This window comes from Molothrus aeneus, chromosome 14, assembly GCF_037042795.1.
Source record: "Molothrus aeneus isolate 106 chromosome 14, BPBGC_Maene_1.0, whole genome shotgun sequence".
Lineage (NCBI taxonomy): Eukaryota > Metazoa > Chordata > Aves > Passeriformes > Icteridae > Molothrus > Molothrus aeneus.
In genome coordinates this window covers 7,544,490-7,616,578 of record NC_089659.1, presented here as the reverse complement: position 1 = coordinate 7,616,578, position 72,089 = coordinate 7,544,490, and the positions used below count along the sequence as shown (strand labels likewise).

Here is a 72,089-nt window from a genome sequence, read left to right as displayed (position 1 = left end):
CATTTTCCAGAGCAGCTGCAAAGGGGTGGTGAGCAGTTAAGCTCAGACATTGCAGAGCTGGGGTGCCAGCTTGCTTTCCCTGCAGGAAAAGAAAATACTTTGCTATTGTTACTTCTCATACTGGCAGTAGGAATGAAGCCACCAAATGTATTATGAAACATCAGGATACAATTGTTGCAGGGAAAAGCTACCAGACATCTCACCGGGATATGAGCAGGCACAGCATGGAAATGGTGCAGATCTCCTGCCCAAGAAAACCAGCCTGGGACAGGCCTTCAGCATGGTGAGCTAAGAAACCTTAGACAGTTACTGTACTCACTAAGATGCTTTCCTACCTGCAGTGTTTTCCTTTGCAGAACAGAAATCAGCAGAGTAACACTCCCAAGCCCATGGCGTGGGTGGCAGCCCAGAGTCTCACATCCTGCCAGGGCTGAACTGTGAACTCCTAAGCCCAGAGTGCCAGGAAAATGTGCTCCCAGGGAAGATTGCTTTCTAGCAGCATTTTCCTCCTCATTTTTTAATATACAAATGCAAATAGCACTGCACTCACAGACTGCCAGCAGCAGCAGGGGAAGGGAGGCACAGCCTACCCCTCTCGTGTAACACCTTCCCAATTACTGCTGCCATCCTGCACAATCACAGCTAATTACAGCCACACTGTCACTTCTCCAGCAAGGAGTAAAATGCTGATGATAACGATGATGGGGTAGTAGAAACATTCATCCTGTGCACATCAGCAATCCAACCTCACTCGTGTGTTCGGAAGGCATTGGGGTGGATGTGCTCTGAATCCAGAGAGGTGCAGATCAGACTGGGAATAGCTGTGTGAACCATTCTGACCATAACCCTTCAAAGTTAGTTAAAACATCCAGTGCCTCCAAACCAGTGGTCTGTAAATAAAGATTTTTCATAGGTACTCTCATTCATGAAAACATAGACAGACTGCATCACTAGCAAGGAGATATCTGCCATTCTTTGAGGTGGAAAAAGCCCAAGCTTATCCTCCTCCAGTGTCAATTGCTGTAAAGTGGTTTGGGAGCACAAGATCCAGCAGCAGCTCTGTTGTGGCACTCACCACTAGAAGCTCCTTGTGTGTAGCCCACACTCAGCATCAGCTGTGATGAGCAGAGCAGGTTTTCCTAGCAGAGCATGACCTGAACGTGGGCAGGCCATGTCCAGGGGTCAATGATGTTCCAGGAGCACAGTTTATCCCTGGATCTCACAGGACCCTCATGGCCATAACATACAGGAGAACACTGAGCCCTGCACATCTCATACACACACAAAGCTGTTTCTAGACCATGCATGCCTAAACCCCAAAGACGAGCTCTCACAAGCACTGGAGTGCCAGGCTCCTCTCTGTGAAGCTCATTGAAGTCACACAGTTCAGACACACAGGGATCACCCTTTTCCCCCAGTGCTACACTGCACATACCAGGCTCAGGTGCTGACCCAGGAGCAATGAGCAGCTGAGTGCTCAGCAGTTTCCTCTGCTGACAGACAAAATGCCCCAGCACAAACGTGACCATGGGCACTGCAGCTTTTGGTGAAACACAGGAGCAAAGTCAGTCTGTGTGCCCTGCTAGGTCTGGCTCTCAGAACATTTAACCAAGAAAGGTAAATAGACAAAGACTGAAAACAGGCTAAAGGTCTATCAACAAAACTTGTGCGGCATGGTACAGTTGGGAACAGAGCCTGTGTCTCCCAAACCCACTGCATTCTGATGCATTCCTAAACTCAAGCTATTGCCTTCCCCTCCCACTGGGGAGAAGATTTATGCAAGATCCAAGCAGGCCTATGTCAAATTGAAAGGTATTAAACATACAGAATGCTGCTTTACTTATCACAATGCAAATTATATCAGCCATAAGCCATAAAAGAGCTCATTTCAAACAATAGTAATTTAACAGAGTTATTCCAAGAACTAGTGGCTATATTTGTTTTCTTTCTGATATTGCAATAACAAACCATGCATGAAGTTTATTAAGCCATGCTAATGTCTTTCTGTTCTAGCACATTTTAGCCATATGGAGAATTTGGCTGGTGCTCAAAACACAGAATTGTTATTTGGGGAAAAATATCCTGAAAAGCTTCAACCGCTCCAATTGTTAATTTCTTCGACAATGTGAATAATACATAATTAAAATGTCAGAATGGATGTGGTACAACATGTTGGAATCCATCAAAGGAAGGTAATTTGCAGACCCCAAGGAGACACAGGCAGGAAAACATCTGAGTTCACATGAAACATTTGCCATAACCTGAAGGGTTTGTGCTCCCCAGGAGAGCAGGTGACTGTGCTGGGTGCAGAGCCCAGCCAGACCCAAGTGCTGTGCCATGCAGAATCCCTCCCAGGGCAGCCACATCTCCAGACTGAAGGCTGGAGAAAATGAATCTGTGGGGAGAAGTCAAGGTCAGGTTCAAATCCCAAAGCCTGGCTGTCACTGTGAGCTTGGGAGGAGCCCAGAATGCAGCACAGCTCCTGCAGGGACACAACCCCTGCCCAGAATGCAGCACAGCTCACCCAGGGACACAACCCCTGCCCAGAATGCAGCACAGCTCACCCAGGGACACAACCCCTGCCCAGAATGCAGCACAGCTCACCCAGGGACACAACCCCTGCCCAGAAAGCAGCACAGCTCCTGCAGGGACACAACCCCTGCCCAGAATGCAGCACAGCTCACCCAGGGACACAACCCCTGCCCAGAATGCAGCACAGCTCACCCAGGGACACAACCCCTGCCCAGGGCCCTGGGCACTGAGGGGGTGACAGAGATTCAAAGGGAAGAAGGGGATGCTGTTGCTACTGATACCATTTCCATGGATCAAAAAGTTCAAAGAGTTTACATGCAGAAACAAAAGCCTGGAAGAAGCCTTCTCAGCATAGAGAACCCCCTAAAAGTTACATGTAAGTGGTTTTTCAGGTGAAAAAAAATCTCTTTAAGGTGGTAAATTCTGAATCACATACAATTCTCAAGGGAAATCTCAGCAAAGGCTGAGACTTTGAAGTTCATCACTATCAACTATCTTTGTTAAACTTTCCAGACCCTTTCAACCATATAACAAATCAGGATCAATACACAAGATTTGGATCTCATAATCATTTGCATGCCTTGCCTAATTATTTTTATATTAGACATATGATTTACTTTTTATTGAAACATGACACAATGTCAGCAAATTAATTCCCAGAAACATTTTACATGCCATCATTTTTTTGCTATCCTCAGGACATACTTTTTTTTTTTTTGCTGTTATAATTCATGCCACCATTTGAAACAGTGACTTTCAGTAAGGTTAGCCATAAAGCAAATCAGGGCTGATAGTCTTATGATACAATCCAGTTATTTTTGAAAAAAGATTTTATTTTATTACTCCCTTCTGACCTAAACAATAAAATGTGAAGACTTGCTGCTGAGAAGGAAGACATGAGCACCAAATCATGACATATGAGAGATAGTTAAAATGAATGATATGGTGGAGTTTTATTTTTAAATATTTTAAATAATACTGACTGTGAATTAGGAGAATTTATGGTTGCACAATTGTCAGCTTTTTCATTACCTGGCTCTGAACCCCCAAACCAGCAGAATAATTAATGTATTATGTTTTTCTTTATTACTGATGGATAATGAAGTGAATATTAAGAACAAGGTAAAATGTACAAAACACCTGAAAGTAGATTGTTCTCTAGGTGAGCTTGAGGAAAATTCATGTGCACACCCAGGGCCATTACCCAGTGTTTTAACTGATAGTTTGAGAAAGATAATAGAAAATGCCAGAAATGGAGGGTAGCCCATACCAAAGCCTTCATCCACACTGCCCAAGAGGATGCCTTGGATGGACACAACAGCCATGCCCGGCAGCATGGCCATCCTCCACAAGACCTCATCAGGGCCTGCAGGAAGAGTGCAGGGTTTCCTACAAATGCAGCCTGGAAAGGATGGGCAGGCAAGGCTGGTCCCCCCCACGCCTGCACACAGAGCTTGTGCCAGCTGCTCCTTGGGACATCCCACTCTGCAGCCTCTGTCTCACATCCCAGTGCCTGGAAACCCCCTGCCCCGAAACACCAGGCTCCAAAGAAGCTCATAAATCCATATTTCTCCTGCCTGATGGAACTTCCAAACACAAACTGCTGAAGCCCACTGTTTAGTGGCTCTCAAGTGATTCTTGAAAAAAACCCCCAGGATGACGTGAAGCATCTCCCAGGAAAAGACAGTATTTTCTGTATAGTGAGAAATGTTAGAGGGCAAACAAGCCCACCGCCCCCACCTCCATGCTTGACACATGCACTGAAACAAACCTTTCATTTGCTTGCTGAAAACCAGCAGGAGAAAAAAGTTTAAACCAAACAATAATCAGATGTCATCACGTAGGCTCTCCTGCTGGAGCTGCATGGGAGCTGTGACTCACTGCCTCAGCCAGGAGCACAGGAATGACTGAGCTGCACTGAGGAAGAGCAACTTCCATGACAACTTTTGTTTCCAATATAGAATTTCATTTTCAGCATTAAAAGGAGATTGTTCTTTCCACAGTACTTATACACATGCAGGCATCTGCTACCAGATGGAGCCAAGCCCCACGTTGCTTTAGCACCTTTATAGATGCATGGGAGTGGTTTACTCATCCCAGTCCTTGACAAGGGCTTGCTAAACAAAGGGAATGAGGAGCCTCTTATGGTTCTCATTCCCATCTGGCGGTTTTGGAAAGCCAGACACAAAGACCAAGTTCTGCAAGGCTTCAGAGGTGACCCTGCTGGCATCTCCAGGATTTAGTCCTCCTCACACTGAGCTAACTCAGAGCAACACAGAATGGTTTGGATTGAAAGGGATCTTTAAAGGTCATCTGGTTCAATGTCACTGCCATAAGCAGGGACATCTGAAACTAGATCAGGTTGCTCAGAGCCTCATCCAACCCAGCCTTGGATGTTTATAAGATGATCTAGGTTAATTCTAGGTTTATCTGAGAATATATGTAACAAAGAAAAAAAAGGAATAATAATAAACTAATTAAAAATATCAGCTACTAACACAACAAGATAATTTATCTGATGCAGAATCAAGTGCAAAAGAGAGAGCAAACTCCCCCTTACTAGAGGGACACCCTGTGCTGCACATGGGCAGTGGTGCCACACATCTCAGAATAAAAGGCTCCAGGGACACCTGAGAGCAACTTCAGTACCTGAAGGGGCTACAAGAGAGCTGGAGAAGGACCTTGGACAAGGGCAAGGAGCTCTCACTGGAGAAAATGACTTCAAACTGATAGAGGGCAGGCTCAGATTAGGTATTTGGAAGAAAATCCTCCCTGTGAGGGTGTTGGGGCACTGGCACTGTCCAGACAGGCTGTGGGTGCCCCATTCCTGAAAGTGCTCCAGGTCAAGCCTGTTCCAGGCTTTGAGCAACGTGGTCTAGGGCAAGGTGTCCCTGCCCAGGGCAGTGAGGGGTTGGAACAAGATGATCTTCGAGGTCTTTTCCAACCAAGCCCTTCTGTGACTCTGACTTCATGCAAGATGAGCTGTGGTAATGGTATGTGCTGCTCTTATTAAAAAAAAATTAAAAAATAAAAGGTCTTCAGTCACTGTGTTGGGGAGAATTCCTCACAGAGGCATGCCAGGATGATATAGAAAAGCTGCAGAAAAGCTACAAACTAATGCCAGATCTCCTTCCTCCCACTCTGATACTTTTAGCTGTAAGGCCATCTGGTAAGAGGGATATAAAGCAAATTTTAACTTGCACTCACAACACAAGCATAGTTGAAAACTAGATTAACTATAGTCCATTTGAGCTCACTGGAAATGTGCCAACCAGTAAATTAGATTGATCACCACTAATCTCCATCTCCATCACTGCTGGTCCCTGGTTGAGCCCAGGGATAGAACCAGTAGAGGCAAATGGGAGGAAATCAAATCAAGGGTTTGATTGTAGGTCTTCAATAATTCTTAAGGAACAGACTGGCACACCAGGCCACTCTAAGCTTCCAACCCCTTGTGGTGGAGAAGCTACAGCAAATTCATTTGCAGAAAGTTCATCCAGAATTTTGAACTGTGACTAAAAGATGATTTTAGCCTCATTAACCCAGTCAAGTGATTCCACCCAAGCCTGACCCTTCACTGCAAACATGCAGTGGATGTGTGCTACAAGGCATTCACATCATAAGCTCTGCTCCTTTTATTGTTTTAGAAGAGTTCAGTGTAAACAAACCCTCTCTGAGGCACAGGTCATGTGTACTCTGCAGAGAGATCCTGCAAATTCCAGGTAGTGAAGAAAGGTTCTGGATGTTTGGGGGTTTGGACATTCAAAGGCAGACCTGGCTGAAATGACAATTATGTCCCCTGCAAAAGAAATGTCTGTGCTGTGAATTTCCTTCAGAAAAACCAAGCCACTTCCTGATGCTTAAATTCCTCATAGAGGAGCCAAGGGGAAAACATAAAACCATAGAACAACAAAATTTGCTACTGTTGATTTACATTAACCTCATTTTTGAATCACTGGGGCATGGTCCTCCTCTGCTGAGCCCAGCCTGAGCATGAGGCAGCCTTTGAGCCCCCCTGGTCAGCCATGGATCCCTGACCTCGCTGTGCAGCACCTCAGCAAGCACAGTGTCCTGATTTACTGAGGGATTCAGGGTTAACTATCAGGGGTCAGTGTAGACACAGCTTTCTAGCATTGATAGTAATCTCAAAAATATTATCTTGATTAGCTCTACATCTCACTGACCCTGGGCCACATCCTTATTTTTCAGCTGCCTTTCCCCTTGCTACTGCTCCATTTCCTTCCGAAGTTTTCAACTAAATCCGAGTCATTGACGTAATTCAGGCATTTTGAGGGCAAAACAACACCCACCCTTGATCCTGAGCCAGAAGTCTTTAAAAACTAGACGGAGGTCGAGTCATTAGGATGTCTCAGCTGAGCAGGGAGCCTCCTGGAGGGAGCCCCCAGGTGCTGAGCAGCTCCACGTTGCTGTTTCTCAGACTGCCCCAGCTCCTGCTGTAGCTCACTGGGGCCTCAGCAGCTGCCAACACTGACTGCTAAAGAAGTTTCTCAGTTTAGCAGATGGAAGCTGGATTTCACCTGCGTAGCACTTGTACACATGAGCAAAAATAAGATGGTAAAATGCCTCTCACTTCAAAAAACAATGTATGAATCAGTACTAAATATTTAAGTACTCAATTTCCAGACAAACCTGTCCCTTACTTCAACTTGAGTAAAAGCAAAACTATCCTCAAGATTTCACCATCTGACAATGCTGAGAGATTATCAGCAATAAAGCCATCATCTAAACTGATGCCAGAGTTTAGACTCAAATATTGCTGGTTTCTCCTTGTGTCTTCTAGTTTTGAATTTTCAGTATCTCCCTTCAGAAAGATATATCCCTGGTGTCATTATTAACAACATTCTACTCTGAACATTACTTGAGCTGTTAAGCAAAGAAAGCTGGAGGTTTCTGCCAGGTAAAACATCAGAGAGCAAGAAAGGCAGCAAGCCGTGCTAAGAGAGAATCAGAAAACTTGTAATTGAACAGTAGAAAAAACAGTTAGAAAATAACAGCATCCAACCCACAGTGTAACTACACACCCCCCACCTCTAAGAAGACATCACTACACATAATTTTTAGTATCTTGGCTGTTAGTAGGGCTACATGTGCAAAGCTGGTTATGAAACTGATTTAAAAAGCAACATTTCAGTAGTCTCATATCTCCAGTATTACTTGCAAATTGTCAAAGATGATTAAAACAGAAAAATGTTGCAGGTTTAGATAATCTTTGCTTCACTACCTCCAGTAATCAAATACAACAACAGCAGAAATATTAACCTTGAAAAATTGCATGAAGTGCAAAGCTGGGCAATGTATATTTTGGCAATGTAACTGCACTTTACCCAGTGCAGTTAAATAAGCTATGTGATTTCCATCTGCTTTGTGTGACTGGCATGCTGGACAGATGTTGGAACAGATCCTTTCTGCTTCTGGTAAATGGATTCCTTGGTTCACCCAGTCACAAACCAAGACCTTCACCAAGGTGCTGGTACAACTTTGGCAAAAAGGGAGGGCTGACAATAGGTGGGCTGAGCTACTCAAAAATGACCGGCAATGACAACATCCCAGAATTTCATATTTTAGGAAATTGAGCCAAAGAATAATGCTCTTATCTGCAGTTCCATGGGAAAATGACAGTTTCTCCTATGTATGTTTTAGGAACATCTTCCAGTTGCTTTTGCTGAGGTTTAACCCAGCCAGCTGACACACACTGAGCCTGCTGTCAGCTAGCCAAGCTACAGCACATGGGCTGCTTGCCAGGACTCATTCAGAATAAAGCACTCACTAAGTGCAGCTTCAGACAAATCTATCTGCATCCCAGTGGGACTTGTCAGCTGGATGGCACCACCACAATGGGCTAGAGAGCCTGGAAAAAACGTCTTGGGATAAAACAGGCACTGGGTCCAGCACCTGGGGAGCTGAAAGCACCTGGGCCGTGGCAGCCATGCTCTGCCATGAAGCTCTCCTTGCACTAGACCTGCCCTCTCCCTGCCAAGTGATTCACCCAGTTATTATCATCATCCAGAAAATGCCCCAGCCCTGGGGAGAGCTGTGGGCTCACAGCCATTGCTGTGATAACATCCAGGCTCCCCATGACATGTTTGTGGTGCAAAAGCACTCAGCTGCCATAGGCCATGCTGGGCTGGAGGCAGTGGGAAGGGATTGATGGGGAGAGCAGCCAGAGCCCAGCCTGCCCTGCTCTGACACAGCAGCAGCTCCCTCCATCAGTCCTGTGACTGTCCCTGCCACCAGCTCCACTCATCACTCACCTGCTCAGGCCAGAGAGTGCAGCCCTGTGTCATGTGTGGGCATCCAGCCCCTACCCAGCCCCAGCCCAGCCAGTGATGAAAGAACAAAGTTTTTGTCACAATAACTTTCACCAGAGATTTCACTCTTACTTATTAAAACAGGTTTCTTACCTGTTGGTTTTAATGTGATACTAATTGTTAGAGTCATACAGGCTCACATCACACTGGTAACTGCTACCAAACAATGAAAAGCTTTTACTTCTCCTTGCTGAAACTGGGAAAATACGGATGGGAAGTTGGAAGTGCCCAGACAACTCCCACATCTCTGTGCTCACCTATTTCAAAAATGTAAAGAACCATGGCTGCACTGCCACCTTATTCCAGTAAAGAGGGATCAGGTCCTGACCAGTTCTTACAGCTGCTGTCACCAGTCCTGTGGTGATCAGCAGCATGAAGTCTGGCACACTTGTACTGCAGTGATTCCCTGGAGATGGATCCAAGTCCCATGGGGCTTCACTTAGGAACAAATCAGCTCCCTAAGGATCACAAAGAGTACATTTGCAGTAAATGGTTTTTTCTCCTTAGTTTTGTACTCAGTATTCCATTCTCCTGCTGCTGCTGGAGCAGTTTGTCTGTTCTAAACACAAACCATTGGGAAGGTCCTTACAGACCCATCAACCTGCTCATGTATATTCCAGTTCTCAGAGCCATTTGCTCTTCCTCCTGCTCCCCAGTGCCTCTTACCACCACATCTTACCCCATGAAACTCAGCTGCAGCATCATTGCCATGCTCTAAAGAAGGTGTCCATGAACACCTACCTACCTCTTCCTCAATTTCACTGCTGCATTTCAAGAGGTGGATTCACGCTGGCTGACATCAGGTACTTCACATCTGCCTTGTCACACCCCTGACAGTGCCTCACTCAGGTAGCTTGGGTGGTGGGAAGAGCTGAGAGCCAGATCTGAGCTGGGTGGTGCCTGCTGCACAGCCAGACAGGCCTCATGTCCCAGGCAGAGAGCTTCTCCTGCAACCCCAGAATGGGGGCTGTCACTGGCATATTTTATGAAAAATCCCTTTGCCAGGACTTTTCTCCTGAGAAGCTGAGAAGCCTCAGAAATGAAATTTAAACAATAATTATCTGATTGCTTGCAATGTGGTTTGGAGGTTGCTTACCAACAGGTGCATCTTTGATTGGTTCCATGTGAATTGTTTTTACTTAATGACCAATCCCAGTCCAGCTGTGTCAGGACTCTGGTCAGTCATGGGTTTTTTATTATCATTCTTTTCTAGCCTTCTGCTGTCTCTTCTCTTTCTTTAGTATAGTTTTAGTATATCATTATCTTTTAATATAATATAATGTCATCACATAATAAATCAGCCTTCTGAGAACTTGGAGTCAATTCTCAACTCTCACCTTGTCCAGGGTCCAACAACAACATTGCAACAATTAATAACCACAGGTGGTTGCCTTCCACAGAGAGAGGATTTCAGATCTCAGTGTCCCCAGTACCTCCCATGGTTTCTAATCAGGTTACTGATCACCACTCTGCCTTGGAGACATCTGATTTTCCACATGCCTCACTGCAGCTCATCTCATGCTCCAGACCAAAACTCTAGAAACTGCAACTGGCACCAGCCCAGCCCTGCATCTGGCCTCCATTTCTCATCTGAAAAACACAGATTCTCCATTCACCCCACAGAAGCCCAGACATCAAAAAAATGTGAGCCATTACTTGCCTTCAGCAGATTGCCTCCTTATTGCCCTCTGAGTGTCGTCCATGGAAATGGATTACACCAGTCTGCTTCCCTGGAGGGTCATGGAGCCTCTCTCAAGTGTTTTGTTGGCCAAAGCCCATCCACCAGCAGACAGCACCAAGCCAGCTCTCAGCAAGAGCAGCTCTGGAAAGCTTGTTTACAAGATTTTTAGTCTAAAACTCTTGTACTTCTTGTCAAAAGATTTTTACAAGTTCTAGTTAAAAAGATACTCAGATATTTGTCTGAAATTCATTCTCAAGCTACAGACAGCCAACCCATTTCAGCCAGCACAATAAGCAACAAGGGTTCAGGAGGAAAAAAGGGGTGGTGGATTTTTTTTAAGCCATAAAAAGCCAAAAATGAAAAATTAGTTTTTCTTGGGTAATACTCCATCATTCCAGTGAAAAAACAGGGATTGATTTGGAGGAAGTAAAAGGCTTTCTTTCCTAGCAGCCTTTACTTCCCCAAGCAAACAGGGGTGGGAGTAGAATAAGAAAAGACCCACTGAGCTAAGGACAGTTCCAGCACTCAGCAACTTGCTGAGCACTGAAGCTACACTGACAGACTGAGGGGTCCCAGGAGTGGTTAAAAGAGTAAGGCCATCAGAAAGAACCCAGGCTTTTGGAGAGCAGTAGAAGAATCTTCACAAGACATGGGGGGGAAGCATATAAATAGTAGCTATCATTAGCAGATGCATACAGACTGAAAGGGAATGCAATGCACCATATCACAAATGTTATTTTAAGATGTGATGAGAATATATCTGACATATCTCCATTTTTATAAAGGTTTATGCATACTATGGTTGCACTGTACCCTAGTGCTTGTCTATCCACACAGAAAATAGTTTTGTTGTTAGCATCTATGCATCTCACCGTCCAGAAAATGCACCTCACCAGATAAGTGTGGGTATTTATTTCTTATTGAGCTATTCAGCAGCAGAACACCATCAGCACATCACCAGGATGCACTGGAAATGATGCAGTGCTCTCTGTTGGAAGAAAACCAGATCTAAACCAAAAAACTTCTAAAGTTTTCATGATAATTAGGTGCCTGTAACATCTCCTGCCTCCCAGGGAGGGAGGGGAAGAAGTAATTATCAGCCATCCAAACTCCCTGCTACACAAAGAGGGCTCCCACGCTCCTGTCATCTGTGACAAGAGCCAGTTCTCTGTGGGCAGCACCTGTCCTATCCCCTGCCAAACAGCAGCTGAGCGAGGCTGCTTCCACCGCTCTGGCATGGGCCACCCTCCTCCTGCACCACACAAACTGCCAGGCTCACTCTGAGGAGCTCATGCCCAGCAATCTCCAGAGCACTTTGGAGAGACAGGGCTGATGACTGCCAGCCTCAGTGCTCCCAGCTGCAATCTGCAGAGATCACATCTGGGATCACATCTGGCCAAAGCAGAGAGCACCAGGCCAGCTGTCAGCAAGAGCAGCACAGCATCTTGGAGAGAAGCTGGGATTGCTGTCCTGCCCCACAGGCAACAGCTCTGCTCTCTCAGCCCATGGATGGCTGATCCTGCCTCAAGAAATGGCAAAAGCAGAACATTCATTCTGTGCTCCTAGATTCCAGTAATCATGTTTCAGCCAACTTCAACAAGGGCAGAATAGATTTTTCTTAGTCAGTTTTTTCTTCCGCTTAAAAATAGGTGACATCAATTTGACTTGTCAGTTTTAATTAGTATTTGCATTATGTTCTGCTCTAAAGAAGTTGTTCTGTTTTGACAAACGAGGGAGAAAAAAATCTGATCCATAAATCAAGCCTGGAATTTAGGATGTCAACATGAAAGGCAAAACTAATTAAGATGCTTCACAGGAGATCCCAGCGCTTCCCACATACACCAGTACATGATGTTTTAGACAGGCCAGGCATTCTTTACATTTGTATATATACAGACACAGCCAAATAGTCAGGGATCCACAGAATTAAAGCTGACATCAATTAGTGCTAGCAATGGAACACAGACCAAGACTTGTAGCTAAGTTCAAGCCTAATGACACTGGATATTGTTGCAAAAACACATCAAGAATCAAGCCCTATTCCAAATAATAGAGTACAGTGACTCAAGACAAGGACGTGAAGAAAGTGTTGTTAGCAGCAACAGCTAATGAATAGAAAATTGACAAAAAAGTGCAGATTCTCTGGACTGCCCAGCTGTAGTCAGTTAGTATTGCATACAGATATAACCCCAGGGACACCAGCAGAAATAAGGATAATTTTTAAAAAGTTATTTGACTTAGTAAACATTTCAGTTGACTCTGAAGCAGACTGACAGAAGAATTTTTTTTTCTTTTTTTGAAGCACCTAACCTAACCAAAATTACAGGTGAAGTGTGCAGTCACGGCAAACTTGTATGCACATTCCAGAGATTCTGTTTAAAGTTTAGTGCCATTTCTGACACTGCAAAGTGTTAGAAGCATAAATGATGTAGAGCATTGAGGAGTATCACTGAGAAGTCAGTTAAAGCACACTGGGAGGTTCTTCTCCAACCCTTTGAGGAGCCTTCAACTCTTAGAGCAGGAAGAAGCCCCCAAAAGATTGAAGCCATTATCAGTCCTAGAGCAATATTCAAGTTTGAATTGTTTTTTCCACTTGCCATAAATTGTTTAGATGCCACAGACACTTTTAAAGCCAAGTGAAATGTGCACAGGACAGCTCTACTGAACAGAAACAGTTCCAGTTGTGTGTGTTCCCCTTTGTTCCCTCACCTGCTCCCAAAGGCAGGAAAAGACTCTGCTCCCAGCAAGGCTTCCCACAGCACAGGCAGGCAGAGCACAAGAGCTTCATTTCTCCAGGTTTGTACTTCTGGCATTACCTCACCTGGAAGCAGAATGTGCCAGCATTAACCAAGGCTTGAGTAAGGATAGAAACAGTAACTTTATTGGAATTCAGCACAAAGACAACCTCACTGAAGGGGGACAAGCTAGGTAAGATGAACAGTGCAAAACCTCCCAAGCACTGACATGCAGGGGAATTTCACTGGGAACTAAGAGAGTCACTAGAACAGCCTCCTAGGAGCTAGGAAGGGCTAGAGTTGCCTTTCTGGTTTTAAGATAGAGTTTTGTTCTGCCTGTGATAGTTTGTGTGACATAGCTGGATGCAGTGGTGAGTGGCAGGGACACAGGCAGGACCCAGGACCAGGGTGACCTCTTGTACATTCCTTGTGCCAACAGCAACTCCTTGCTTGAAGTGTGCTTGAATTTGAGCAAGAGTATTGGGGAAGCTTTGGTGGTTGGAAGGGATGGGGTGAACAGAAAGGAGAAGTGAGAAGGCATGAATACTTTTAAGAAAATAACCTCAGTTCTGCAGGACAACAGCTATTTACTTGTGCAGGCAAGTTATGAGACTCTTGGGAATCAAGCTTTGTACTGAAGTAGCAATTGGCCTCTGATTACAGCAGTGTGAGCTCTGCTGCTCTAATAAAACATCAAGATTAAAGCTGAATCATGCCACAAAGGGAAGATTTCAAAAAGAGGATTTGTTTTGGTTTTTGTTGTTTTGTTTTTTGAATGGCTGTGACCTGATCATAATCAAATTAGCCAAAAATCAGTTGGTGGGGTTTTTCCTTAATATAACAGAGAAGAGTGCAGACAAGAAAGGTAACTCAAAAAAGGGAAATATTTGCATTAATAGAAATGCTGGAGTGTTTCAGTAGAAGAGACCAAGTGCTTTGGCTCATCTCCCTCTTGTGTCACAAGCTGTCCCCTCAACATGTCACTGTGGCAGGACCAAGGCTGGCCAGAGGGAAGACATGCTCATGGTAGGGATGATAAAACACCAAAACAAGTCCTGCAGTGAAAGCTCTCTACCTCCATGAATCTTGCCCCTGTAGAAATTACCAGGTTTTAATCCCCCTGGGTTGTCTGAAATGCTCTTTCCTTTTATCTAAACTTGATTATGGTGCTCACCTGCAGACAAATTGAGGCTAGCCCAGGTATTTAAATCTCCCCTCACAGGAGGCACTCAAATTCAAGTTCAGGGCTATAAATTTAAACACAGATGGGTCTGAGCATCTTTGTACATGGGCAGAGCAACAAACTCCATCTCATTTGTCAGATGGGGGCAAAGGGGACCTGTGACTCTCCAAGATTAGAGGCCAAAGATGAACAAGGCAAGTCTGAGTGAGACTGCTGGGCTCTGTGACCTGTCCTCCAGTGAAGGTTCTCTCTGGGCACCTTCATCATTTGTAGCTGTGTGCACAAAACCCTCAAAGCTGAGGTGCTGAGTTGACATCACCCAGGATGGGACCTGCTCCAGCATCCCAACAAGTGAACAGCAAGACTCCCCATCATCCCAAGAGCTCCATGTCCCATGCCATAGCCACAAGAGGGATCTGCAGCAGGGTGAGGATCGAGCACAGCATGGCCACATCATCTTTTTTTAAAGCTCCAGCTGAGCAGAACAACTTCACGTGAATTAAGCCCATGCATCAGCCTACTGGTCTGCTTCCAGAGTTAAAGTCTTTCCCTAAATACAACACAAAATAAAGGAGGCTTAAAAATCTCACTGGGCTCACATAAATGCCTCTTCTTAACCATGAAATATTGATGTTAATATAGGACATGAATAATTGAGCTCCTGATTTCTCTGAAAATCTAGCCTTACCAAATGTTACAGGACACAATTTATATTTGGGTAGCAGAGGAAATAACAAATGGTTTCACCTCTTAAACCAGTCTAATAGGCAGCCTTAAGTGTACCAAAGTACAGTAATTGTTTTAATGGCAGCTTGCCCACATTAAGGCTTAATAATGTTATAATAAAAAGAGTTTTTATGGCTCCTCTTTTTAGGATTGATTCACCTTAAAAAGTAATCAATAAACACATTTTTTCACTTCATCACTGCAAACAGCTGCTTGGTGTTTTTTAGCTTTTCCTGCACTCAGCTTTGTTCAAGTCCCACAACAGTGACCCACCTGGTCATGGATGCTCTAGGCATCCCCTCAATCTGCAAGTGGCCTGGGACAGATATCTAAGGCGCTGCCCAAGAGTCAAGATGTCGCTGCACAAGCTGCTCACCTGAAGCTGGCCAGGGATGAGAATTTAGGTGGAATTTCACACAGACAACAAGTCCTAAAATCAGTTAGATTATTTAGAAAAGATAGTTACAAAGGCTCTGGATATCTTTCTGAATAATGAAACCCAGCAGATAATATAATTGAATATCTAATTTCACAGCAGCTGTGAAATCACCTGCAAAACATTCACCCCTCATGTGTCTCATCCCAACTACATAAAATCCAACCCAAGTGACTTAGAGGCAGCAGGAACTCAGTCTAGCTGACAAACCAAAGCAGTGGATGCAATTTTACAGCTAATTGTGACAAATTCTGTTTGGGCCAGTCCTGTTTATGTTCTTTATCACTTATCTGGATGAGGGGATCAAGAGCACACTGAGTTTGCACCTGACTCCCAGCTGGCTGGGAGGGCAGGCAGGGTCTGGGCAGGCTGGATTGGTGGGTCCAGAGCCATTGTGGAAGGCTCAACAAGGCAAAGGGCTGGATCCTACACACACAACACCCCCTGCAGTGCTCCAGGGCCAGGGCAGAGGGGCTGGAAGGTGCCCAGAGGGGAAGGAGCTGGGGGTGCTGGTAGAGAGCAGCTGAACAGAGCCAGGTGTGCACAGGTGGCCAGGATGGCCAGTGACACCTGGCCTGTGCCAGGAGTAGGGCAGGGGCCATCCACCCGTGCTGGGCACTGGGCAGGGCACACCTGGAATCCTGTGCTCAGCTCTGGGCCCCTCAGGACAGGAAGGGGCTGGAGCCTGTCCAGAGAAGGGAATAGAGCTAGGGAAGGGTCTGGAGCTGATGAGGAGCAGCTGAGGGTGTTTAGCCTGGAGAAAAAGCAGCTTAAGGGGGACCTTATCACTCTGACTCCCAGCTGGCTACAACCTCCTTTCAGGCAGTTGTGTGGTCTCTTTTCCCAGGTAACAAGCAACAGAAGAGGAAATGGACTCCAGATGCTCCAGGAGATGTTTAGATTGGATATTAAGAGAAATTCCTTTACTAGAAGGGTTGTCAAGCACTGGAAGAGGGAAGTGGTGGAATCACAGTTGTGGGAAACATAGTAAAGGTAAGAAGATTTTCAGAAAGCTGTTAAGTAGGCCTCAAAGAGCAGAGAACTTAGAGCTGCAAAGTCTGAAATAGAAAAGTTACAATAGTATTGCAAGCAAGGACATGAAACAATAGTTTGAGTTTTAGGTTTAGCTAAGATAGACCTTAAGACTGTAGAAAAATATGCCTAACAAGATAGTAGAAGGTTTTAAACTTAATAATAGAGTATTGTGTATTGTTAATAGAAAAGCAGACAAGCAAGCATTGTTTGAAGCAAGTGCACATGAGCTTTTAGTGATTAGCTAGAACAATCCTCTGTAAGCTTTAACAATGGCTAGAAACTATTTAAAATACTCTATAACAAAGAAATCTTTAGCAAGACATGAGCTGTCGCCATCTTTCAGTTGTCTCAACCATGTAGTGAGACTGACACACAATAAAACTCAAAGAATGTATCCCAGTTTGTGAAAACCTCCAACACAGCCATTCCTGGAGGGATTGAAAAGACCACAGATGTGGCACCTGGGGACACAGATTAGTGCTGGACTTGGCAGAGCTTGGTTGGACTTGGTCTTCTCCAAGTCATAATGGTTCTAATCTAAGTGGTGAGATATTCTTGTTGAGAACACAAGCTCCTATGCCTCAGTTTTGACAGGCTTTCACTGTAGCTTAAAATACACATTTTCTACATGAACATATCTCTCATTAGTGCACACAGCCACTGCTATTTTTCCTCAAATTAAGAGACTCTAGCAGTAACAATATGACCTGTGCAAGTTTATATGTGTATATATATTAATGTAATATCTCTGACTTCTCTCTCCAAATAGTCTTTCATTTCATTTAAGAATATTCAATACAGACATGATGTAGTTTTGTAGAGCATAGAAGTAATTTTTAATACCTTTTTTATATATATACTATTTTTTAATGGTATAGTGAGACATCATGGATATTGTTAATTTTGCCTGCATGTGGACTGCTGGAGCAATCTCCAATTTTAAAAAAAGATCTATTTCTATTATTAAATCACTTCTCACTTTCATTTTTTTATTGCCACTTTTACCACCAACAGTCCTAATTTCTAACTGATAAAACCAAATCATTCTGGATTGGGCACAGTTCTCCTCCTACACTAATGTTACATTAGCATAACTACAGCTTCCAGTGAAATTAGTCTTGTTCACTTTGCTGGGAAACAAAGAAAAAGAATCAGTCCTACTGTTTCCTCCCTATACACTTACAGGAGGAGTTTAGTCCACAAACACATATGCATGATCCAATGCTGGAGGGAGAATTAATCAGTATGGACAAAGAATATTGCAGCAAATCTGAGGTTTCACTGTCACTAAGTATTTTCACCAGGAAAACTGGCTCATTTCAGTTATCACACCACCTGCAGACACTAGAATTAGACAGCAGACATTAGTATGAACACCAAATAAACCAAAATAAAATCAGTCCTATATCTGCATTGAAACAACTCCACAAATCCCACAAGGGAAATGATAAATGAGCTTGACTGGACTCTAATGTGTTACAGATAATTGCACATCTAAGCAAATCAAGCATGGCCTGCAGCTCTGATCTTTCCCCCACTGCTTTTAACTGTTCTCACAACAGTTCTTCTGATACAGAAAAAAAAAAAAATTAAAAAATCAGGGACTGCAGCAGGTGCCAACCTGTTACACACACCCAGGCCCTGGGGTTTGCCCCAGGCCAATATGAAACCATGGGCTCTGCAAAGCCTTGTCACAGCTGACTTACTCAGTCCTCTAAACTTCTAAAACCAATACTCACCTTTGATTTTTCACTTCAAAGGTCCTGCTTCAGCAGGCTTAATGAGAAACAAAGAAACCACAAAGCAAATTAAGGATTAATCATTGTGCAATTCCCTTAGATAACTTAATTGTCTCATCCTCAGTGTTTTGCAGTGTAATTAACTAAATCTCAGAACCAAAGGTAAAACACACTTCAGTTCAAGGTCACAAAACAAGTAGAAAAAGGCAAGAACAGAGGCAAGATGTCCTGACTTGTCACCTCCACTCAGTCCCCTGCTTCAACCACTAGGTAGCATCCACTCTTCAAGCTGACACAAAACCCAGGACACCAAAGCCAGTGCTAGCTGCTAACTAAAAATATGAGACCAGAGGCTGGGAAAAGGAGCCTTTCCACGTTGGTCATATAAAGGAACTGCAGCTGAAGGCAGTGTTTGATGTGCAGTATGTCTGACAAATAGACTTGTGTGCAAAGCTATCTAGCTCTTTTTTACACATCCTTGTAAAAACTTACAGCAACTATGGACTTTAAAGATTCAAGCACCATTTCTGAACTCAGCTGTAATTTACTCTCCATTGCTGAGCTCTTTATCATCCTAATGACCCTGCCAAAACTAGAACAAATTCCACCAGACATATCATTAAGGTATTTAGTAATCACTACAAGACAGTTACATAATTCACTAAACACAAAATACCCCAAAATGCTGTTTCTGTCCCTTTACAGTTACTGAAGTGTCTTAATGAAATTCTATTTGGCTGCAAAGTGAAGATATGGATGGATTTACATATAACATAGAAATACTCCAGTTAATTAGCAGCTGAGATGTTTAATGGCTAGTATTAATTTGTGTTAAACACCGAGACATAACTCAGCTGAAAGCTCTGAATTCAGACAGTTTTTCAGGATTCATTTCACTTCAAAGGTAAATTTCAAATGCAACTGCACAACTAAGAAGTCTGAATGAAGAGACCAACACTCAGAATTGAGAAGCCCTACAGAAATTGCTCCAAAGTGGCCATCCCACCTCCATCTCAGGCTGGAATAGGTACTCTCTGCTGCAGCCCCAGGGGACACTGAAGTTAGAGAGGTGCAACTTGTTCCTTACCCACGAGCCTGATTACCATATTCCACAAAGCATGGAGATGGAGGCATTGTGCCATTGCCATTCCAGCTGTTATCACCAGCTGTGCTGCTCCAGCCCAGCCCCTTGCCCCTTCAAAGAGGTAACAGCAATTCCTCAAACAACAATACCCACAAACACACCCTAAGGCAGCAACCAGCTCCAGGCATTCACAAGAAGCTGCCTCTTAGGGTGGGAGCAGTAAAGACTATTCATTGTTTTCCAAAATTTCAGCATCAGAAAACAGAGTGAGGGAAAGGTCTGGCATCTGAAATGACACACTCTGTCAGCCCAAGGACCCACAGTTAAAACAAAGTCTTTATTTCCTTCTGGGAGTAAAGCCTGGCCAAATCTCTCCAGGCCTCAGAGGGATCAGCAGGGGAGGAACATCCCCACTCCTGAGCTCTTACAAAGGCTCTGCAGCTGAACAGGACTCAGCAGCAGCCAGCACAACTGGCCTTGCTTTTCATCCACAAACTTCACTTTTTAAACATGCTGAGCACAGGAAACCCTTCAGTGTCTGTATTACCAACCTCCACATTCTTTTTCTGCACAGTCCTAAGAACATGGCAAAAATAAACTGAGGCTTCAGCTTCCTGTTGAAAAGCAAAGGAAAAGCTTGTGCATGGCAACTAAAGCAAAGCTCATTTTACACTTTTCTGTCAGTGATGCACAAAGTGCAAACCCCTGCATTCCCTGATGGAAATACAGGGTCCCCAGGGTGACCTTAGAGCACTTTCCAGTAGCTACAGGAGCCAAAAGAGACTGGAGAGGGATTTTCACAAGGGCATAGCATGACAGGACAAGGAATGATGGCTCCAAACTGACAGAGGACAGGCTTAGATTAGATATAAGGAAGAAATTCTTCCCTGTGAGGGTGCTGAGGCCCTGGCACAGGTTACCCAGAGAGGTTGTGGCTGCCCCATCCCTGGAACTGTTCAAGGACTGGATGGGGCTTTCAGTAACCTGGTCCAGTGGAAAGTGTCCCTGCCTATGGCAGGGGAGTTGGGATTAAATGAGCTTTATAGCCCCTTCCAACACAAATAATTCCATGGCATTTCCTCAGTAAAAATAAAAATACCAGCTGTCTTCCACATGCACAAAACTCCACCTTTTTCTTAGTTGCTTTTAAGTTATTGATTTTCAATTGTTCAAGAATATGTGAATCTGTAAGACTTCACCTCTAACCACTCTGCATGTGCTTTTATGTTACAGAGCAGTTTCAGGCAGCAAAATGTCAAAATAAACAAGATAAACAGGTAACTGTGACAAGTTTTCCCAAGGGTAGAAAAACATTGGCAGCACCTGCTGCGTTTTCCATCTGTTCTGAAGTACCCAGGAGGAAAAAACCCAGAACTTTTGTGTAGCAAATTATTTTAAATGTATGACTGGTCTTAATTCCTCTAGGAAAACCCAGGCTGTGTCAATAAATAAATAATCCTAGGTATACACATGTCTATATAATGAGGAAAGCAGTATAAGGGCTACTCTAGAATCCAAAGGGCTTCAAGCCAAAGTACAGTTCTTTTTCCTTCACTTGTTATTCTTCTCTTTCAGTGGTGGCCTAGAGGGAAGGGATGAGCCTAGGAAGGAGGGAAATTTCTGGTCTAGGAGACGTCAGGAGAGTCTCACGTGGAATCAATTGCCCTCAAGGTTTGCAGACGAAGGCCCTGCTACCACTCTCACGCAGGGCTTGGTTATGACTAACCCAAGCAGGGTTTAACCTGTGTCATTTCCTAAATAGTTAATGTTTCTCACACCCCCCAGCCAGGGCTGGTGTCATCAGCTCAGTCAGGAGCACAGCAGCTCTGTGAGGACAGGAGGGCTGGGAGGGGCACCGCCTGGGCAGGGCAGCAAGGACAGGTTCTAGGTGTGAAAAACACCCCTTGTCACCGCTTTAATTCCTCCATCACCACCAGCAGGGCAGAGAAAGCCTCAGGCCACAAGCACAGAGCAGCTCTGTTTCCCACAGCAGGTATCTGCTTTCTGGAACTTCTTTTGACTTTCCCACAAAGAGCATTGTGCCAAGGAAGCAATCCTCCCTCTCACCCCCAGCAGAACTGCCCCCTCCTACCTCAGTGTGGTTCTCTCCTGGTTCAGTCTCACCAGACTCCACTGGAACTGGATGTGGGCCTAGTTTTGCACCACCTCAAGGTGCTGGAGCCCTATAGCGCCCCTGGGGCTGGCACAGCAACCTGTCATTGTTGTCTGACTGTAAAATTTCCATACCTTCTTTGTGAAGTCTTATGGGTAGCTCCTCACAGCCAGCTGGCTCCTTCCTCCTCACCACAGCACTGCCAACCGACTCCAACTCTCTCTGAGCTACCCAGCCCATCCTTTTCTAACACTCAGCCTCATTGGATACACCTGTGCCTATTAAGGGGGCCTGTTCCTAATCCTTGGTAATTAGCACAGCTGCAACTCCTCAGGGGTGAGATTGCCTGCTGCACTGTCTCTTATTCTTCAATCTTCAATCTCTTATTCTTCTACAATCCATCCTCCCACAGCAACCACAGCATCCTCCTCTTCCAGCCATTCACTGCCTGGGAAAGCAGAGCCTCTCCCCAGGGGGATTTTAGTCCTTGAGGGCTCCACTCTGCCCAGGGGCAGCTCATTAGCCCCATCCTATCCCTGCTGGCCAAGCTGTGCCCAGGTTGCCATTTCTAGAGCTTGGGGCTCCCTAGAGCCAGACACAAACCAAAAGCAAATTGTCTTTTGGGAGCACTTGACAGTAACCACTTCATTTTATTTACAATGAAATCATAGCTGGGGAGCGAAAGAGAAGAAAGACCAAAAGCAAAATCTTACTAAACTACCAATACATGTATTCATTTAATAGTTTCCAAAATGTGCTCTGGTTTTCTCTAGGTTTCTTTTGTTTTCCTTACTGTATTGACTGTATTGACTCTGGAGCCAGACACACATTCCCTGCCACCTGCATGTCCCTGTGCCATAAAAATCCTTGGGTCATTTTTTATATTACAGGGTTTCTTAACTTCATTGTCGTGGCCAGGTCCCAGTTCAGTACAATCCCTTCAAATATTTCTCTCTTATTTCAACCAGAAATGTCTATTAAAATTACTTCCTGAAAATTGTTTTGGTGCTTTTTCCACACCCTTTTTTTAAAAATTGCAAACAGCTGTCACTTTTCAGCCAAAAGATGGTTGTATTTTGATGCCACATTAAACCTCTATCCTACACACTTATCAAAACCAGTGGAAACCCACCTCAAGGCAAAGCAACCTGCTTACAGTTGAGAAAACAATTTTGCATCCTATTTCCAGTGAAATTCAGAAATTTTGCTTGCAGGAGAAGCACAATGATGAAGGAAGGACATAACAGTTTATTAAATGTGCTATGTATAAAATACTCCACATACAAAATAAATTATGTGCTTCAACTGGACAGACATGAAATGGTTTGAGGGCTCAAGTCTATTTAAAAGGTAATCTAAGCAAGCCGTGACTGTTCAGACATTGCACCTAATCAAAAGACATTAAAGTTTCCCTGATCTCTTAGAAGCAATCATTTGAGTTAAAAAGCTTATCAGGAGACCATGCTTGGCAGAAAATATGGAAACATATTTCAGGTAATGGTTCAGACCCACCTTGTTTGCTCTGGAAATCGACCCTGTACTGTAAATTCTATCTCTGCTGTACAGTACTTATAGCCCATGAATAATGGATATTATAAACAAGCACTTGAAAATGAAAATTCAGTTAACAATATTATGGAGCTTCCATTCACAAGTGTAGTTCATGAGTGATATGAATTTTATGGTTCTTATCACCAATGAAAAAAATTTGCATATCCCATCACAGAGTTCTTACGAGAACCTATTCTGCATTTCTTATCTCAGGGTTTTTGTGCTAAGAAGTATTACATTAAGTCCAGTGATTTACATTTTTTCAATAAAATTCTAAATACATATGCAGTAGCTCTTTACTGACTGGTTTCATGTTATAAATTATAAGCTTGGAGGTAAATACATTAGGACAAATATTGGTTTCTAAATAGTCACTATGAGTGAGGTTTTATCCTGGTATTAAATTTCCACACCTCTTGTGTTTTATATCTCTGTCTTATCTCCCAGTTACTATACTTTGTGACAAGTAAGTAAATAAATAACACTGCCTTACTTCTGACAGTTCAATTAATTCTGTTCCACATGGTAGAAACAGCAGATACAAGTCCATGAAAGGGTTTTCTGGCAGCCCTGCACAGAGAACCATTTTGAGATTTGCCACTATCATAAACACTGCTTTCAGCATGTCACACCACCAAGCATTGTAGGCTTCACTGTAGAAGCAGCAGTGGAAACCCAGTGCGTGTTGGAAAAGATTAGGAAAAAAAGTAACAAAACTGCTTGGGGATGTAATTGAATGAATAGTCCTTGTTCATTCAACATGTCTGCTCCATGGCTTTTCAGCAGTTCTTTGGTTTAACAGATGTTCTTTGTTTTACTGGACAATCTCAGTCTCTAGTACCTTAATACCATGGCTCTATGTGACATCTGGTTAGGAAACAGGAGCTCAAGTTGCTGTTACCATTGGACCTTTCCATACTCCCATATTCCCTGCTTCACAACCAGCTCAGAGACTCCCCCAGAACATCTCCAGTCAAGTCAGCATGGGAATATAATCAGTGCAACCTGTGGATAGAACCTATTGGCTGAAGAACTGAATGAGTACAGCAAAACCTGCTCCAAAACAGAGGTGGGGAAAAGAGCACAAATAGAACATCTTGGACACAGCATCCTCACAAAGCTCCGTGTGTGTCAGCCCTCCCTGTGCCCCCAGCCCAGGGTGACCCTCTCTGTCCCACCCCTTCCCTACAAGCCAACACCACCTTGTGCCCTGACTTGCAACCACCCTGGCTCCCACACCCTCCTGTTGACAGCTCAGCTGTGCTGTCCTTCCCAGGAAAGAGCAGGGGAAAGGATACGACAAACTCTGCTTCCATAGCACCCCTGGACAGACACAAGGGTGGGCACGGATAGGGACAAGAAAGGCAAAGGACATTGCAGGGGCACACAGTGAGAAGAGCAATGGCTGTGTGGAGAAAGTTTCTTCCCTGATGAGGAAGGCCAGAGTGCATCAGGCAGCTGGCTCAAAGACAAGTGGAAGAAAACATGTGGATCCAAGGAGATGTCTCAGATGCCCTGGGTCATTCACCTCCAGGTCCAAGTGGGGCTGCTGAGATATGTGCGAACTCAAACACGGTTGTCAATTCAATCTGCTTTCTGGGAGTCAACAAAACTCAAGCTGATGTTCCAAATATTTATTAAAAAGTAACTGCTAGTGGAGAAAAAAAATCAGTAAGTAGTCCAATGGCAGATTTATTACATTTTTAACAGGTAAAGGGAATTAATCTATTTTATGAACAAAAATGGCAATAGGAAAGTATACTGAAGGATTCTCAATTAAACATTAAAATGGAAACAGCATATACAATATACATTTATATATAAATATATTGGTTACATTTTTCTTAAATTGATGAAACAACATTCATTAGCAACATCCAAAAATATTTCTTTGTGACAAGAGATTAATCTTTCTTCAATATTAGGCAATACTTTCTCTCCATAAGTTTCCACCACAACAATTTTAGAGCTTGGGACTAGAACAGGTATTCAACACACCATATCAAACCCAGAGCAAGTGATTTGAAATTAGTTTGTATGAGATCTCAATGAGACTTAAGGCCAGATATGCAACAGGTGGAACTGGCAGAATGCAATTAAAATTGTAGGATCTCACTGAAATCTCAAATTTGGACTAAAGCTAGATTCCCATAGGGAAACTGTGACACTGCTCATAATTCTCAGCTAAAACACACTTTCCTTTTTCTGTAAACAAATGCTAACAAAAATAAACTCTCTGTACCCTGTTAACCATTTCCTAACATAAAAATAAGGAGCTGCTTGGGTAGTTTTAAAGTAAGTCAATATAAAACTCCATCCTATCCTAAGCGCTGCCTCTCTCAAAGTGCAAACAAACAGCACAGTGTTTCCTCTTTGAGGCTACATTCCCTGCTTCCCATGGTTCATATTGCAAACCTCAGCTCCAGCAGGACTCAGCTCAAGCATCCAACCATGGTGGCTGAACCAGCCCAGCCCTGGCGCCTCCCTGGGACACCCAGAGCCCTTCTGAACAGGTCGTGCCAGGGCTGTGCTCCCTGTGCTGCCAGAGCCACCCCCAGCCTGCGGGGTCTGCGCTGCAGGCAGCTGCTCAGACCCACCCCAGCACAGCAGGTACTCTGCCTGGCCCCTGCAGAGATCTGGGCAGCAGCTGGGCTCAGAGCCTGTGGCAGAAGAGGAGCAGATCGTTTTGCATAGTTTGGTTGAGTGGTGACTCAGTGAGTCCCGGGGAGATGCCCTATCGTGCTCCTGCTGCTCCCATTCCTGCCAGGGGGAGAAGGGACTCTCACAGCTTGCCTGTTCAGGACCTCTTTGGACTTGGTTTGGTTCAAATACTTGCTGGCTGTTAACTTTGGAGCCTGAATAGGAAATAGTGCAAATACAAGCTTAAGGAATAAAATAATAATAAAAAACCCCCCACATTTCCTCCATTGAACATTCAGTTAAAAAGACAAGAATCCCAAGATGAATCTCCAGCTTTGGGGTATTTGAGATATTTGGCAAACTTGCACAAGATTCTTCACAATTGTCTTAAAGCAGAATATTTCAATTGGCACTAGATGCTTCAAATTATTTGCTAATGTGATTCTAACTAACACTGTTGTGGCTAATTGCAAATGACTTTGAAGACTAGTCATGGAACACGGGACATCTCCCAGGCGTGATGGGACAAACACTCCCTACAGTTATGTGCCCTCAGTGCTTTTCTTATCCAAGCTTAACTCAAAATTATTTTGCTTGCATGGAATGGTGTGAATTCATCCAGGGTGGTTTTTCTGGAAGGCGAACAGACAACAGTTATTTCTGAGGGTCAAAATACCTTTATTTGGCCATGCTGAGACAGATTAAGAGGCCAAAACAGAACTCAGTTTGATTCCTATTATGGGAGGCTGGCTGCAGTGCATTTTAAAACAACATTCATCTGAAGTGGCTGAGATGTTCAAGTTTGAAACTTTCTAAGTGCCAGGGCACCCTATTAATGCAGAGCCCCCCTGTTACTGCAGTGACCTTGACATGGCAACAGAGCAGCAGAGACACTCAGTCCTCATGGAGGCAATGCAGCATGCAAAGTTCCTTGGCCCACTTCAGAAAGAGCCTTAATTTCTCTCAATTCCTCTCCCCCCAAGAAAAATCATCAGAAGGGACAATCAGCAGCAAGTTGGTTTCAGAAAGCAGTGCACAAATGGCTTATTATTTTCACTAAGGATTAGGCACACTGCCTGCTCAGGCTATGGGGAAATCCTACATACCTCCATCTCCAGGAGCCTATGAAGTCTGGTCTCAGTGCTGGGAACTAGTCCTGCCTTGACTAGAACCAAAGAGAGAAGACTGCAGTCCTTGACCAGGGGCAGGGCTGCCTGCTTGTCCTCCTTAGACCCCCAGGGCTCAGACCTGCCCCTCTCCCTGCTGTGCCCCTCAGCACACCGGCATCAAGGCAGGGGTGACAACCTGAAGGTAGAGTTGCACCAGGGGAGTCTTACCTGTTCATTTTAGGGGGTTGTTTCAAATCAGGATCCACATTTAAAGCCATAAAGAGATGAATTCACAATGAAGCTAAGGAAACAAAGAAGTCCTATCTACAGACAGCTGCCATCACACACACACACACCTTTCATACTCCATTAAATAAACAGCCTTATCTTCACCCATGTGCTTATGTCTAATGTGATACTGGCCTCCCCAGAACTTCATGACATTGTTTCCAGTGATACAGATAGCACAGTCCAGGCTCAAACAGAACTGATGCATAATTATGCTTAAGCAGCTTTTGTCTCCCCACTCTGTGAGTTAATTACAGTTCTGTACGTGAATAAAATGGGAAAATAACCTCCACTTTTTCTCCAATCAGCAAATTCATGTTCTGTGATGGGCAAAAAGAGGGATTTTTGTAACAACACTGCCTTCCCCTTCTGCCTTTGTCTACAAGTGTAAATTGTACATAAAAGTCTCAATCCGAGTTACACAGATGGGACTGTGCTATGTTCATCTTTTTTATTGTGATGTTCATGTAGCAGTGACTTTTGAAGATGTTTGGAATGACTGCTGGCCATGATAGGATACTGCCTAAATTAGAATCAGGCTCCAAGTATCTTACTGCAATTAGATTATGTCATATGTCATATACTTACTCATGGCCTGGGAAGGAGAGTGCAGGGGTACTTAATGTCTGTAGATACTCAATTAAAATGAGTGCATCAGACACACACTGGTCTGGCTTCTGCCTGCCTCACATCTAGCCCAGGCTAGCTCCTAAACCTTAAGAGAAAAGAAAAACACACAGCATGCCCAAACATACACCTGCTGGCTAATACGGTTACTTATCTATAATGTAAAAAGCCATGCAGTTTACACTTTGTTTGATACAGTTCAGGTTAAGTTAATGCTAGAAAAATAGAATTCAGAGGGAGGGGAGAAAGGTTTGTGTGTGATAAATGGCAATTTTGCTGCCTCTTGAAGGTTGCATTTCAAGCATAACTGCATTTCTCCATGCACTCTGAACACTTCCCTTTTCGGGTATTGGCATGCTTGTGGCAAAAGCAACCAAACCGATTAATTAGGCACACAGTGAAAGATGACATATTAAAAAAAAAATCAGTTATTTCCGTTCTGGAAATCCTTATTCAAAGCCTTGATGTCACAGCAATAAGCTAAGCATGAAAGGTTGCAGACTCCTTCCTTGCATGAGGGCAACACCAGCTGTGCAATGCACACAGCTAGAAAGGCTCTTATATATTATATACACAACTGTAATCCAGAATAAATAGTAGTCCTGACTCATAGGTGTATTTCAGCATGGTTGTTGTTGGTTGTTATGGCTGGAGAATGCTTGCTTTTCATCCCTTCTGTCCCACCCTTGGACACATCAATGAACAGCAGCCTGGGAGTCCACAGTGTCAGCAATATCCTTTTGTATTCCTTCCGAAAATTCTGGTTAAGAAGCCCATAGATCACAGCATTGAGGCAGCTGTTAAAATAGGCCATAAAATAGCTCAGGACAAAAAGCCATTCTGGAATGTGTGGCTGCACTTTTGAAGGATTAATTGAAACAGCAAGGCCAATAAAGTTTAATGGTCCCCAGCACACAGCAAAAAGGACAAAAACCACAAACATAGTCAAGAAGTTTCGGATGTCAGCCGCCCTGAGTTTCTGCTTGCAGTCTTGCCTCACCCGGTGTTTGACCTGAATCACCAAGATCCAGATCCGTAGGTAGCAAAAGGTCACGACAGAGAGTGGGACGATGAAGTGAACCACCACCACTGTGATGGTGTAAGACGTGCTCACCGTCTGGGCAAAGGTGCAGGAGTAAATCCGGGGGTCATACTGCAGGGAGCCAACAAAGAAGTTTGGCACAATTGCCACCACTGTGAGTGTCCAGGTGAGGCAGAGATAGCAGCAGGTGTTCTTCAGGTTGAAGAGCTTGTCGTACCGAAGGCTGTGGCAGATGTAGCAGTAGCGGTTGATCGCGATCGCCGTGATGTTGAAAATGGACCCGATGACACTCAAGCCCATCAGGAACCCACTTATCTGGCAGTGGACATTTCCCATGGTCCATCCATTGTGGAAGATGGCACTTAAGATCAGGGGGTATGGATAAACTGCAACCACGAGGTCTGCAACAGACAAGCTGACAACAAAGATGTTGCCTACAAAAAAGAAGAGACCACGAGAGGTTAGTGTAGGTCCAGATGGACAACTTGCAATTCCAAACTCCTCTTTAGGCCTAAGTCCTCTGATGGGCTTCACTCTACTGTCCATTTGGAATGTGAAACCCTAGAAAATAAGACTTTGCTGTACTAGTGACAGCAATGGAGAGTAACTAGGCATGACTGACCTGCACGTTCCTTCTTAGGAATGGTCTGCACTAAAAGTGTTACCTTTAACTTGGCTACAGCTGGGAGTCAGGTACCTGTGGTCCTCTAAGTTGTGTAGGAGAGAAGGATTTTGTTCTCCTTGTTAACCAGCCACCTTGACTCTCTCTGACCGTCATGGGCCAAAGGAGTATGGTAGGCAGGTTATGTGGTGTATTCATTTCACTGACAGCAGTTGCACAGGAAAAGTCTCTTTTGTTCTTTTGCATGTAAGCAGGTATGCATTCACCAGAATTTCTGCACTGTTCATGCTAATAATTGTGTGTTTTTCAAGGAATCATGGTGCAGGCAGCCTTGATGTGCTTATCTTATTTGGCATATTTTCCTGTCTTTTTAATGTTAAAATTGTCCAGTTCAATATGGAAGGCCAGTCATTTTTTCACTGTCTGGTCCTGGGCAGAGAATGTGATTAATAAGCTGCAGTCAGTCATCTCTGCAGAGTATGTGCTGAAGCTTGTTCATTTAGGCTCTACACCAGAGAGTTGAGAGTCTCAGCAAGTATAAAATAATTTAAGCCTTATTGAATTGAAAATGCTGTATTGTGTGGGACAACACCTGACAGCTCCACTGTGAGGAGCAGCCTCCAATGACTTGGGTGATCAGTGACCTTCTAACAGCACTTGCTGCTCATTTCATGAGTCTGGTGTATTTTCAGGGAGGCAAAAAGCCTTTCTGTTCAGCTTGCCAGTCAGCATAGAGGATTGCATTAAGAAAAGGACCCCGAGGTCTTGTGGGAACTGGTGTAACTACAGGACTAGCTATAATGTTGAAAAGGACACCTGTCAATACTCAGCATTTTGATGACCACAGAGAGTGTCATTTCAGCAGGAGCTCAACACTTCACTTCACTTAGAGGACATCATGCTAGAGAAAACAGTTGGTTTTCCTAACTCTGCAACTTTCAGGTGTAGCTGCAGCAGTGGGAAGAAAAATATTACTAGACAGCAAATATATATACACATAGAGAGAATATATATAGAGAATACAGTTGTATGTAACACATTTGAGGTGTGAAGACCTGTGCCCCTATGTGATACAGGCAACATCCCATCCAACTGATCACACCTACACCTCCTCTTCAAGCCCTCATATCCCGCTGTCTAGTGGAGTAGATATCTATTTTTAAAATTACTAAAAAGAGGTATTTTTGTGTAGTATCCCTGAAAGGACTCTCTTACATCTCGATTCAACCAGGTCACAGGCTTTAGCATTTGGAAAAAACATGCAAGGGCTGTTGGAAAGCATGGCTGCGTTGCCATTGCAGTTGGGTCATGGCTATGTTTGTGCCAACAAAAACTATCAGGACAAGTCAACAGCTTATATCAGGGCACTTCATGCTGACCAGAAAGCAGTCCAGACTGGAGAACAGCCCCCGGCAGTGTGCAGCTGAGGCAGCTGACACAGACTGTCACTTCAAAATAAGTATTAGCAGAGGTCATGTGAAGTGCTAAAATCTTTTTAGAGAAATTTTACGTACACAGGTTTACCAGAGCACACAGCTTCTGCATCTGCTGGGCCTCAGTGCTGCTTTCTTGCTGATTTAATAACTTACTGAGAGCCTTTTAAAATGCAGTTACTGAACCTGGTTCCCCATATAATTAATTCCATTTATGCCCATTTTCAAGGGCAGAACCAACTGTGGCCAGGCTTAGTGAGGCTGCAGGCACCCCAGAGAGGGAATGCTCTTCTGCAGCAAAACTTTTATTCACTCAATCAAAAACACGCACTTCAACAAAAAGAAAATGTGACCCCAGCACCAGAATTTCCTTTTCTAAAACAATTTTCAAGAGAGTGAAACAGAGACAGAGAGGGATCAGCTATCCAGTTTAGGAGACTTCCAGAGGATACTGGAGACAGACTCCACTAACTGGACCACAACTCTCCCTCTTCACCAGACCTGTCCAACTTGGATACACATTCATACACAAGCAGCTAGAAAGCAAGTCTCTGTCTTTGCTGGGCATGAAAGAGACACATTCAACGTCCGGTTCTGAACTAGGCAGAGCAGAACAAAGCTGAATATTCCCTACTTAAAACACCACATCCATGGATTTAATCCAAAGCTTAGAAAATCATAGGGGAAACTACTATCTTACTTCACTGCCAGCTGCTGGAAGAAATCAGCCATTTCTGTTGGTCTTTCTTAACCAACTTGAATATTTGAAAGTAAAAATATAAAGAAAAAATCTATAGAAATTATATTCACAGGATGAACTTCATAGCTTGGATTCAATCCAAGAGCACAGTATTGTGTGTACTATTTTGACACAACTTCCTCGCAGGGAGAAAATGAGATGGTTTTATCAAGAAAATAATCATCTCCTCCACTCAGGGAGCAAACCTGCCCTGCTCTGTACCTTCAATGGCGCAGTCTCACCTCTCCTACCCACCAGACCTACGGCCCAGGAGGGTGCTGGGTGGCTGGAAATACAGCCAGAAGGGTTCACTTCATTCACAGAAACAAACCCATCTCCCAGTTTAGGTGGGAATGTGCTCAACTTCATCCTTTTCTTCTGGTGACATGAAGGGGCAAGGCAGACCCATAAAACAGCCACTTGCAGGTCAGTCCTGGAAATCAGTGCATTTTTAATGGCTGAGTACTGAAAAGAGGGGGCATGTTGCATGCCACCAAAGCAGAACATGCCCTTCAAAGTATGGGAACTGGCTATTGGCTAATTATTAAAACAGGAGTAGTCTGAGTTAAACATTGCTTTAGCCTTGCAGTCCCTGGTTTGCTGTGAGACCACTGTGTGCCGAGCCCTGCCCCAACAGCTTGTGTCCTCCCCTCTGTAGGATGAGGTTGGACCCCCCTTCCCAAAGACACTGTGGAATGGGAAGCCATCTAATATGTTGTGGCTTTTAGAAAAGGTAAAGAGCAGTCTCCTGCCAATGATCCCCAGTACTGCTTTTTTTACATTTTCCCACTATAAAACAAAGGAGCCTTGCCCATAAATAATACCAGTAGGGCTTTATCTCCAATTTAAATTTATCTGCTTCTGCAACAATATTTTCAGATGAATCTTTTTCTCTTTGTTGGCATGTGACTATATTTCCTTATTAGCTTTCACATTTTCCATCCCTTTTTTAATTTCTACTTATTATAAACTGGCTCATGTGCCACTGTGCTCCATCCCCCAGTTACAGAGTCATACATGAAGAGGCAGAAATGGGGGAGAAAGGCAAGTGTAACACTGGTAACACAGACTTCTCCCCATTTTCAGAGAAATTACAAATTCTTTTACATTACAGAAGTCCAACACAAAGCTACAAATTATAGAGGTACAACACACTGTTCACAGTGTATTCCACAACTGCTTAGGGGAAAAAAACAACAACTCCAAGAAACCTGAAGCCCAGCTGCAGAGCAGATACAGGCATGTGCAAGTGATGCAAAAGGGAATTTATCCCAGAACATCTCGTGCCTTAGCACTTCTTTGAGTTCTCCCTCTGCTCCCATAAACCTATTTCTGCCCACTCCAGCAGTCTGCTCCTGTACTCCAGCAATTCCCCGGCCCTACCTCTCATTCTGCCTGGATTATCCAACAACACAGGTTATCTGAGGACATATTGTCAAGCCCTGGTTCTAGGAAATGTGGAAATACCTCAATGAATTCTGCAAATCAATAAACCACATACGTAAAAGTCTTTACTGGCAGGCTGCCCCAACAGCACCTGACTCATCCAAACAGGTATCATTCTACAGAGCTTAACTGAGCATCACTGTGCAAACACCAGGGTCACTGGCACTGCCTGCCTCAAGAGGCTGTTGGAAATCCCCTGGTGCCCAAGCTCCTGTTGCACAGATCCAGCCTCTCCCTGTTTTTCCCACACAGCAGCTGTGGGCTGTCCTTTACAGGCTGTGGTTTTGCATATCCTGAACCTAGAACCAGAGTTAAAAGTTGAGGGGGGAGAAGGAGATAAAATATTTTTCTGAAAGTTGTCACTTTTTGTACATCTCAAAATGTCCAAACATCCAAACCTTTTGTTTCTTTGTTGTTCATAATGAAGTTCTTTTACATTCGTTGCTGAAGTATTACAGAACAACAAATCTGTTTCCTTCAGGTGAACAAGAGAGATGCTCAATGCAACCTGAAGTTAGCACTGTTACCTGTACACCCAGTGCTGAAACTGAACTGTCCTGAGTGACAGGATTTGCAGCAAAGCAGAAACACGGTTGTGGATCAACTTCTGCTCACCTGGAACAGTCTAACTCCAGGTAAGCCTGCTGTCCAGGCTGCTGCTTCCTCCCCCCTCTCTGTTCAGGGATTTGAGTTGCTCCCAAATAGCCAGTGCCCAGCACAGCATTTTGAGGCAAACAAAACCCCACACAACAGCTTCAGAGGCAGCAAGTGAGAAGCTGACCCATGAGCACAATGGATGAGTGCCATGGGGCTCACTGCATGACTGGTCACCTTGCTGTTCCATCCTCTTCCCAGCAGTGAGATCAGACCCTGGTCCTCTGTCCAGCTTCTGCCAGATTAACCGACAGCTGTAGAAAAGCAGGACTAAAAACCTGTATTTATAAAAATGTGCTAAGATACACAGAATAATAACAGAATTACAGAATAACAGAATCACAGAATGAGCTAGGTTGGAAAAGGCCTTTAAGATCATCTATTCTAGCCTATGACCTAATACCTCCTGGTGTTAGGAGGCACTGAGTGCCACGTCCAGTCTTTTTTTAAACACCTCCAGGGACGGTGACTCCACCACCTCCCTGAGCAGTTGATTCCAGCACACAATCACTCTTTCAGTGAAGAATTTCCTTCTGACATCTAACCTAAACTTCCCTTGGCACATATTAAGGCTGTGTCCTCTCATTCTGTCAGTGCTGCCTGGAGAAAGAGACCAACCCCACCTAACTACAACCCCCCTTCAGGGAGTTGTAGAGAGTGACGAGGTCACCCCTGAGTCTCCTCTTCTCCAGGCTGGAGACCCCCAGCTCCCTTTCAGTGGTTTCTCACAGGGTTTGTGTTCCCAGCCCCTCACCAGCCTTGTTGCCCTTCTCTGGATGCGCTCAAGTGTCCCAACCTCCTTCCTAAACTGAGGGGCCAGAGCTGGACACAGCACTCCAGTGCAGAGAACAGGGGGAGAATGGCCTCCCTGTGCCTGCTGGCCACACTTCCTGACACAGGCCAGGAGCCATTGGTCTTTCTGGCCACCTGGGCACACTGCTGGCTCATGTTCAGTTGGTTGTCCAGCACACCCAGGTCCCTTTTTACCTGGGCATTGTCCAGCCACTCTGTTCCCAGACTGTAGCACTGCAGGGGTTGTTGTGGCCAAAGTGCAGGACTTGGCACTTGGACTTATTAAACTTCATGTTGTTGGACTTGGCCCATCCATCCAGCCTGTCTAGGTCCCTTTGCAGAGCCCTCCTGCCCTCCAACAGATCAACACATGCTCCCAGCTTGGTGCCATCTGCAACTTTACTGATGGTGGACTCAATCCTCTCATCCAGATCATCAGTGAAGATATTAAACAAAATTCTGGAAGTTTATTGATGCAACTAGTATGTTTGCAGTGACTTCTTACTACTATAATTATACTATAAACCACAGCTTATAATAAAGAGAATCTTAAATTTTATGTTTGTTCATTCAGGCTTTACGAAAAAATCAACAGACTCAGGTCTTCCAGATCAATGGGATTTAAGACACACATCAGCCTCAGAGACATATATATAATGAGGTTCAGTAAACAATTTAACAGGCCATGACTGTAAAGCAAGCCTCTGATGACCACTTACCATAATCTAATACTCTGTTTAACCTTCCAAAGCTTATGCTCACTGCAAAACAGAAACAAAATGTACTATTTGCTTCAAGCAAAAAAATAAAGTCATAAAAAGCTTTATTCAGCATGCAGCAAGACTCTGTATTAGCCATGATGGCCTCTTTTTCCTGTTTGTTTTTACCTGCCACTTGCTGTGTGATAGCTTGTAGGTCACTAACCTCCAGCCTGCAGATGTAAAGTGTGTGCTCAGTTCTGCTAAGTGGCAGTTCATAGGAAACGCTTTCAGATCAATTTTCTTCTTTTTATGACATAAAGATAGCACTGAGCATGTGCAATCATACTGATCATGTACTGCTGTAATTAAGTGGATGACCATGCTGTGGTGTTGGGGGATGCTGAGCCTGCAGCCCTCACTCTGACAAGCATTTCTTACATCACAAACTCTAAAGCGTCATTCCTGGGTGGACAATATTTATCCCATCAAAGTGCATTAAGAATGATCCTTCTGTAGAGGATTGGGACCCATTGCACTGATCCTTACAAGCTCCTGGCTTCCACACCACACACAATGACACAGGAGGAATCCCAGACTGTTGTCATGTCTTTCCACCATTCTGATAAGCACTGATACATTGATGTACCCACATGACAGCCCAGTGTATACTTACCCATTATGACAACTGAAAATGTTTGACAGGGGAGCACAAGTGAAAATCAGCAAAATTCTCACTGAGATCCAGGCAGAAAGAAAAAAAAAAAAAGAAAAAAAATTTGTTGTTCAATTCATTAATCCATAAATTTTAATTGAGGATTTTATTTGTGTATTTAGGGAGTATATTCAAAGAGAGGAATAAACAAAAGAAAGGAAAAGGCATTCAATTAATTATCTGCTATCATTACTCCATTAGCATTCAGACAGGGATAAAGTGTGGTTTCCTGCAGTTAAACAGACAGTGCAGTTGGGCTGTCAGCTGCTCTCAAATCCTGACTGTGCTGCATAAAATGATACACAGGATAATAACGAAAAGGGCAGGAGGTATTGCCAACCCACAGCATTCTTAGGATATAAGATTAGACAATGTGGAAACATCCAATTTAAGGACATTATGAAAGTCCTAAAAAATGCATTAAACTCCAGAATAATTTAACTCCTGAAAACAGTCCTTTGAGATCTCTCAGCACAACCACAAAGCCAGAAAATAGCAGTATGGTATGGGCTACCAACTGTTATCTGGTTTGCTGGCATCATTCCCTATGGGAAAACTGGGGGCACTTAGAGCTGCTCCTGCCTTGTGCCAGCCCTGCAGATGCACAGAGCAAGGCCAAGGCAGTCCACAAAGCAAACTCTCCTCCTCCTCCTCCTCTGCCTTGTTGTGACCTACACTTTGGTGTAGGTTTGGCACCCCTGACTCCATGAGCCCTCTCATCAGTACATCATTTCAGCTGTGAAAGCTGCCCTTCCCTCTGGACCTCTGAGAGAGAAGGAGAAAAATTTCAGAGTATTCACTGGAGAAGGAAGGACCAGCCCTGTAGGGCTGCAATTACATTTGTTATGCACCATATATTATCATGGCTGATGGCTCAAGAATTGTTTACATTACCAGGTGAAGGACTGGATTTACTGGATTTTAGACTTTTAAGTCATGACTTTCTAATTGTTTTGCTGCCAAAACAATTAGAGCCTAAACTTGAGCCGTGCCTTCAGCCACTCTAACTGAATGCAGAAAAGGGCAATAGTTGGCAGTGTTCACACCCCAGAGATTCATAAGTCTCATTTGGCTAAGATCAGCCAGATTCACAGCCTTAGCTGAGCTCAGAAGTCTGTGGAAATGAGCTAGAAATTAGAGAACAGCCCTGTTAACATGATTTCATATCCTTCCTTATATCACTTACCATTATACTGGAAGCAATGTAAAGGGGAGGATTTTTCTTTTGCTGTTACACAAATGGTAGCTGGACATTCACTCTCATATGAATAAAAATGATTAAATTCTATCTTCTTCTGAACACTTAAGAAGTGGTCAGCCCTCTTTTGGTACCAATGCAGAGCAACTTCCCCATCTTCAGAATTTCAAATACTTTATAAAGAAAAAGAAGCTTTTACACCATCCTAGGGAAACTGTATTTGGCAAGTTTCCAAATGTTGTTACCCATTAATCCTCACACATCCTGTTCACCTCAGGCACTCCTTCCTGAAAAGGTGATCTGAATATAATATAAAGAAAGGAAAAATAATATAAAGTTGACATTTTACCTACCTTCAACATTTTTCAAGTTTCTAAAATACCATTTAATGTTCATTTAAGTGCCTTTTAATGATTTCTTCCTGTGTTTTCCTGGAAGTTCTGACCCTTTGCATTAGGGAAAACCACAGTGCTGCAATTCTTATTGATTTCTATACTTAGCTCTTGCTAGTGGGATCTTTTTCCTGAATGCAATTATGGCAACTGAATCTGCTAGTAATGGAGAAGGAGTAAGTGGTGGTCTTGATCCAGCTCCTAATAAATACAAAAGTGCTAAAAAGTGCTCTTTCTGCTTATGAGCCCCAGTTTCTGTCATTTCACTGTTATATCCACCAAACTCATCACCCTCAGTAACACCATGAGACAGTGAGCCAATCCACAAAAAATCCTGATTCCTTCTCCTATCAATTCCAAATGCTTGGATTAAAGATGGGCCTGGAAATCCTGCCTGCCTTCACAGCACATCCCAGCAAGGCTGATGGAGAGCAAGTGTCAGAGTCAAGAGGGCCTTGGGGCCACCCCCCAACTTGCACAGAGTGAGAGGGAGCCTGAGCACCTCTGCCAGAGCCAGGTGATCTGCAGAGCCCAGGCTGCCACAAGGACAGCATGGCTGGTGGCTACCCAACCCTAAGGCAGCTTCTTGTGGGACACAGATGTCTTTGGGAAGAGTCTACACAAAACTCCACACAGCCAGAGGTCAGTCCATGTACCCAAAATAGCACCTGACACCCTGGATACCAGTGTCACCCCCTGAATTCCAGCTGTTTGCCCTCCTTTTCTGCCTGAAACCCCTGCTGAGTGGCACTATGTTACGTAGAGCAGCTGCCCCATCCACATCCAGGCTGTGTAAGAAGCACAGGCCCATGCCCTTATGTTTACCCTCCCACACTGGCCACATGGGCTCAGGGATGAGCTCTACCAGCCCACGTTAACTCCAGGCCATTATTTATCACCTGGTTTGTAAAGTGTTCTCAAAGAGGAAAGACCCTGTATAAACATAAATATGAATTATTGCCAGCATCCACTGAAATGACAAACCAACATCCGTCCTCTCTCAGTCCTAGCAGCTGTACCACCAGCATTTGCCATCTGTTACTATTCTAGAAAAAAAATCTGCCAACTCAGGCTTAACAGACTTAATAATGCTCTTTTGCTATTGGTGTTGGTCAAAGTGTGCTCCCAGAAAGAAGCTGTGTGCAAGCAACCAACTCCTAGGCAGCTGTCAGGCAGAGCATACAGTCAGCTATGAACACACAGCTCATTTCAGTGTTAAAAACATTGTCTGACTGCCCTGGAGAGCCCTGCTGAACCACCACAGCTGAGCCTGGGAGCTGCTCCTGCTCCTCCTTGTGCCTCACCAGCACGGTTTGTTGACTAAACCTTAGTGCCAGCACCAGTCACTACAAGCACGGACATCCACTGCAAAGGAGCAGATGCCACAATTAACAATTTGTCTTGACATAGCAGGGATGATTCTCTCTACAGTCCCAGCTCTTCCTTCTTAGCTGGGGAGAATGGGAGGTGGTTTTTTTTCCCATACAATTCTTTTGAATTGCATATGGAAATAATGAAGCCACTAAAGAAACACTCACTATACAAAAATGTTTCCATTGATGAAGACCATTCACTGTTTAACTCATTCTGAACCAATTCTAGGTTACCTAAATGAAGGCTTGGGTGTTAGGGCAGTAGCAGGGTGATGATCACCTGTGCTTCTGCACAGCATTTGCCACTATACTTAGGAAAAAGAAATATAACTTGGATCCAAACTATCTCCAAGATGATAGCCTAGTTGTAGGCTACAGCACAGTCCTGGTATGCCTTACAGGGAGTGCTGTGCCCCAGTTGGTGGCTTTCTTCAGAAGACCTTAACATATTTTTTCAAACAACAAAAAAACCCCATGAGCTAGATTTAGATCATAGAATTCCCTAGAGCCCATATTTTTTTCTCCTGTGGCCTCATGCTGAACCTGGCATGAAGCAGGTACAGCCACAGTACACACAAGCAGTGGAGGTGAGGCTGGAAGAGAAATGATGCCATGAGGGACAGGAAAGCAACATGACTGAGGGCAATGAAAAGGGCTGAGATACCTGAAGTACTGCTCATCCAGCTTTCACAATCGGCTAGGAAGAGGAGTAATATTCCTTACAAAATGGACAAGCAAAGAAAGGCCCAAGATGTCATGACTTTATCAAGACTGTGTGAACTGTGAGAGACACAGTGCAAGCAAGTAGGAGAAAAGAAAGTAAAAGAAAATTGTTCTGGACCTCCTGGTTCATTCATAACTATTTACTAATCCCACAGGAAATAGAGAGTTACTTTCACCTGGAAACACTTTAGGGACTCTGATACAATTACATAGGCAAAAGTCCAATGCAAACAGTTAAAGTTGGTTCAGTAAGAATATAATGATACTGGAAAATAAAAAAAACTCTCATGCCTTCATTTTCCCAGAAAGGAGTCCAAAAACATGTTTCCCAGAACATCAGCAAAAGTTTCACTCCAGATATTCCACAGGGTTTACAGACCTCATGTCAAGCCTGGGTACAGGATGAACAACAAGAAACGATCAATGATGTGAGAAACTTGGACTAGGGAGTCCCAAATGTATTTCTGGATGGCATCTGCTACTGTTCTTTTCCTAAAGACTTACAAAACACTGAGGTGCAATGTGTGGGTCTATAAAAGGAGAAAAGATGGTTTTGCGGTAAAGTCCAGAGTAAATGTGTTCCAGCACAAGCCTGTGTGAACAAATGGTTCAAGTGAGTGTGCTCCAACACTGATCTCAATGGGAGTCTAGTGGTGGATAATGTCCAAGTGGCTTGAAGGCAAATAAGACTCCATGGGACAGTGACATCTAAATTACTGAAGGAAGTAAGAAATCAGACTTACAGACAACAATACACACATTCAAGGGCAGATCTCACACTTGTGGATGATACTTGGAAAGGCTGGCAGACACTTTGCTATCAATAGCTTCCAGTAGAAGAGCATTGCTGGATTCTGCTCTTACAAATTATATTTTGCCCTCAGCAAAAAAGAAAAAAAAAGCTCCATAAAGAATAAAAGATGCTGTAAAAAAGGCCATCCACATAAGGCAAAGAAACTCTGACGTATTTAGCTAAATTGCCTAATCCTGGAATACCCCTGAGTCCTACTTTCTAATCTGTAGTGATAAGGGCAGGCCTACTTTTAGAGTTGTATAACCACCATCAATTGATGATGCTTTCAGTGTCCCCCTAAAACTTTTCTCCTCCTTTTCCTTTTTCTCCCTAATGAAATTTCTCAGCAAGAAATAAATCACAGACATTTCTTCTCTCTGAAACGACTTAGCATCCGCATCCACACCTCCATACTTCAAAGTGATAATGTGTTCACTTGAGCCTCATGATTCCCATCAGGAACCCAGAGGGGAGGGCTGCATGCAGCCCTTTAATGCTAACCCTGAGTGGACCTTTCAAGCCAGTTGGAGGTTGGTAAAGGACAATCTGCTCTCCACCTCCATGTTTATGTAGCCGAGGGTGTGACTATAAAACCATCAGCAGCAACAGAGCTGGAGGGACCTGGGAGGTCAACTGATCATCCCCCTCAGCCACAGCTCTTAAGAACTGCTAAAAGGAGGAGTCTTTCTTCCCTTGGAACAGGCTGCCTGGGTAAGTGGTGGAATCACCGTCCCTTCAAGTGTTCCAGAAGTGTGAGAATGTGGCACTGGGGGGATATAGCTCCGTGGAGAACCTGGCAGTGCTGGGCTAATGGTTGGACTTGATGACCTTAGAGTTCTTTCCCAACCTTAATGAATCTATGATTCTATGATTTCTGTAACTACATTGCCCTTACTCAAATCCAAGCTACCTTCCACCCTACTTGCGACCATAAAAAAAGCTTTAGGCATGTGCTGGTTGAGTAAAGTCAGAAACAAAGGAATAACTCAGCACCTTCAGTCAGTGTGAGATCTCTCCCCTGGCAGGGGCAAAATAGAGGAAAAAGCTATAGCTTTTCATACTGCCTTTTGCTCCTGAAGTGTTGGAATTTCTATCAGTTTTAGAGGTCATGCTTTCATTTGCCACCCTCCCCAAAGACAAGAGAAATGGTCAAGTTTGCTAAATTTCTAAAAGAAAAACCATCTATCAGTCTGTGCAATTTCTGAAAAGTCCTCTTCTCCACTCCTATATTGCTTTATCTAACAGCATTTTTGAAGGGCTGTCATTCATTAAGCATAAGATATTAATTCCTGCCTTCAAGTCTCTTCAGAGCCATTTATGACCCTCCATTTCCTCTCCTTAGGATTCCCTGCTACTTTTCATTTAATTGCTGAAACCCCATGTTGTTATCTGTCCCCAGTAAAGCAATTTTGTTTATGAACTAACTCCAAAGTAAGAGAAGTTCTAAGGATTAAATGAAGCGTGGGCTCAATACAGAATCTTCTAGGGAGAAGTATTTGTAACAAATACCAATGCCATACATTCACCATGAAATCTTCAGGGCAGTGGGAATATCACATATCATTAAAGATACTTTTCTAAGAGGGGGTTGATTTGGCAGGGTTAGAGGGTTTCTAGTCCTCAGCAGCAATGTAACACAGACATATCCAGGCAGGGAATGGAAACTCACAGCATGTTTCCCACCACCTCCTTCAAAGGGAACCCCAAAAGCACAGAAACACAGAGAGAACAGGGAGACATAAGGCAAGGTTAGTGTGCATTACAAAGAGCTTTGCAGAAATTCCATCCAAAAATTTGCTTGGCACGTTTCTAGCAATGGATGACAGCTTTGCACATTAATGAGTGGAGTCCAGCAAACAGTCTGCTTCCCAAGCAGAGCTGGCAGCATGCAATGATATGGTGTGTATTTCCCTGTCAGGCATGGCAGCACACCAGTGTTGGTTGCACGTGCATTTAGGTAGCTCAAGAAACATCTGGAGAGTACGGGAGTCACCTTCAGCCCAGCAGGATCACCCTTGTGCAAGAGCCACGTGAAATGTGCAACACTGAAATAGCTCAGCTGAGCTCTGTATGTACTCCAAGGAATCAGGGGGTTATCTCTAACGTCAGAGCTAGCAGAACCAGGATTTGCAGCTTCAATAATAGATCTACACAAAATAACAGAGCCCAGCTCTTGCAGCAAACTCTCCAGTCTGGACCACCCAAGAGCCTCTCCAGGGTCACGCTGTGCCCAGGCCATCACATCACCCAGCCCTGGCTGCCACATCTCCCCCCTCTGGGGCAGAGGAGGAGGATGAACCCCAAGGAGTGTGGGCCATGTTTGCTGACTCAGCAGGTCTGACAGCCCTGATCTGGGAGCAGTGAAAAACAAACAAACCTCCCATGATTGCCAGAAGTCAGTGTCTTGGCACTGGGAGCACAGGGCGTGGAGTTTAACTGCTAATTAGGACAGGACAGCAGCAAGGGGGAGAACAGGGGACAAGGCTGGCTTTGGCTCCCTCAGGAGTTGAAAGGCTTTCCCAAATTCAGCCACATAACTCATCCTTTAAAAGGAGAGCGATGGGTTCTTCTATGTTAGCAACAAAGCAGAAACTCATGCCAGCACTGCCTTCTGATACTAGCTGTCCTTTTATCATCTATACAGGAATAAAACTCTCACAAGGCAGAGTTATATCAAATGACAAATAACAGCTGTAGGGAAAAGAAAAAAGTGTTGCACTTCATTAGAACTCTGTATGACTCTGACAATCAGAAACACACTGCCAAAGTGGCAAACACAGCCAAAAAGACAAGAGAGATCTCACAGCAGCTGTTAAACCAAATGGGAACTTGTTAAAATTAAGGGCCATTTCCCCTCTTTCATATTTAGTCTCAAAACATCATGTAAAGAAATTCAACCTCTTACAAAGACAGACTGAGTCATTAGTGCAGAGGAGATGCGACACTCTTGCAAAGTTTTCACTTTAAAAGGAAGCAGTTAATACCCAAGCAGTTCCTAAAACCCTATGAATATGTTAATCTGGTATCAGCTTAAGCCCTCCAATATTAAAGTAATAAATCTTACCAGACTGAATTTTACTGCTGTTCACTTGGTGTTACAATATTCCATTATAACATGGAAGTATTCAACATGGAGGATGCTGATGGGCCTGATGCAGCAATGCCATCCTGGAACAGACCACACATTTCCTTCTTCCCAGAGAGGTCAAGGCCACTCCTGTCACCACCTTTCAGCACTCCCAAATTCTCCATGCCACCAGGCACTGGTGACTACACTATGAAAGCAGCTGGGATTGCTGGGGGAACAGGACTGTATTAAGTCACACTTGGAGTTGATTTTGTAGAGGTACCACAGAAACCACAGGGAAATACTTGGGACTAAAAAGTATCCTGCAAGCCAAGCTGTACATCTTGCTAGAAGGATGCTGATTTCCAGAGGGGATGGGATGATTTTGCTTCAATCAGGCTCCTAATAAACACTGACAACCCAAACAAATTAAGTACATAACCAACAGCCAGTTCCAGATTATCCCACAGCAGGAAAGTGCAGCGCTGACACATTTTGTTCTCTATTTCTTTAGAGGACAGAAGGTGACTGCACTGTGTAATTCTGCATTTAATTAGTAAGAGCTAGTCTTATACTGGAGAACTGAATGTAAGGACAAACGAGAGACACATTCTTGTTCCAAGCAAGGACTTTTCCAGTTAATCGCCACGCAGCACGAGCAAACCGCTGCCTCTGCATGTTCCAGCTTCCTGCCCTGCCAGCAAAAGATCTGCCTCCAGTGGATTCACTGGTATCTACAAGTAAGAGGATGTCATTGACTGGGAGGCAGAACAGAAATTGAAACGTTTCCAGCATGCTCACCTTCTGGCTCTGGGGAGTCCTCCCACACTGAGCACTTTGCACAGCTCTGTGCACAGCTCTGTGCAGGGCGGGCTCAGGGGCTGTGACAGCAAGAACAACCAAAGAAATGGGATATAACTGGCAGAAGCACATCCCTGTTCACCAGCCCTGGAGTTCCCCACAGTCCCCCACACTGGGAGGAGTTTAGATGAGAAATGCTGAATGTAGCACATGCAACTTTAAATTCCATAGGCAACACTCTTCCCATCAACTCTGTGGAGTCATTCCCACCGTGGTGCCAGAGGAACATTTCCTGTTGAGAGGTTGCTGCTGACTTCAAGTGAAACTAACTCACCTTCAATGTCTCAGGTTAGAAGATGAAAACTCATTTTGGGAAGAAGTTATTAGCAGAAGTCTCCTCTAAACCAGTATTTTCCCCTAAATCCCTAATTGCTTCAGTGACACCAGCAAAGGCAGGGATAATAGCTGGCATACATGTTTCTTGGAAGAATTTGAAAAATATAACAGCAGGGAATTAGCAAAGAATCCTCAAAAGATGAACATGTTAGAGATATTCCAAAGGTGAAAAAAGTCTCCATCAGTGGTTAGACTTCAACTAACATCAGAACCTCTGTCTATGAGGAATCTCCAATCCTTTGTCATAAGAAACTAAAATGAGGAGAACAAAGGCTGCCAAGACAACCAAGACAACCCCAAGCAAGCACAGCATGGAGCCTGGAACAGGCATCCTGAAAGGAAACCCAGAACTAGCACTGAATAATGATGGGCACATAAAAATGCACAATTAATAGAGGCAACTTCTACTACAGGCATGTTCTGCAGCAGCCTACAACAATAATTAGGATTGCACAGTCCCAGAAATTAGTTTTCAAAGAACTGGTACATTCACAGAAGAAGAAAAAGTTGCCATGAAAAAATAAAATTAAAAAATTTTGCTTTAAAAAATTAAGAGGGCGGTAAACCTAGTTTTATGCAGAGCAACCACTATGTAATGCTGCAAAATACAGCAGTGAAATTCTGAGTTACCTAAATTGTCACCTAAGGGAAAAAAAAAAAAGACAAAGAGGCTGAAATGGTGTTAGCCAACACAGATAAATTGGGTGACTAATGGATTTGATGCTGACTTAATCTTCTTTTTGGCAGTGCCCTAAAAAGCCTGCTTTTTTGCCTTTCCTTACCTAAATGAAATTAACCTATTCCAGAAAATTAAGAACAATTTATCAAGCCACTGAAGACAGACTGCTTGTTGGATCTGGGTCTGTATTATTCCATCCAAAACACAAGATAAACTTTGCAATTCAAAAAAACCTGAAAATTGAAGGATTGGTAAAGTGTGGCATCTGGAGTGTCACTGCTCTTTCCTCACACACTTCCTGGCACACTCCAGCACACAGGTTGTAAAAATAACCTTTTGTTTGGAACAAGAGTGTTTGGCTACTGCTACTACACAATTTGTTCTTCATTACCTCAGAAAATGTAATTTCCAGTGCACCAAACAAGAAGAAATTTGGGAGCAGAATATTTCACCGTGACTTCAAGCTCTTTTACTTTCATTATAAAACTGAAGTCTGGAGCAGAATATTTCACCGTGACTTCAAGCTCTTTTACTTTCATTATAAAACTGAAGTCTTGAGTTGGGGCTTTTTTCAAGAAAGTTTTACATGAAAACCTTAATTTCTGAAGATGTCAAAACCACTATTTTGTTCTTCCTCATAACACAAAAAAAAAAAATCGTTTTCTGGGAAATTGATTACATAATTTTTCACCAACAAAGGTTTCTTCTGTAAAATATTATCACCTTGCACTCATTTGAGGACCTGCAGTGCTGCCATTGCTCACTCCCTGGAAGAAAACACCGAAACACATCTGCATCTCAACATTTCAGAAACATCATTGGTTTGAAAGCCAACAGGGAAAAACCTAGGAGTAAGAATTAAAGGCCATATTTTCTTCTAGTATTACCTGGTCACATTCTAAAATGAAGGCTGACAAAGAAAATCTGGCTGACGCATCAGCTAGAGCCAGAATGCTCCATCACAAAGGAAATCCTCTCAGGGACAGCCCAGTTTGGCACATCTTTCCTCTCAACCTTTGAGCTCTGCCTGCAGGATGCAATAAAAACACACAATTATCTGTAAAACCTTTAATGGTAACTTTTACCTTGGGACATGAAGTAGGGCAGGAGGAAACACGCTCAAGAATAACAAAAAGAGTTCAACTGAAAGGGTTTTAAGTGAGAAAAAGGCTGATGAAAACACATAGGTTGGACTACATGCCTCATCAATACAACTGTGTGGAATTCCCATCCTCCTGCAAAACTCCCAGATGTGACTGCAAGGCCTGGCATCACCAGGGAAAGCAGTGGGAGCTGATGAGTAAAGTGTCCCCTCTGTCTGCAGTGCCTGCTTGCTGCAGTCAGCAGGACAGTTCCCTCTCTAACGTGAGAGGCTGCATTCAATGAGTAGAGAAAAATCAGGAGTAGGAGCAGAACATGCAGGACCATGCTTAAAACTGCTGCTAGTTCACTTTAAACCCATAAGTCACCCTCAGATTCATTGGGGGATGTGACAGCAGAAGGAAAATGACAGCCCCTCCCAATTCCCTCTGTTGTTTTCATACAGGATTGGGCTGAAGGCAGACAAAGCCCAGGAGACAGGCTGTGAGGGAGGAAGGGGACCAGGATGGATGGAATGCTGGGGGAGTCAGGGGGTGGGGGCACTGCACACTCTCTCTGGAGACCCAGAAAGTACAGTTGTCTTCAACTTTTGACACTTTGGGAACCATGCAAGACCCCTGTCAGCAGAAGCACGAGGCTCAGCCCTGCCCCTGCAGACAGCAGGGCAAGGCATAATGACACATCTGCATTTCACATTATCCATTTAAGCCAGGATTCACATATTTTTTCCCCTCGGATTGCTGTGTCATGGGAAGCCAAACCCAGTTCTCACTAGTCTGAACTAGTCTGACCTCTGCAAGGAGAAGCAGTAGGTCCTAAAATGCTCCTTCATTTCCCTACAGGCAGAGCTGGAAATTGGAATGCTCTGTCCAGTACACGCAGCCTGAGCCAGGGTGAGCGTGCTGGAGACTGCATGGGAACAAGCCCTCTGGAAACAAACCCAACTTTGCTATTTCCTGGATGTGCTGGGTCCAGCCTCTTTGGGCACATGATGAGAAAGATGCTTTGTGCCTTACCTCACCACAGTGCATCCTACAACAAGTTTTGGGGCGACGTGTCCACAACCCACACCCACTGGCTGCATGCTATGACAGTACCTGCTCTAAATATTTACCCTCCCTCACTTACACATTCTCCTGCCATGTGCAAATGGTGTATAAAGATGGTATCAGGATTAATTTGGATTGTTATCCATGGACAGGGGTTGTAAAGGAAGGCAAAGCTGGCTCCTCAATATATTAAAAAGAAAAGGGAAAACACGTTGGGAAGGTAACTATGCTGCTGACATCATTTAAAGTCCAGGAAAAGAAAGCTCTACTTTAGTAGTCTTCTGATCATTTACAGATTTCTTTCCATGGATGTGGTCAGATGTTTACAACAATACTTGCAGCTGCTGCAACAGTCACATAAACATTGAAAGGACAAAAATTCAAAAGTTCAAATAATGACATTCCTTTAATTATGATTAATGTTCATTACTAATGATCCCAGAACCAATACTCTGGAGATGTATTTTGCAAACTTGAATGACATCATGTGAATTACCCACATAATATCAAAGACAAAACTAGATCTTTCATAAAGCCCAGGTTGCAAGCCACAAATTTCTTCAACTCTGTAACACTTAGGGTATGCAGTTGTTCAGATAATTACACAGATTTTGACTCTGGCACAGAGTATCATGTCAATGATTTTCTATCTACACACATTTCCCCGAGACACAATCACAGAGCCCTTAATGGAGAACACCACACAACTACATGGGGTAAAAATAACAAAAATCAAACACACTTTATCATGGAATCATAGAAAACCAGGCTGGAAAGGGGCCCCAAGGATCATCTGTTCCACTCTTTCTTGGGAAAAAGAAATCTCCCCAAGACATTTTTGAGGCACTGAAAAGATGTGGAAAACTGGAAAGAGCACTCATTCTGAGAGCATAAATCATCATACTCTTAAAGACAAAAGAATTGGATGATTATTTCTCACTAGGAAAAGCAGAAAAGCATTTTATGAGACTCATAAATCCACATCCCACAGACAAGGGAATCCTTACTATTCCTCTCTTTCTCATTTCTACCCCACCCCCTTGGTGCTTTCTTCTATTTTTCAGCAAAAAATAGGAAAAGTGAGTGCAGTGGGAAACCTGATGTGGTAGGAAAACTAACCCATTTGGTACTTCCCTTCCCACTACTGACAAATCTCAAGGGTAAATTCCCTCCTTCCCCTTTTATGGGAAGGGACATTCCCAACAGGGCTGATCCTGGTGTGCTGAAGCAAGCACGAACACTCACACTGCTTCCGTGGCAACAGCATCAGCACCATCCCTTTCAAGATGTTTCTGAAGCATAGATTTAGCAGGGGATTATAGGTAACCTTATAAGAAATTGTTTCTTGTGCTTTTCCATTCTTCAAACTCCATCTCATCCCATCCCACAGCATTAACTGTCCTGGTTTCAAGTTTAAGGAGGATAAAGAGCATCAAGCACCCTAAAAAATAAAAACTGCAGAAAGTACCCACTCATAAAGTATCTTAAAATTCTTCCTGTTGATTGGGAATATACTTGTATACATCTGAAGTGTATGAATTCACATAGTTATGTCTGATATAATAAATAAAAGGTTTAATAATGCAAGGGGTTGCAATACATGGAGCTGTAGAAAGCTTACATTTTGACTGTTTTCCTTTTGGTTCAGTACCCTGCATTTTCAGGTCTCTCTTTAAAAAATGCCTTGGACTTTCTGAGTGTCACCAGAAGCAAGAAGTTTTCAGAAAGCCAGGTAAATAAGGTCAGTATTTGCCACATGGAATTAATGCACAGAGGTCTGTTAAGGCAGTGTTTTCTCATACCTCATGGAGACCAAGGGGTTGAGGAATGCTCTGAGCCTGAGAACAGCCACATCAAAGCAGACCTGAGGGTCATCTGGTGCCATGCCCTGCACCACCACTGCCAGAAGGAGCTGCCTCATGGAAAAGTTCCATTTTATCTTATATGCACATTTACATTTTTCAGCACTAATAGAGTGTTTTGACAAGCTGCAATCGACCTCCAGTGTGCAGTGAATTTTGACTTTTTGTTCCAATTTTAAACACCAAAACCCAAATCTGGACATGAAAATTCCCCATAGTACAGAAATTAAGAGTCAAAGACATTCACTCCCTAAAACAATATACAAGGCCAAATTTGTCATCTTTCTCTGCCTTTCCCCGTTTGGCAGAGGGGAAAAACCCCATAAAATGGCACATGTCTGATATGATTGTCATGGGAAAATTAGAGTCCTGTATCTAGAGAAGGAGAAGCCCTACATTACGAAGGTTTCCTCTGCCAGCAAGGGAAAGAAACATTGCCTCCTGGTGATTAAGACTGTAATTATTATTATAAATTCTGAAACACTTGGAATTACGAGGTACATTTTCTTTAAATGGGCACCATCGTTAGTGCAAGTTGATTTGAACCAATGATTTATTCATGGCTTAATAACCCTGTTTGCTCCACATGCTCAGCACATTTTGCTCATGATATTGTATTACTGGCTGGTTGCTATAAACAGTCCATTTAAATTTAGACAGAAGCTTTTGGAAAAGTTCTATTTCTAACAGATATGTGAATTAGAACTGCATTGATCAGGAACTACGGGTTTCTTCCAAACTCTCTAACATTTACCTGTGTGCCTTAGGTTCTCAAAAATGTTCACAGGTTCTAAAAAGGATTCAGCACACACTGAAGTTCCCATTCAAACAAAACTTTCTATTCAGGCCAATCCTAATATTCAAACAATGAACTATCAAGAGAAAGTCTGCCAGACAGCACTGCCAAATTGTGAAATTTCTGCAAATAAATCAGAATCAGACTTCCCCATCGTGGTGTTAATAAAATACATCCAGCCTTGCCAATAAACCTGCTGTACCTTTCTCCATTTTCTGAAGTAAAAAAGCTTTGGCTTTACTGGCATTGTTGCAAGGCAGGTCTTAATCAAAATTGGCCATGGAAGAAGAGAAAAAAGTCTTTAAAATTTGGCTAGATAGACTTTTGTCAAGAAATGATACCTTTTTAACCACTGTGAAATTAAAATGTAGTTTTTGTACTGAAATTCATCCAAAGTTCTGGCTTGAAGGTATTGGAGAAAAACCAGACTACACCACTGATGATATACAAAGCTCTACAACCAGCTCCTCTTGGGCTACTTCATATTTTAATTTTTAAAGATATTGCCAGGAACCAAGTACAGTTGTCTGCTCTCCACAGTGCTTACAGCACTTTATAAGGGTCATATGCTGTTCCCTCTCCTGGAATTTCCATGTTGCCATTTCTTAATTGGTCATCGTTTTCAGGATGACAGTTTTTACTTGGCTCTTTGGAGAAGGAAACATTTCTAAAAGAAGCATCATAGTCAAGTATGTATAAAGCTGGGAGAAGCAACACCTGCTCCCTGTTATACTCCTTTCCTCTACTCAGAGCAGGAGATGAAGTTACATGTATGTTAAGAGGCACTGCTTGTTTGAAACCTTTTTTTTTTTCTGAATGGTGTGAAAATTTAGAATCTAAATCAAACGTGAATTAGATAAAGCCATAAGCTGGAAAGATGGGGCAGTGATTGTTCCTGTGTGCTGGGCACTGGTGAGGCCACACCTGGAATGCGGAGTTCAGTTTTGGGCCCCTCACAAGAAGGACACTGGGGGGCTGCAGTGTGTCCAGAGAAGAACAACGGAGCTGGGGAAGGGTCTGGGGCACAAGGCTGATGAGGAGCAGCTGAGGGAGCCGGGGATGTTTATCCCAGAGAAAAAGAGGCTCAGGGGGGACCTTATCACTCTGTACAAGTGCCTGAAAAGAGGTTGTACCCAGGTGGGGGTCAGGCTCTTCTCCCAGGTAAAAAGCAATGGACAAGAGGAAACGGCCTCAAGTTGCTCCAGGGTAGGGTTAGATTGAATATTATGAAAAATTTCTTTACCAAAAGGGTGGGCAACACACCTTTGGAACACACTGCCCAGGGACATAGTAAAGTCATTATCCTGTCAGGGATTTAAAAGACGTGTAGATGTGGCATTTAGGACATGGTTTAGTGATGAACACGGCAGTGCTGGGTTAATGGTTGAATCTTGGAGGTCTTTTCCAACTAGACAACTCTATGATTCTCTGATGTATTGGTATCCTAGTGATGCAGTCATTATTTTTGTTAACCAGCACATTTCAAGAAAACATCAGGCTATCAATTAGTATGCAAAAAGTCCATTGTTTAGCTCAAACAACTTGGCTGGTCATATCTCTATTGTCTCAGAACAGCACTGAAACATGCACCCTTGTTTGGTCCCTTTAGCCTTTAAAGCATCTCTTCATACAAACCCCTGCCTGAGCTGCCAGAATCAGTGATAAAACAATTTACTTTTTTTTAGAAGTTGCAACTTTTGATAAGATGACAAGGCACACAACACACTCGTGTTGGTGTATGAGTGCCTGGGCCAACAGGGTTGGTTTTGTGTGTTTTTTAAACACTTGACTTTTTTGAACAATTGAAAATAAAAATCTGGTTTTCAACACAGATAAAAGATAATAGAAGTTATATGAATAAATAAATATGAAGTAAGTAGTTAATAGGTATCACACTCTCAGGTTCCAGTGCAGCTGTAATTGCAGACAAGATTGTGCATAGAGATATTCAGAGATTAAGGAAGAAGACTGGCAGAAGAGAGCAAATATTTTCCATGCTGTGAAACCCAGCCCATTGGCTTTACATTGCTTCCCAGAGTGAAACTGTCTTGGCCTACTTCCATGGCAGAGTCACAGGAGAGGGAAACTGAGATGAAGACTCATGGCAGGCAAACCTAAACACCAGACTTGATCTCACCCTTTCCTTTTAGACCCTATATAAATCCACTCACATGGACAATGGCTTATGTTTCTGAACAATGATTTAGAACACAGATCTTAAGTCAGAAGACAACAAGCAGCTTCACAAATTAATTTTGGACTCTTCTTGCTCTATTTCTGCCTTTTTGCTGCTTAAAACTAGCTGTGTTTTGTTGCTGTGCTAAACTGTTTTAATGCAGATCATTTACGACAGAAGGGAAAGGGCAAAAGCAGAGGTGCCTGATCTCTTTAATGCGCAATCCTGTAGCACTTTCAAAATCTGCAGGAAGATTGCCTTGTCCTGCTTTGAATTTTATTTGGCTTCTCACTTCTCTAGATACTCACAACACAATTACAGGCAGACTCTGTTAGTCCCTGAAAAAAAATTACTACAGCAGGATTGTGAGGAAGGCAGGGAAGTACAAGAGGCATAAGGAAAATAAAGATCTGATGCATTAGCAGATATCTACTTTTGGGATTCATAGACTTAATATATTTAAACAACCCATAAACCTTTGCAAACTTAGGTGTTACTGGACTGATGAGTTATAATACACTTTTTGATAGAAAATGCAGAATTGTGCTCTTTGTGGGGGAGATTGAGAGTTTCTGAATGTCAGTAGCTTTCCACAGCTTGGAAATGCACTTAAAAGCTAAAATAATTTTAGATGAAGGGAGAAAGAATGAGACAAAGAAACTAATACAATGTGAGGGGAAACTATAGCTCCACAGGTCTCACATCCTACCACTAGCACTTCTCACAAGGAAGAAGCATTGTCCCTGATGCAGCTCCTAAAGTGCAAACTGGGCACTTCTGACAGAAATAAAGTAAACCAGGTGATGGGTTAGTGTCATGCTTTACCTCAGCAAGTAACTAAACACCACATAGCTGCTCACTCATCTCCTTCCAGTGGAATGGGAGAGTGAATGGGAGGGAAGGTAAAATTTGTGTGTTAAGAAAAAGGCAGTTTAATAGCACAGAAACAGAAGTAATAACAATAATAGAATTAGAATATGCAAAACAAATCATACACAATGCAATTGCTCACCACCTGACAATTGATGCCCAGCCAGTCCCTGAGCAGCAGCACCTGGCCAGTTTTGCCCATAATTTCTGGGCTGAGCATGACACCACACAATCTGGAATATCCCTGTGGTCAGTTGGGGTCAGCTGCCCTGGCTATGCCCCTTCTGGCTCCTTATGCCCCCCTTGCTGGCAGGGCAGCATGAGAAGCTGAAAAGCCCTTGAGATAGTGTAAACACTAACTCAAGCTTAGCAACAATTAAAACATCAGTGTCTTATCAACACTATTCTCATCCTAAATCCAACGCCCAGCACTGGGCTCCAATTAACCCCATCCCAGCTGAAACCAGGACAGATGGACACAAACACATCTTAGCTTCTTTCAGGTACCACAGCTCTAAAAATCTCCTTGTCTAGGACAGAGAAAGCAGCACATGGTCTGTCTGAAGTGTATTGGTCCGGCAGCAGTCCCCTGGAAAGGAGGCTTACAGTCCACAGCTCACCGTCATCCTAAAGAAATCCCATCTTCGGTCTTCCTTTTACAAGGGTGAAAGATAAGAATAAACATTACCAGGCCCAGTTTTGTGGAAGAGATATCAATAGCACTGGGGTTTGTTCACAGCTGCCCAGAAAGCCAGCACAAGAGCTTTCTAACCTCTCACACCCTCCACAAAAGGAAACTGAAAACTGTTTTTGACAAGCACACAGGCACAGAGATCACAGGCAGAGGCATATGAAGGGGGCTGTATACAAGCAAAAGCTACTTTCATCTCTTTTGCCACTGAAGGACACTTCAGCTTCAGGCTGTCCTTTTACCAACACTGCAGGGAACTTCCACAACAGCTTCCCCTGTTCTATACCTGGGCCACTTCAGCAGAGACCTCACCTTTAAAGTCAGCACCAGCCAGGCCAAAAGGTCCAGAATCAGAAGACTTTTATACAGTCTTGTTTTAGCATGATTGCAAAATATCTATCTTCTTATTAGAGCAGAGCTGTTCAAGTGATTTGTGTCCAAAGAAGGACAAGGAGGCTGCTGGAAACGTTCAAAAAATGTGTAGATGTGACACTAAGGGACAGGATTAATGATGGACCTGGCAGTGTTAGGTCAATGGTAGGACTCAGTGATCCTGGAGATTTTCCAATTCTGCTTTGAGCTCTAGGATGACTGGAATCATTCTCTCTCCTGATTCCACTCTGTTTTCCCCCACTCTGCTGCCCCCAAGGACCACTCAGCACAGTGGGAGAACAGGACAGACACTCAATACCCCACAGAGACACAACACACACTGTGCCCAATGCCTGTGGTCCCAACAGGGAGTTCCCAGTCCCTGCTGGTGTGGCAGCTCAGAGCTACAACACTGCAGCCAGGATGCCACTACAAATACAGCTGTACCACCAGCTACTCACAGTATTTAGAGGGCTCCCAATTCAAATCCAACCCAGTTACTCTAAAAGGATTCAGCACACACTGAGAACCCTGCTTTCAAGAAAGTCCAGGAGTTAAAACAGATCCCTCAGAACAAAAAGGGCCACTGGTTTCTGAAGAAGTGCAAGCCACTGCCACGTGCTCGTCTGTGCTGGCATCTCATCCACCTGCAGTCAGCAACCAAGTGCATTTAGATGCCCCACACACAGCACCTTTCCCCAGCCTTCCTCATTTCCTGGTGAAAGATCAGTCTCAGTGGAATTAGAGAAGCAAGGGTGAGTGAAAGGACAAATACAAAATGAATGCTTAGCAGAAATTGGCTTCTCTGTCTGTTCTTTAAAAAAAGAAGTGCTTTTCTAGAACAACACAGTGCAGAATAACTGTTCAGCTTTCTATTTTAAAATGAATTTGTCTTGCATGTCCATGGCAGAAAGTTAAACTCAACAGAGGGCTGCTCAGCACTTCCTCTTCATTGACATGCTATATCCTCCCACTCCAGTTTGGGGACAATTTTAGCCCTGCTAAGGAAAGCTTGTGGCCAAGGGCTTGACACAACAACTCCCTAGGCAGGGACATCTTCCACTAGACCAGGTTGCTCCAAGCCAAGTCCAAACTGGCCTTGAACAGTTCCAGGGATGGGGCATCCACAGCTTCTCTGGGCAACCTGTGCCAGTGTCTCACCATCCTCATGTTGTTATCTTATCACAGGGGTCCCATACTGTTGTCTCCTATCACAAAATTTTCACACCTTCTTGGTGTTTCTCGTGGGCAGCTCCTCAGAGCACTGACTCTTTCTTCTTCTCAAAGCAGCCACTGACTCCAGTTCCCTTCTCACCCAGCCACCCCACTCTTTTATAGTATCTTCTTCTCATTGGTTACAGCTGTGGCCTGGTAAAGTCAGGCCTTCTCCTAATCTTTGATAATTGGCCCAGCTGCAACTCCTTAGGGGTAAGACTACTTTCTACACTATCTTTATTTTCTTATATTCTATCCCCCTACATCCTCATACTGAAGAATTTTGTCTTAGTATCTCATCTAAACCAGCCTTCTGTCAGCATGAAGCCCTTCTGCCTTCTCCTGTCCCTACAGCCCCTGTAAAAAGTCCCTCTCGAGTTCTCTTGCAGGCCAGGCCATAGACAGTTTTGTTGACTACCAGGAACTGAAACTCATTTAAAACCAGGGAAGAGAAAAATAGAAGAGTTGGTTAGAAACCAGGATCATATTCCAGGAAAAAGGTGTCAGAGTTTGATCATTTGTCTTCATTCCACATGGGAGGAAAAACTGGTATCTTTACAGATTTGCTAGAAATAATTAAAAGAATCACTTTTAAAGGTAAGAGGAAACTGTGAAAGACTGGTCTGCCAAAGCAATGGAAACAGCCCAGCAGCAGCAACTGGTTTTGTAATGCCACGATCAATCAGGAGAAATCCAACCTCTCCTGGGAGAAATTTGTCTCAAAAAGGAAATAACAAATGAGAGTCAAAATACCAGTAAGGAAGAACAAATGCTGCCACAGCAAGACTGAAAGAGTCTAGCTCCTTGTAAGCCCTGTTTGTTGCTTCCCCACTCCTCTGTTTCCATATCTGTATAATTTATTCCAAAGCAAATTTATTATTTTAAAGACTCCATGGAGAAGGCTTTGTGTGTGCTAAGGGACACAGTGCTAACTACTTCTTCCTCTTCCCTATTATCAAAGGCTTTGTCTAGTCTGGGATTTAGCAAGACTTAATTAATGGCTTCCAATGGTACATCCACACTGGAAAGACTTCTCTCATTAGCTAATTAGTCTATTGTCTTAATTAGGCAAGTCACTTTTACTTCCTCGTTGCCTTGTATGGGAAACCCTGGTTTTCCCACCTAGGTTTTGCCTCAAGTCAGGTCCTGGCTTCTCTGTCCTCACTTGCTTTTTGGAAGGACTTAGAGCAAGGAGCTGGCAGACAGCATTGCCTCACCTTTCCATGAGAGCCTAGAGCAGGCAGGGAATGTTTTGTTCACTGCAGCTGTTCTGAAAACAGGGGCCCCTTGAGTCCCCAGCAAGGTCTTGGGTCATTAGGAACTGGCTCATCAGCATCTGTCAGGAACAAGAGTGCATTGTCTTACAAATTCTCTGTTTTCCTAAGAGGGTAACACCTGTGCCAGTGGGGTTGGAATGAGATGATCTTTAAAATCCCTTCCAAAACAAAGCATTCTCTAATTCTCTCCCTGAAGGGCCAGAAGACCAGTACATCTGCTGAGATGTTCAATGCTCCTAACCTAGGTGAGGAGAGACCTGAGGTCAGGCACCTTCCAGCAGGCTGTGTTTGCTGAACTGCTCTGGGCCCAAATGTATCTCAGCAGGGAGTGCAGCTGGATCCTCTGCAGGAGCTGCAAACCTGTGCCTGGTCAGAGCCAGCAGAGCTGTGGCTGCTGCTGCTCCTCCTTGCTCTGACTGCTGGCCATGGCAATAACTCTCAGCAGACAAGACTGCCTCTTCCAAGGCAGGGATTCACCCACAGCCTCCCACCACAAGTATCCCTCCTGTTCCCAGCACACATGCCCCTCCTTCTCCCATCACACCTGAGTTTTTCTGCAATCCTCACACCACACTTCTCTCTTCCCTACAGAAACTCCCACGGATAAGCACGGCAGAGGCAGAGTTTGCAATCCACATTGTAATGTCTGACCATTTTGGTGCCTGTCAGCTACACCTACTCTTGAAGTGTTTTGTCAGCAAGCTTTCCACTCAGTCCAATTAATTTTGACTAATCACTTTTGGTTAGTAGAAAGACTGTTTAAGACACAAGCCATAATGGCAGAGCTCACCACTGACTTAATGCTCACATCTTAGGTACAGTAGAAAATCAGGCCAGTGTTGAGAGATCTCCACCACCTTCCCAGCACTCCACAACTGAGACATTCAGAAAGTTCCAGAGCATCTCAGAGGTGAGGAAGGAGAACCTTGACATGAAGAGACTGAAGAACTATCTCTAGAGGTACTGAGGCTGAAGAACAAACTCAGATGGCAAAGCTGTAGAAGTAGGGGTAGACTGCCCAGCCATTCAGCCCTGGCTTTGCTCCCTGAGGCACCTCTGACAGTGCCAACATAGAGATATGACCCAGACAACTTCAGGGAAAAGCTGCAGGTAGGGAATGACACAATGCACAGCCCTTGTCCTCAGACAGCTTGGGGCCAGGCTAATGACACAGGCTATTGTTCTCCCATTCTGTTGAAAAAGCAATGACTCGCGTGGATGCCGGCTTTTGAGTACGTGCTTGGCAATGCCAGCAGATAAACAGAAAGGATTTCCATGGAATACCACTTCTGAAAGAAATGTATTTAAGTTATTTTTGAAATATTATTAAATCCAGTAGTGAATATTTTGAATGTGGTATAATCCATTTTCCTAGAAACCTGCCAAGAAAAACTGGGAGCAGCACAAGGGAAGTGCCACCATGCTGCCATCCCTGTCTCACTGCTCCCTCAGGGACATGAGCAGGAGCCTCACACGCCTCCCTCCTCCATCAGTGTGCCTTAAAAACACAGCTCCCATCGGCTCTCCCTCTCCAGGCAAGCCTGGATCCTTCCTGCTGATCCTGACCCTGCTCCCCTATGAGCCAGGGACCCTCCATCGGCCCATGGAAGCCCCAAAGCCGAGTGCTGACAAATGCAGTGGGAAGGCCAATGCAAGCCACTAAAAAGGACTGGGCAGGGGTATTTCAGCAACCTGCAGGTGGGACTGAGGGCCAAAGAACTAGCACAGTGAGATCTGGGTGGCTCTTGCCATTGAAACTGGCCAGCAGATGAAAGCAGGAGACAAGCAGGTGGATTGGGTGGGTGCAGAAGAACCACCCCTGAGCACAGATCATCATCTCCCAGTCTTCCCAGCATAGTTCTACCCTAAAAGCAGAGCCCAAATCCATATCCAGGCACCAGGACTCCAGTCTTCTACTCCCTCTTACCTTCTATGTGCTGTTCACTCCACCAACCCTCCTATGCCATGTTTGTATGCAAGTCCAGGGACAGCCTAAGCTGCAGTGGTCACCTAAAGGAATAGGATCTCCTCACCTCAGAGACATAGGACAGAAAGTTAGTTACTCTGCAAAAGTCATTGGAAAATCCTGGACCACCTGGAGAACATCTCCCTTTCCTAAATTGCTCCTTCTGAATCTCCTCACAAGTAGGGCAGAGCTGAGGCCAGCAGAGGAGCCCTGTGCCCCCATCCTGGCTCATGCTGTGGGCACACTGGGGAGGCTGCTCCCTCCCACCTGGCTGTCAGGCAGCATTCCCTGGGGCAGCATAGCCAGGGCTCCATTTCCTAATGCATCCAAATGCAACTCTGCTGTGGATTTCACCCATCCCATTAAGATTCAATTTGATCTATTTTCTACTGCAGTATCTGCAGAAATAAAACTCACAGCTGAGATCAGAAGGCCACACAATGGGCTAAGAGTAAGATGAAATATGTTAAACTCCATTTAAGTTACAGCTCATAGAGCCCATGGGAACTGCAGGCTGTGCGCCTGCTCAGCACCAGAAAAAGCAGTTCCATCAGACTGGGGCTGCTGCAGACATGACTGTCCTGGGACTGGGGCACAGCCCTCTCCTAAGGACTGTCCTGTCCTCCTCCACCCCTGCTCTCTGCTGTGGGACAGACTTGGAAGGAATTAAACATCCTGCACAAAAGCAAACAAAAGGCAAACAATAAAATGCGAACAAAATGAAAAAAAGATAAAAGTATTCAAAACCTGCCTCTGAATTAATTTCCATTTTATTTATAGGCCATGACATGACAGTTGTCCTTCTAAGCCTTTTAAGTAATCACAGGGAAGAGTTACTTTGAGCACATATGCCCACCTTCCCTTTTCCTGAAAGATGTTCCAGCTCATATTGAAGGACTGTCTGCAAGGTAATTAATTATTTACCATTATCTACGCCAGTACTTGGCTCTTGAGATTTTTTAGGAACATCAAGTCCTTGGGCAGCAATGCTCTTTGGGGCTGAAAAGAAAAGAAGAGCCTTTGCCAGAGACAGGGAAGGGCACAGGGCTAGGGGGGACTGAGAAAGGGAGAACAGGAGCTCAGCAGTGTGCTGAACATGGCTTGCTCTCTTGTCCACAGGATGGCCATCTGGGGAGGCAGGGTGTTATTTTACATGATACAAGACACAAATCTGCACAGATCTGCCAATAATAGGAGTTTTGTTTCAACTAATTTCAACTGTATAGAGACCTGTTACCCATGTGTAACAGAACTTTGGTCAAACACTGCAAAGACACATAATCTTCAGTTCAGAAATGCCAGAATTACTGTTCCTAGTGGAAACCTGATTCATTGCTGCATTGGTTTTGCACAGCCTGGGTTTTGGTAGCAGGGGAGCCACAAAGATGGCTCCTGTGAAAAGCTCCTGGAAGCTTCCACCACGTCCAACAGAGCCAACCTCTGATGGCTCTGAAGATGGACATGCTGCTGGCCAAAACTGGGCCAATGAGAGAGCCTGGTAATGCCTCTGGAATAACATATTTAAGAAGGAAATCAAAAAGTCACAGGTTTTGCTTCTAGTCAGAGGAGGAGGTGAGAACATGTGAGGGAAAACAACATGGAGACACCAAGGTCAGTGGAAAAGGAGGGGGAGAAGGTGCTCCAGGCACTGGAGCTGAGATTCCTCTGCAGCTGTGGTGAAGACCATGGTGAAGACCATGGTGAAGCAGCTGAGCCCCTGCAGCCTGTGGAGATCCCAGGGGGATGCAGAGATCCACCCACAGCCAATGGGGGAAGGTGCCCACACCAGAGCAGGTGGATGCCTGGAGGAAGCTGTGATCCAGTGGAAGACCTGATGGAGAAACAGGGACCCTTCTTCCAGCCTGGAGCAGTCTGTCCTTGGAGGGCTGCACCCCATGGCAAGAGAGAGCCACGTCACAGCAGTTTTGGGAGGGCTGTTGCCCGTAGGGGAGTTCATGTTGCAGCAGGTGTGGTAGGGCTGCTGCTCATGAAAGTGGACCCACTCTGGAGAAGCTCATGGGTAACTGTGTCCCGTGGGAGTGACCCCACAGTCTCACAGGGGAAGGATTCCTCTCCCTGAGCAGAGGAAGAAAATCTCCATGATGAGCTGACCAAACCCCCACGCCCTGTCTCCCTGCATTGTGAGTTGGAAGGAGCCAGGGGCTGGGGGGAAGCAGCGTTTTAGGGGCTTATTTTACTTCTCATTATCCTCCTCTGATTCTGTCAGTAATAAATTAATTTTGCAACCATAAATTGAGCCTGTTCTGTCCTTTAAGTGTTTTTCCTGGTCCTTATCTCACTCACGAAATGTTTGTCAATTTTTTTTCCCTCTCCACTGCCCAGCTGTAGCAGGGGAGGGTGAGCAAAAGACTCTCGTGGGTGCCTGGCATTGGGCCAGCATCAAACCATGACAATTCCTCTCAAATCACATATTTATCACTTGACCACATACCATCTGGCTCCCAAACCACTGGTACACCTGAAGTGCATGCTGAGCACTGCTGACTTACTGAATGACTAACAGTGCTTCAACTCCACTCCCCAGCCACACATCCATGATTTACAGTGCTGTCTGTGTTCAAGTCCTGCTCCGACCCCGGGTTTGGGAGTGGGAGGAGCAAAAATGTATGCTGGGAGTTACACAGAGTTTCACAAAGGGGCTCCTGAGATCCAGTGTTCCTAAAAATACTCACATCCACATAAAGACTTTTTTCCCTGGAAAAAAAAAATAGAAAAGGAAAAAAAACCAAACCCAAATATTGGAAGCTTTGACCTCAGAGTTGATGGGATGGAATCCCCCTGGGAACCCCAATGGAGCTGCTTGAAGGACCAGTTTAGAAATATTTCTGAAGCTACTGTGCTACAAAGCAACTTAGGAGCTGCTCATGGCTGAGTGAGCTGCTGCTTCCTCCAGAGCCCTGGGAGCACAGCATGGGAGCAGCACAGCATGGGACCAGAAATGCCACTTGGAGCAAGACAGGGCAGTGGCTGAGCCTCCTCCTTGGCACTCTGGACACAGCCCAGGGGGAGCCCAGAGCAGCACTGCTGGAAGGAGGGATGTGCCAGGGCCTGGATGGGGATGCAGCCTGAGCCCTCACCAACGCAGGAGCAGATGAAGGTGAAGGTGATGTCATCAGAGACCTCTCCAAGTTAGTCTGGCCATGGGGCTGTGCCTGTGGCTCCAACACAGCCCGAACAAATGCCCTGTCTCTGTGTCTCACTGTGCAAGACATCTTCTAGGAAAGGACAGGTCAAGATTGTTCTCCACTTTATGCTCCTATTACAGTTAAAGTTCACAGTTCACCTTAATCCAAATTGATTTTCTCACAGGTTTCATGGCACTGTCACTCCTGCTTCTCCCACCTCCCCCAGCCCCACTCCAGCACCCACTGCAGAGCCATGGGAGCAGGGGGCTGCAGCAGAGGGACAGATCCACCCCCCCCTGCCCTCCTGCTCCCAGAGCCCACCACAGCCCCCAAGAGACCACTCTCAACAACTTCTCTGCACCAGCCCTGCAGCCCAGGCCCTCGCTGTGCTGAGCCCCAGCCCCAGCCAGGCTCCCCTGCAGCCCTAACGCTGCAGGTGCCATTCCCATGGCTGGGGCACAGGGGGAGCACTGGCAGCCAGCTTGGCATTGCAAACTCATCACCGAGCTCTTGGTGCTTCAGTAACAAAGCTAAAAGCAACCACTGGTGTGGACAGGCCCCCTCTAGAGCAGAGGCATCTGCCAGCAGCTCACCCCTCTGATGTGACAGGTGCCATCCCTGCTGAAGGGCAAGGGGGTGCTGGGTGCCACCCTTCACATCCCAGGACTCAGCAGGTGGGGAAGGGGAGACCCAGCAACCTTCTCACCGTTTAACCAACACACAGCCTGCTCCCCTCAGCAGAGCCCCCCAGAAAGCCCAGCCACCTGCAGCAGGGCCCCCCTCACTTCAGGGGCCACGGGCTGGGTGCACCAGCAGCACTGGTAGGAGTTTGCTGTAGACAAGTGAATCAGTGCAACAGATGAGCAGCTCCTGAAGCATCTACCCACAATGTACAGCAAGAAGAAATGTAATTTCAGGCTTATGGCAGATGCTGGAGGGTTTGTGGTGCTAAAAAAAATTTAAAAAAATAAATCTCAACACCTACATATAATAGATAGCTTTCTAGGACAAGGAAATCCTGCAGTAGCTGGAAGAAAATCAATCACAGTTCCCAACTACATCTGAGGTAAGGAAACAGAACATGGTCCAAAACAACATCTCCTAAAGGTCAGTTTCACAAAACTGGAAAGAACCAGACACAAAAATAACTGAGAGAAAACATCTAAATATAAGTAAGTGTGACAATGCTTATTGGAGGATGTTTAAAGATGCCTCAGTAGAGCCCTCTTTCCCACCAAGAAAAGCAACAGTATCTTTTTTAGAAATTATTTGGTTTAAAATAGAAATTAAGACAAGAGCCAAATTTTAAAAAAAATGTAAAAAAATTAAATCTACTATAAAACTAGAGCAAATTTTATACAATTCAATACATTTTTATAAAGAAAGCTAAAAGATATTAAAAAAAACCTAGAGGCAATAGTTCTATCAGGAAAAAAGCAACCATCAATCAATACATTAGGCTTGATGCTAAAAAAGTACAGTGAAAGTATCCTGATATAGATGATACAGAAAGCATAAGTATTACTTTTTATCTTTGCAAATAAGGATGACTTAAATCTCAGCTATAGCAAAAGTCTCTGAGAAGCAAGTTGGGAAGATCCCCAACACCATCTGCTAACCATCCTCACATCTGTAACGAGAAAACCTGGACTCAGAGCCTCTGAAGGAGCTCACCCAAATTCCTAACATTGACTTCAAAAAAAAAAACAAACCAGAAGCCTGTCCCAGGCCAGCCAGGAAGTTCCAGAGGTCTTGGGATAATAAATAAAAAGCCCTGCTCAAGCAAACAAAAACTTAGCCCAGTGCCAGTATTTCCAGAGGGCAAGCGGCTGACCCGGGCAGTGCAGGCTGGTCTCCCGGCCCCTGCTCAGGGATGGAAACACAACTCCTGTTAGTCAACACAGTTTTCCGGCTGGAGGGCTTGTCAAACAGATCTAGGATTTCTTCTGAGAGTTTGCATTTGGCTGACAAAGGTAACTGTTGACATAATACATACAGACTTCTGCGTGACGCCCGACTTTGGCTGGGGTGACAGTTCAAGAACAAAATCCCCTCGCTATGCAAACAGCCCTGTATAGTGTATATCCAAAGGATTAAAAGCCAGTTGAGCCCAATGACCTCATTAGAGTTGTACCTGCTCTGCCTGCCCCTAGAGAGGTTTTGGATCCCTAGAAATTACATTCCCAAGAGCATAAAGGTCCTGTGAGGCAGCAGAAATTGCTCTCTGCACACAAAGCTCCAGGCAGCACTGCTGGGAGACATGGGTTTCCAGGGAATGCAGTTTGGGCTGCGTGCCTGAGTTTGCACTGAGTTCAGAAGAACTAGAGGAGGGTATTGCCAGAGCCTCTGCCTAGGGAGCAGGCTAGCTCATTGAAAAATACTGGCTGGTTTTAGAGCTGATTTTCACACTTGTAAAGCTGGCCAGAGGCAGAATGGAAAGCTGTAAACTCAGCCATGCCAGCAGCCCTCGGCTGGTCCTGATCCCGCACGTGCCCCATTATCCACAGCTCACTATCATTGTTTCTTACTTGGGTCCCAATCTGTGCTCAGCACTCTGAGCACCTCCCAGAAACAACACTGGGCACATCAACTTACCTTACACCTTCCCAGATGGAAAGAGAAGCAGTGTGATTTCTCTGGAAAGAGCAAGTTCTTCCCAACTCCCCCAGTGTCCAGAACAATAGAGGGATGATCAGGTTTGTCAAAGTTTTCAGCTGCCAAAAAACTTCACCCCTCCCATAAAGACATACAGACATCTTTCCTGTGAGAGGAGCAGGGTTATTCCTCACACCCTTCACCCTCAATCATGTCACTGCCCTGCACTGTGGACATACAGACCAAAGCCTGGAGCTTTTTTTGAAGCTCTCTGACCACACAAATATCTCCAAATGTCCAAGTAGCTGGATGTGGGAAAGCCTAACACCAGACATTCTCCAGCATGACTGGCTGAACAGCCAGCTGTGGATGTGAACTGTCTACCACAAAGGACACCTGGGGCTTTCAGTGAATCCCAGTTTCCTCTGCCCACAGGCACCACCCACCTCCTTCTCTTTGTTCAGTTCCAGGCAAATGCTGATGTGAGATGCTGCCCAACAGCCACACTCTTGTGGCTACGTGCCATTGCAGCTGTGGGCAGTGCTGAAGTGACAAGGGACAAGTTCTTCAAAAGCATCCAGGATAACAGACCAAAAACCCCACCTCACAAGAGTGCCCACCCACCACAGCTCCTGAAGCAGTGCCAGTTACACATCCCAGCCTGAACCCAGCTTAGCCTGACAATACAGTTTTAGCTCCAGCTGGGTGACCTTGCGTGAGCTTGCTCCAGAAACGAAGACCTGGTCCTTCCAGGATTTGGCAAGAGCTGACACAGCCATCACAGGTGCCCTTTTCATTTATTGAACTGGCTTAGGCTGTATTTGCACACGAGTAGATAAACTCTTTGTCCAAAGGACTTCAATCTGGCTGCTGGGTTCCAGGTGAGCCCCTCTCATTCACATGGCTGCTCACATGTCAGGAGGAGCATGAACTGAGCTGAGATTCCTGACTTTTTGTCCTGCATCCAGGGAGGCTGACAGACAGCTTACTTCCCAACACAGAGAGATGCAGGACTGTCTGAATACTCTAAGCACATATGATTTTTTTAGCAACACAAGATGACAACACTTAGATGCAGGTTAGACATTTTACTTTACTGAATCAAACCACCACCACTGGCCTGACCACCTCATCCTCCTGCTGCTGAACCCCTTCATGATTTAGCACAGGCATTCCCAGTTTAGGCTGTGACTGAAGGAGGAACAGTGCTCAGGTGAACAAAACAGGATGGGTCCTGGGACTTACCACAGCTTCAAAGTCTGTCACACTGAATTCCCCACTAGTCACACTCACGTTCTGTGTGCAACAAGAGCCACGTCCCCTCAGATCAGGAAGATTAGCACTATTTGCACTTGTGTTGACTTTATTCCCACACGCCGACAGCTCGTACAGAGAGCAGACAACAGGCTACTGACAAGGACTAAGCTCTGGAAAATATCTCCGTGATCACTTCAACTCAAAGCTGTTCTTTTTTACTTTCACAGGAGCTTTAACTCAACTCACAGTGGAAGCAGTCTTAAAACATGAAATGCATTCAAGTGATCAACGATGTGAAAGGTAATAAAAGCCGCTAATAGCTTCAAATCTGCTTGCAGCCAGATAACATAAACAGCTAGTTATCTTAGGAGAAGGGTAGGGTGCTTTCCTTCCTCAGAACCACTGATTACAGGCTTGCTGCACCCACATTTTAAAGCAAAGCTGAAGAGAGGAGCTTTTCCAGCTATATTGCAGTTTCTCATAAACCCAGTACAGCCTGCCTGTAGCTATGGGCAGCGTTTTATGTACCAGTTAAAAAGCCACTCACTATTCAGGGTCACTGCATCCAGTGCCTGCCCAAGCCAATGGCCATTTCTGTGCTTTCTTTCATTAATAAATCAATCAAATGTTAGAGGCACTGGAGTGAAATTGTCCTCTCAGCCTTATCCATCCAGTACTTTTACTGAACCTTGTTGAGTTACTGCTTATTTACAGGAGACTGAGACAGATAGTGAGACATCAGCATCTCAAAATACTTGCAACTTGCACATCATAAACACCACAGATATTTCATTAAAGCCATTTTACAAGCTATAAAACTGAAGGTCATTTTATGTCTCTCTATAAAAGCAGACAGTGATATAGTCCTCAGTAAAACACACTCTATGGTACAATTTAAGCAGCACTACACAGATTACTTGAAACTCCTTACACAGCAATTTTTATCCAGGATAAGTTCTCTGTTAATACTGATATCCAGTATTTCTTTGCTAAAATAATAAGACTTTGAAGGAAAGAAATTTACACCCTCGCATAATACAGCCTTCTTAAAAACACTGAATAATATCAGTTTAACAATTTTCCCAGATGAATTCATTAGGGAGGTCAATACATAGGGCTACAAAGCAGACTTCCAAGTTACCCGTGGAAAAAACACGTAAATTCTACACTCTGATTTCAGCATAGCAGGTTTGTAATAAAAATACTAAAACACTGAAAGGCTGGAACACAAAAGCAAGTGTACAACGTTGTAATGGACTTGTCTTAAAAACCCGAGCACTCTTGTTGAGCACCTGACGCGGCACTCGGAGTCGTCCTCACCTGCACCTCTGCCCCGCTCCTCCCAGCGCGGGTCGCTGAAGGGACGTGGGTTTTACCTGAGCTGGCTCCTCCGTCTGCAGCTGCCTCTGGGGGACAAAAGTTTCGAAAAGTCGGAGGACAGCAGCAGCAGCGGGACGGGCAGAGAGCGAGCCGGGAACCCCGCGGCAGCCCGGCCAGCGGAGAGAAGCGACGGGCGGGCACTGCTCCGGCTCAGCGCAGCTGCTCGGAGTCCTCGGCCGGGGCAGACCGGACCCGGGGCTCCCCAGGGGAGGTGCCCTCACCGCCCCGGTGCGGGACTGCCGTTCTGCTCCCGCCGCTGCCCGCGGGCTCCAGCCCCGCCAGCAGCGGGGCCGGGCCGGCGGAGCCCGGGGCGCGGTGCGGTGAGGTGCGGTGAGGTGAGGAGCTGCTCCGCTCCGCTCCGCCGGGGCCGCTCCGCTCCGCCCGCCCCTCGCGCCCGCCCCGCGCCCGCCTCGCGCTCACCGGCGTTGCGGAGCTTCTTGTTCCGCAGCACAGACAGGATGACCAGCGCGTTGCCCAGCACGTCCACCACGATGGTGAAGATAAGCACGGCCGCCAGGCCGGTGGCGGCTCCCGCCGCCGGGCCCCCCTCCAGCCCTGGGCAGCCTGGGCAGCTCCCGTTGCTCCCCGGCCGCTCCATGCGCGCCTCTGCCCACCGCCGCCGGGGCCCCTCCTCCTCCTCCTCCCGCCCCGACGGCAGCTCTCACCCCCGGGCCCAGCCCGGCCCGGCCCGGCCCGTCCCGGGGCGAGCCCGCCGCCCCCTCCCCGGCGGTGCCGCCGCCCTGCCCGGGGCGGAGCGGGGGGGCCGGGCGGGGGTGCCCGGTGCGCGCCGGGGGCACTGAGGCGCTCTCCGGGCCGATGGCGCCACCGCGCGGCGGCGGCGGGCGGCGCGGGGCGGGGGCGGGCGGGGGTCCCCGCTCGGAGCCGCCGGGCCCCGCAGCCCTTCAGCCACGCCGAGACCCGCAGCCACGCCGGACCCGCACCCCGCCGGCCCTCACGGCGGGACGCGCACCCCGCCGGCCCCCGCAGCCCCGCTGGCCCTCACGGCGGGACCCGCACCCCGCCCGCCTCCCTTCCTCAGGCACAGGTGCCGGCAGGGAGAGATTACGAGGCGAAGTTTCGCACCTCGAGTCGCTGAAGCCTTTCCCGGTGCCTTTGCTTCCCATCGCTTCCCGCGGCTCCGCTCCCAGCCAGCCACCCCTCAGGCAAACCCATCCCCACAGGGACTTTTTCAACCAATTACGCCAGAATATGACCATTCACTTTGGGTTTAATGCTTTTTACCGATCGTAACGTGTGCACTGCAGAATCCCCAGCAGTAATGTAAGTTCAGCAGCCCTCTCACTCAGCGGCTCCTCAGCCGCAGGAAAAGAGCACTCAGCCGGAATACCCAGCTCCCGTAGCCGGCATACCCAGCTCCCTCAATCGGGACACCCGGCTCCCTCAGCCGGCATACCCGGCTCCCTCAATCGGGACACCCGGCTCCCTCAGCCGGGACACCCGGCTCCCTCAGCCGGCATACCCGGCTCCCTCAGCCGGCATACCCGGCTCCCTCAGCCGGCATACCCAGCTTCTGTAGCTGGGATACCTCGTTCCCACAGCCCAGCCCCATGGCTGGAGCTTCCAGGCACCTTTCTGTGCTTTATTCCGCACCACCATGAGCAAGAAGACACCAAACTGCTATGGTCAGGCTGTGGCTGCAATGCCACAACCACGTGAGCTCTCAGCTTTGTTTAGAAAACAAAATCAGAAAAGGGAAAATAGGGATACTATAGAACCATGGAATGGTTTGAGTTGGAAAGGATCTTAAAGATCATTCAGTTCCAAGTGCCCTGGGCAGGGATACCTTCAGGAGCACCAGGGAACTCAGAGCCCCTTCCAGCCTGGCCTGGAGCATTTCAAGTGATGGGGCATTCACAGTTGCTCTGGGCAACCTGTTCCTCATCATCCCCAATAGTCAAAAATTTCTTCCTTTTATCTAATCTAAACCCACTCTCTGTCAGTTTAAAGCCATTCCCTGCCCTTGTCTAAAGTCCTTCTCCAGCTCTCTTGTAGCCCCCCTTAGAGACTGGAAGGTGCTATAAGGTGTCCCTGAAACTTTCTCTTCTGCAGGTTGAACAAGCCCAGCTCTCAGCCTGTGTTCATAGCAGAGGTGCTCAGCACCAGCCATGGGCAGGACAGAGGGCAGGTCCATGCTCAGTCTGTCCAGCACCACCTCCTGCTCCTGCCCAAAGCCACCCCTCTGTGTGCAGGTCAAAGTATCCAAGCAAACATTAAGGTTGTGTCACAACCCATCATGGGGGTTTTATTGCTGCCTGGTCGAGTCAATAACAAAGCAAAAAGCAAAGCCTTTGGTGGCTCATTCCCTGCCAGCAGAGTACAAGCAGCACAAGGCACAGCAGAGACCAGCAGCAAACAGGGTCTGCCCTGGCCTGGTGGCCCAGGGTCAGAGCTATCAAAATCCTTGAGTTGTTAAAGACAGCATTTTGGCTTGATATGTAGCTTCTTTTGGCTTCCTTTTGACATTCTGCATAGTTTTGAAAATATTTTTTCCATGTAAATCAAATAGTTTTGTTCATGGACTTTCAGCTGCTCTGTTCAGGACATACCTGCAGACAGGAGTAGGGTGAACTCTCATAGACATATCCTTTCAGCCCCTTTCACCTTCACTCTGCTCTTCTCTGTCAGTTTTGCACCATTTATAAGATGCTCTCAGGAGCGTTTCAGCTGTGGAGAACGAGGATGAGACTTCAAAGGACCTGAACTTTACATAAAAGTGTCTTGGCAAAAGCACCAAAGCTACCCAAAAAAGATTTTGGCCTCACACTTAAAAAAACCTGGTTCACAGAGCAGTGCAAGGTAAAGGGGGTGTAACATTTCATTAAACAAATGCAACTGGAAAAACATAAAAAGGGTTTTTAACCTGCACACTTTTTTTGGTGTGTAATTTATACCTGCAAAAAGCAGCTCTTTTTCCACAGCCTGGAGTGACTGCCCTGGACAGGAAGGTCTGCAGAGCTCTACCAGGGAAGTGTGCATCTGCATAGCTGCAGCAACTAATCTTCTATAAGAAACTTAGAAGAAATTATGATAGATGTAGTGAGCAACTGTTTTCATCACTGGAGTGATTTAGATGAATGATCTTCAGGCTGTTTCCTCCCACCTTCCTGCTAAATGGACTCTTCACTGCTTCAATTAAGACAAGGCAAGTACTCTAGGAAGCAGTGGCAAGGGAAAAAAAATTAAGGTAGAGGTATCAATGAGACCTTTTTAATTACACTTTACCAGAATTGCTGACATAAATCACGCTGAAATAAGAGTATCCCCAGTGTGTTAGAAGAATTTAGGCTCATTTGAAAGGATCATGCACATGATCACAGGAGAAGGCACCTGAATTAGGGCCAGAAACCAGAACCCTTCAGTACCTGAACTACACCAGGGAGAGTAGGTACATGTATGCAGACAGGAAGACCAAGTAGAATGTAATCAGTGCAAAATATTCCAGCACCATAAATGCACACTGCATGTGCAAAATTGTCACAGCTTTGCTGACAGGGAGGCTGGGAGGGGCAGTGCCTGGCACCCTCCTGCCATGCCTCTCACAGCAGCCCTGTGCAGAGCATCTCTCATCCCTCCCTGAGCAAAACACCCCCGTTTCACAATGCTACCTACCAGGGCACACAGCTTAGTAAGAGTTAATCCAGGTATATTGTAATAAATGGAAGCTTACATAATTGAAAAATAGCTGAGGCATTAATCTTCCTTCTCGCTACCTTGAGTCCTCTTTAAAAAGATTATTTTGTCTTCAGAGACAGCTTTAATGCTACTTAATGAATCGCTTATAAATGAAGAATTTTTTCCCCTCCTTTACAGGGACAGGCTGACTACTACCCTGATTGTCACAGAGACAATTAACTTTTGTCAAATATACAAAAATAATAGCTGTTCTCTACAAACACTACTATACTGAATTTGGCATATTTAAGACCAATTTTTCTTACTGTTTTGACTAAGCATGCTTAGTGACAGTGACATACCCATTCCCTTTAGCTAGACCTGGGGAACTCCTCACACTTAGGAAAATAATTATTGCCCCCCTGGGTACCTGCTGGAACAGGTAGGTTAGCACTGAATCAGGAACACCAGGTTGGAAATTTCAGAATTCCAACATGAACATGAGCTCATTCAAAGGTATCTTGGTGTCCCACTTCAAAGGAGGGAGGAGACATGAAAGGAAAGGAGAGAGATACAAAATCAGAGTCTCAACTTCCACGCTGCCTGTCTCAGTTGCAGACAGGGTGCAGGCAAGCCATCTTTGATCTGTCATTCCCTCCTTGCAAAAGAAAGCACCAGGACCACAGGGACCACCATGTGCCATCCCCAGCTGGAGCAGCAGCTGGACCATGGGGCAGGTTAGTGGTTTCCTCACTGAAAAGAACTCCCAGTGAGCTGCAAGGGCAGTTTTGTGGTCACTCCTGACACTGAGGTCCCCAAGCAGTAACACTCAGGTGTCTCCCTTGCCCATGTCCCACCAAACACCTGCTCTGTTCCCCAGATCCACACACACGCAGGGCAAAGATGCTGAATGAAGCTGAACCCCTCTTCTCCCTCCACACCAGCCTAGCCAAGTACTTGTATTTATTTCTAACAAAAACAGCAGGCAATGAAAGTTGTAGTTTCTCAATACATGGGCATTTTGACTCAAGCAATGGCCTTTGGGAGACACACTAAGCAGAAGCAGAAATGAGGCTGATAAATCCTTTGCCACATGGACTACTTCCACACTCTTCAGCCCCTGCGCTCTTTAGGCTGCTCCTGGTGATGGGCAGAGCAGGTTTCCTCCAGCCCTGAACAGACTGGGTGAGAGCTTAGAGGTCTCTGCTGCCTCCCATATTGATAGCAGCAGCCCACAGGTGTTGAATGCCACAAGGATGCAGTGCTCAGACAGTGGAGAGCTTCAGCACATGCCTTTCCAGTACCGTCTGGTTTATTTGCTTAAGATTCTGA

At 45.0% G+C, this 72,089-nt stretch overlaps 1 protein-coding gene across 2 annotated transcripts; it reads right to left on the bottom strand.

Moving 5' to 3' along the window:
- Window positions 1-28,026: 28,026 nt before the first annotated feature.
- On the bottom strand, window positions 28,027-67,737 carry GPR50 (G protein-coupled receptor 50). Of its 2 annotated transcripts, none has more exons than XM_066559438.1 (2): window positions 67,545-67,737; window positions 28,027-29,284 (listed from the first exon to the last, which is right to left on the bottom strand). In XM_066559438.1, the coding sequence occupies exons 1-2, from the start codon at window positions 67,720-67,722 to the stop codon at window positions 28,416-28,418; spliced, it is 1,047 nt and encodes a 348-aa protein (XP_066415535.1). In that variant the 5' UTR covers window positions 67,723-67,737; the 3' UTR covers window positions 28,027-28,415. The 2 variants fall into 2 exon arrangements, with proteins under 2 accessions (XP_066415535.1, XP_066415534.1); XM_066559437.1 differs by lacking the exon at window positions 67,545-67,737 and adding an exon at window positions 35,911-35,970.
- Between the last annotated feature and the right edge of the window lie 4,352 nt (window positions 67,738-72,089).

Coding starts and splice junctions, on each gene's coding strand:
- GPR50 (XM_066559438.1), bottom strand. CDS start 67,722: ATGGAGCGGCCGGGGAGCAACGGGAGCTGCCCAGGCTGCCCAGGGCTG. Junction 29,285..67,544: donor CAAGAAGCTCCGCAACGCCG/GTGAGCGCGAGG, acceptor TCTTTTTTGTAG/GCAACATCTTTGTTGTCAGC.